Below are 72,089 nucleotides of genomic sequence, written 5' to 3' on the forward strand. Positions count from 1 at the left end.
CCTTTGTTGCTTACTGGTAGATACATTGCAAGTGCACTGCAAGCCTATGGACTTTTTTCATATTTAGTGTCTTTGTCATACTTAACTATGTAAATTTAATATAGCCAGATACATTGATCTCTTCCTTTATGGTTCTTTCTTTGGTGTCACATGCAACTTCTTTCTTCCTTACACTGGGCCATACTTCCCTATATATCCTTCTAAAACATTTTTAGGTGGTTTCTAATCCAAGTTTCTTTTTGCATGTGGTGTGAGAAAGATATGTAATTTGACTTTTTTCCCATATGGACATGCAATTGTCCTCATGATATTTAGTTAAAAGTCCTGTGTTCCCATTTTTTGTTGTATCGAGTACTCAATATGTGACTTGTGGACCTTTATTCTGTACCACACATCTGTGCATCTGCGTTTGTGCCACTATGGCTCTGCTCTATAAGTCCTGCTGTCTTGTAGGACAGGTCCTCCTCCCTCTTTTTCTTCCTTTTCAATTGTCTTGGCTCTTTGTTTTCCCCTGTTAATTCGTTAGGCTTATGGAGTTCTATGGAATATTCTGTTGAGAATTTCATTGGAACTTCAGGGAATTTAAAGAGAGCTGATGCTTTAATATATTGACTTTTTCCATCCTCAACATGGGATATTGCTGCATTTATTCCAGTTTCCTTTAGTAAAATTCCTGCACATCCTTTACTGGGTGTATTGTTAGGTACCTTATAGTTTTTAATGCGACTGAAATTCTCTGAAATATTACTTTCAGGTAGTCTTTTGAGAAGAAAGGAGCACCACTTATTCTTGCATATTTGGTCTTACATCCAAATACCCTCAAATCTCATACTTGTCGTAATACTTTGTAGGTTCTCTTGGACTTTCAAAAAAATACCCCAATGATCTTGTCTACTAATATTAACTGTTTCCTTCCAATCCTTAGTCTGTATTTCTTGTCTTATTGCACTGGCCAAGATATCAGTGTACTGTGGAAAAGTGCACAACTCTCCTTGTCTTACTGCTGACTTTAAAGGATTATCTCTAAAATTGTATCATTAAGCTGTGATGTTAACCATGGGTCTTTAATAAGTTTGTCTATTCATAATCAGGGGGGTATTTCATTGGTTAATTTCTTAAATCATGAATGAATGTTGCATTTTGTGGATTTCTCCCCTCTGGCATTGAGAATGCGGCTTTTCCTTTTAATCTATTAACAAGTGCATATTACATGAAGAGATTTTCCAGTGTCAAACCAACCATTCATTTTGTGAATAAACTTTGTCATAATGAATTAATTTAATTGGTGAATCTGAAATGCTAACATTTAAGCTAAATCAGCCATGTTCATAAAAGAGACTGGCCTATCCTCCATTTGACTTCAGTATCAAAGTGGGGTTTTCCCATTTTTTCTATTCTTTAGAACAGTATTTACAAAGATTATGTTTCTTGATGGTTTAATAGGCCACACCATAAACCATCTAGATTTGGTGAATTACAGAAATTTCAAAAAAAAAAAAAGGTTTATTCAATATTTAAAAATAGCTAAAATTTAAAATTTATCCATATAAATTCACAATAGCTTTATCAAATTAAAAATCTTTAAAAAATCTTTAAAAAAATCTTACTTATACCCTTACTCATATCTTATTTCTTTCCTGATATCAAGTTGTCTTTTCTATTGGGAAAAAAAAGTCAGTATAGTGATAACCTCTATCTTGATTCTATCACCATAGATTAGCTTAAAATTCTTTCCCCTTTATGCCTTTATATCCTTTAAATCACTCACTGACTGCCTCAAATCACAGATATTGTTTTATTATTTCCCCTTTCACATTTAGACTATCTTCCATATGGAATTGATTTTTTTCTGTCTGATGTAAAAAAGAGGTCTCTTTTTTTCCATATGGCTATCGGATTCTGCATTATTTACTGAAAAGTCTATCATTTTGCCCATTGCAGTGGTGCTCCGTTGTCATAAGTCAGTGACTCATATATGTGGGTTCATCCTTAGACTTTTTTTTTTCTGTTACATTGGTCTATTTGTCTATCCTTATGCCAACCAACATTACTCTTAATTATAACTACAGCTTTGGTGAAAGTTGTTTTATTGTTATTCAAGGTTACCATGGATAGCCTTGGTCCTTTGCATTTCTGGCAGCTTGTTATCTTCTTCCCATACTGCTGGGATTGTGATAGTATCACACTAACAATTTACAAAATTGCCTTCCAAGCCATTATCATGTATATCCATACATTTATTTAGATCTTTTAAGATTTCTCTCAATATGATTTTTTCAAAAATTTATTTCTAGGTATTTGACATTTTATGCTAGTGCACATGGTATCATCTTAACAATTTCAATTTGCTTCTGACATTTAGAAATGCAATTAATTTTTGTATATTGACTTTGTATCCAGGAACCTTGATACATTCTTAAAATATTTTATAGAGTTCTTTGAATTTTCTGTGCTCCCAACCAGTTGTCTATAGTGTTTTCTCCTTTCAGAACCTTCTGTTAGGCCTCTTAAAAAAATAAAATATATATACGCACATTTATTTATTTATTTATTTATTTATTTATTTATTTAATTTAAGAGACAGCTCAAGCACACAAGAGAGGGCTTGGGAAGGGTGAGGGGCAGAGGGAGAAGCAGACTCCCAGATGAGCAGGGAGCCTGACCTGGGGCTCCATCCCAGGACCCTGATATCATGACCTGAACCGACGACAGAGGCTTAACAGACTAAGCCACCCAGGAACCCCTGTTCGGCCTTATATCACTGGTTAGGATCTCAAATTTAAACAGTAGTGATTATTCTTAATAGACTTCAAAAAACCGACCTTTTGGCTTTGTTGACTTTCTCTATTCTGTTATTTCATTAATTTTTGTCTATTATTTCCATGTTCTTTTCCTAGCTTGAGATTAGTTTAAGTCATTCATTTTCAGCACTGCTTTTCTTCTAATATATGCATTTAAGACTATAAATTGCTTGCACACCCTGCTCTACAAGTTTTGGTACCGTCATTATTCACCTCAAAATATTGTGAAATTTGATTTATTCTTTGACCAAAGGACTATTTGGAAATCTATTACATAATTTCTAAGCATTTGGGAGTTTCTTAAGTCATCTTTTTCTTATTGGTTTCTAGCTTAATTCCACTGTGTTAGAGAATGTTGGATGAAGGCTTTTGATCTTTTGAAATTTGGTGGTTTTATGACTTAGCATAAGGTCAACTTTGATTAATGATTCACATTTACTAGAAGAAAATGTAAACTTTTTCTGATCAAGTGTTCAATATATGTAAACTAACTGCAGTTTAGTGATTATATCATCCAGACATCTACACTGATTTTTTTTGGTGGTGGTGGGGTCCTGAATATTCCATTAGCTATCATCAGAACTGTGTAAAAGTTTCCAGCTATGGCTAGGGATTTTTTCTCCTGTCATTATTTTATATATTTTATATTTGTTTTAGGCACATATACAATTAGGATTTTTTTATTTGGGTGGGTTATTTCCTTCATCATTATAAAATGTCCTTTATCGGTAGTGCTGCTTCTTGCTTTAGATCTCTTTGCTTGATAAAACTATAGTCATACTAACTCTCATTTGGTCGTTGAATGTATCTTTCTTTCCCTGTGCATTTACTTTCAACTTTTCTGTCACCTTACAATTGTGTCTTTTGTAAGAAATATGTAGGGTATTCTGATTCAGCTGACAGCTTTCCAACCATAACTCCAGTAACAAATGAAAGTGTTTGGGTTTATGTTTTGCAGTTTTAAAATTTGACCTGCCTGTTTCACATTTCCTTTTCTATTTCTGCCTTCAGTATCCCACTCCCCCCTCCCCCCGCGACATTGTTACACATTCTATTATTGTGCTGAACTCAGATACTGTAACATGCAGCCTCAATTTCAATGACGGTATTAATTTTACCACTTACCCAGTGTTAGAACCTGAGAGCGCTAACTCCACTTACCCTTCTTGTGTCTTATTATTATATGATTCATTTTAATTCCACAGGTTTTTAAACCCCACACTTTTACAGTTAATAATTATGTTTGGAGACATATTTACTATTTCCATTGCTTTTCATTTATTGCTGCATTTCTGGATTTCATCTGGGCTCATTTCGCTTCTACTTAAAAAATACCCTTTAACAGTGATTTCAGTGCATGCCCACTGGTAACAAATTCTTATTTTTCCCTGAAAAGTCTATTTTGCTATCATATTTGAAGTGTATCTTGCCCTTGGCCCTTCTTTCCTGTTATCTGGAATGTGAGCCATCTTTTGAGAACAGAAGCCACAATGAGGTTTCTGTGGGTCATAGAGAACAGAAAAAGCCTGTGGCCCCACTGACCTTGTGCAGTTACTGAGCACTTGGACAGCCTACCTTGACAGCCTATCCAACAATTTAAGCACCACCGTTACTTTGGTTCTGTTACCAGAAGGCAGATATCATTCCTAATGCAATGTCTTTGATCAATTCTGGAAACTCCTTAGCCATGTTTCTCTTTCAATATAGCTGTTAAGGTATCTGCAACTTATGCTGAAACTCTCCAGCATATGTAGCACATTGTGTGTTACTTATGTAAAGTCATCAGTTGGGTCCTGCTAACATTCTGATCAAGACAGCACAGTCACACTCTAATCAGAGAATCCATAATTCAAGAGGAAACTTTTCTAGGTACTGTTGTCTATGTCTTGAAGAACATACAATGCTTTGCTGATTTACACACTAAATGCTAACACTTTTATTGATCAAATTTGTGGTCTGTTAACTAGAAAGATGCTCTTCAAAAACTGGCTCTGATGTTGAAATTAAAGGTTTTCAAGATTATATGAATTGGCTAGTTGTATGCCCCACCCTTCCAAGAGGTAAAAAAATCCAGGTTGGCCTAGTCCTTAATCTTTGGGATAACATCCTAACCTAAATCACCTAAAAGATCCTCTGTCCAGCCATGAGCACAGAATTCTGCTTCCTGAAGGGATTTCTTTAGACAAGGTTATATAGTCAGAGCATCTCAAAGGGTTGAAAACTTCCTTGAGTCTGCCAAATATACAAGAACTGTTTTCTTGCTTAGCTAGTATCTGTACTTGTGACAGAAGTTGGTTTGAAACTGTTTTCATTACAATCTGGCTGTTGAGGGTGATTTGAGGGGAGTGTGGGTGGGTTTTTTTGGGGGGGGGTAGGGGCACTCAGTGTGTAATACTGATCTACCAACGGTTGAACACAAATACATCAGCTTGGTCAGTTCACAACAATTGCTTCACCTACCCCCATTCTATTTTCTACCTTCCTAAACTCCTGAAGTCCATATGTACATTGGATCTCTCGTGTTAATCTTTCATTTTTTCCATCTCTCTTTTTTTTAAAAGTTTATTTGTTCATGGGAGAGGCAGAGACAGGCAGAGGAAGAAGCAGGCTCCCTGTGGGGAGCCCAATGTGGGACTCGATCCCAGGACCCAGGGATCATGCCCTGAGCAGACGCTCAATGCTGGGCCACTCAGGTGCCCCTTTTCCATCTTTTTTTGTGCTGTGTTCTAGCTTATTCCTTCTATTGTCTCAAAATTTTTCTTCAAGTGTGTCTGATCTATACATTACTAAAATTTTTTATGATTGATAGAATAGAGACTCCAAGAGGGCAGAAACTTCTGTGTTCCGTTCACTGCTTTGCTACTAACACTTTATTGTGCTGGCACATTAAAGAGATGCTCACAGTAATTTTTAAACTAAACATGGATACTATGAGGGCAAGACTGAAACGGACATTTTAACTCTTCCTCCCCCTTCACATAGTCTTAGGTTCAGAAGCTGCTCTGTGGCTCCCTGGGCTGCCAGGCGGAGCTGGCAGGAAGGGCTGCTTCCCCCTTCCTGAGGCTGCAGAACCTTCCAGGGTCTTGACTGTGCAGAGGTCTCAGTGTCAGCTCCCTGAACTGTATCTGGTCACATCTCTTTTCCTGTTCAAGTCCCACAGTCCACTGCTGAGTCTAATAACCAAGTTGATAATCTCCTGGGTCCACGCAGCTTTCAGCTTCTGACTTTACTACTCTGGCTGTTTTCTCTTCATTCTGGCAGCTGAGATTTTTCTTTTGCAGTCAGCCATGTGTATTTATTTGACATCTCTATGAGTTTCGAACTATTGAATGGTAGCAGGAGGAAGACTTATGTTTAGTTCAGTCTGCCATGACACCAAGATTCCTGGAAACTACAGTACATGAGGGGAAAAACACAAACCACCAACTTGTTTAAAGCTACTGTTTTAGAGTTTTCTGTTACACTGTAGTCAAATCATTAACTGATTCTCTGAAAAGCAGATCAAATGAAGAAGACACAAATAGAACTGGGAGAAAATATTTAGTAAAAAGATATGAAAGTAGAAAGTAAGAACAGGGGGAGAAGAAATTGCAAGTGGGAGACTTTGTGGGGTTCCTTCAAAACACACTAACTGGGAAACGATCTGGACAAAACTCTCATAAGTAGTGAAGGTTCATCTACCATAGCCACTGGACTGAAAGGTATCTAATAATCAACCAATTTTATTTGTATTAGTAGTATTGAGAAAAATTCTCTCTACACTTCTACCTTTTATAAGGGAAACACAATCAATAAAGACCTATATGGCTCTAATGTTTTCGATGTGTGTCTCAAGTTATCAATGATTAACTGTGTCAAGTTTGATGAAGCAGAGACCTGCCTTTTTGTATTCAGAAAATATTAACCTTTAATTATGGGACTTAATTCTTGGCTATACCTTTGCCATTTTATCTTTGTTTGCTCTCTCTACAATATTAGCTTGATGTCAGTAAAATGTCACCATTTAACATTTTAGTTCTGTTTTTCAAATCTAACCAAGAGTACAACTAACTTAAACAACATTTCTAACAGAAAACAATAGCAATTTGAATAAAATAGGTTGGCTTTTCTCAAATTTAAAGGGTACAGTATCAATTGAAACTAACTCCAGGACAGAAAACTTGTTAGTTGGCTCTAGTTCTGCTATACCATTCCAAGAAGACTGGGCTCAGGGTCCACCACCTTTCATCTCCCTGCTCCTACAGAAAAAGTTTCTCCACCAAACCTCCCCCTTCCCACTAGGTCTGTGTCCCCATTCCCTCCCCCAAAAAAGAAACTAACTTCTGGAACTATTTGAGTGTCTTCCGTTAAGCAAGCAAGGTGCTAGTACTATGTATTATCTCACGTTTACCATCCTAACAACTTTAGAAAAGGGTTGTTCTCCAGTCTACCCAAAGCACAATCTCCAACCCTTCTTATGCCTTAGTCTATTTTTCCTATTGTTACAACGTGCAACATGAAATAAATGTGCTTACTTTATAGAGAGAAAATGTGATCACTGTCAGATTACAAAAAATACAGTGCTGTAACATGAACTTGGAGGCTCTGATTCCAGGATCAATACTCTTTTCTACTACCATGATGATGCATTATACAATTTCTCATCATAGTACTTTAATTCATCTAAAGGACAGTCTTCTCCACCCAGCAGTTACTTTCTTTATTTCCCTATTATAAGGAAAACACTGTGAAGAAGTAAAAAAATCCTTCAGAATGCAACGGCAATTAAAAGTTGTTAAAAAAAAAAAAAAAAGCTGTTAAAAAGAAGGGATGGGGGTAAGACCATGACAGATTTCTGACAGCATTTCTACTCGTCACCTGTGCTCCAGACTATCATCCGTTAAGTGGGGAGGGGATTCTATTTAAAAACAAGAATAAAATTTTATTCTTTCAACAAAATGTATGATGTCAGACACTAAACTTATGTAGATGAATAAACCTGTTTCTGTCCTCAAGGGGCTCATAATCTAGGAGGAAAAGATATATAGATAAATTAGAGATAAATTTAGCACTTAATAACAGGGTTAAATTAGCATTCAGTACAAGACACATTTATGGCACAATGACAAGACCAATTTTACCTAAAAGGTCCAAGGTCTAGATCCTGTTAAGACTTGACACCTGGATTGAGTTTTGAAGAATGAGATATTTCCTGAGTGTTTAATATGTGCAGATAGTGTGCTAAGTGGTTTATCTGGCTTATCTAATTAAATGCTCATTACAATTTAGGAGATAGGGGACTCCAGTTTACAAGCGAGTCCAGGTAGTTTAACCTGGAAATCACTCTGCTACATATTGTGCTCTACTGATACACACAAACACACAGTAAAATAGACCACTGGATGCAGTCACATTAGTAAAGAGACTTATAAGACTATAATGTTCTCATTTATATACAAGGATATGAAGTCAGAATGCTTCAGGAATTAGCCAAAGGTCACACAGTGTAAAGATATATCCTTCATTCTCTCAAAAGCCTGACTGGTGTATGAATACTTATTTCTGAAAATCTCTTCTCTTCCTACTTCCCTTTAGCTCCTTCAAACACTCCATGGCACTGAGAGCTGTCTCAATCACTTGCCAGAGGGTCAAGTTCTTAAATGAGTACAGCACAAGGGCACATGATTTAATAGGTTTAGCCTGTATTTAAAAGAAGATATTTACTATAAATATCAATGTTTTATAAGCAATGATCTGAAAACACTGACAAGTAAAACAGGTTTGCCAACTTTTATGAACACTGCTTCTTACAAAATTCAACCTATTCTGTATACAAATAAATATAAGGCATGGATTCAAATCCCAGGATATGCAACATGACTTTAGAAAAGGCTTGTAATCTGGTCTACCCAGAGCACTATCGCTAATCCTTGACGTTATACATCCTTGTCTGGCATGGCCACACTGAGTTTGCCTAGCACTCTGATGAGTTTTTTTTCTAATGTCGGTACCTTTGTGAGTCTTCTACCTCCCTTGTTTGAGCTGCCTAATCATTTTTTATATATAACCAAACAGTACAAAATATTTATCTTGTTTGTTCTTTTTGAAGCTAAAAATCTGCCTGTGTGAAAATAAAGTTTAAATGACTTCCTTTGGTTCATAATAAAAACCATATCATTCTCATCATACATGCAGTTTTAAAAACATATTTTATGTGAAAGGTTCAAGGTATATACTATTAGGACTGGCTAGGACTCTAATGTAGGTAACAATGCTCAGGCTAAGTGTGCAACTATAATCTCTTGTTCTGGTTTAGGGTTGACATACAAATAGAATGCTTATACAATTTTCTTGGTATCAGTATTTATTTTCCATCTTAAAGTAAAGGCCCCATTATAAATCCTATTGATTCCAGAACCATAACAACATGAAAATTGACAGGAATAAAAAAAAATCAGCAAACTTATCAATAAGTACAAATGTGAACATTTATTTGGCAGCATAGCATACATTGGTTCTGAGAAGGTATGAAAATCAGAATCACACATCATTCACACACTTTTAAACGATTACAGATGTTCCATTCTAGACTGCCTGTATATTTGAGGGTAGACCTGGGTCCACATATATATTGTCTTTGCCTCCATAAATGACTCAGAACCACATCCTGAACCTGAGCCACTGCACCACCTCTGCACTCAGGAGAGTCCATCACTTTAACTGCTCTGTGATACAAGCAACTTAACTTTTCTGAGTCCCAGTTTTCTCAACTGTAAAATGCACTAAATAACAGTTACATTGAAAGGCTGCCACAAGGCTGAGATGAGAGCATATATAAAAGTATCTAGATAAGTATCAGTACCACAATAGGTGTTTCACATACACTGTGGTATTTATGAATACTCAGAGAGTAATAATGAAAGACATATTTAAATTCAGTGACAAATTCAGAACACCCAAGGACTACAGTTTGTTGGTGCAAAGATGAAAAACTGATACTTTATTTTAAATGTTTTATAATTTAAAACATTTGTCTACATAAATATCTAAAAGAGATCTTTATAAAATTTGAAATGAGTAAGTATGTGATCTGTTCCTCAAAGTCTTTTTTCCTTCTTCCTCAGCACATAAAATACCAGTGTTGTAGAATCAATGGCATTTCTTAGCTTTGATGAGAAACCTAATTTTAAAAGATTAAGACGTAATATATTTAGGATAATGTATGTTTAATACTGAAGGTGGAAAAGGCCTTTCTAAAGAAAAACAAAACTTAGAAGCCGCAAAATATTACATAACACTTTTAAATAAGTTAAAAAACATGACAGATAAGGAGGAAATATTTGCAACACATATAACATAGAAAGAAAAAAATATCCAAAGTACAAAGAGTCTCTACAAAGCAGTAAGAACAAATTAGCAAAAAAAAAGAAATATGGGCAAAGGGTATGAACAGGTGATCCAAGAGACAGAAAGAAGGGAGGAAGGGGAAGGGAGGAATGGAGAAAGAGAGAGAGAAGCCAATAAAGATATGGAAAGATGTTAACTTCTCCTTTAGACATGGGAATGCAAATATGAGGTACTACTTTGCAACTCTCTGATCAGCAAAACTGAACAAGATTGATGGCGCTCTGGCAAGGATGTGAGAAATCAGGCACTCTCTTCTGCTAATGAAAGTATAAACTGGCACAGACTCTTTGAGATTAAGTTAGCAGGATCTGTAAGCATTTTAAAAAGACGTCTTCCTTGACAGAGCAATTATACCTTTACAAGTTGTCCTGTAGAAACAGTTACACTAGGCATCAAAATACTGGAATTTTGCAGGACTGTTTACAATAGTGAAATATTGGAGCAACATATAGGTAGATCTACCAATGGGGAAGTAAACATGTATGGCACATTTGTATATGAAACTAAAAACTAGTGATGCAAAGATATGAAAAGTTCTTTAAAACATTAAGTACATACTATACATAGTGTGATTGCATGACAGAATTCCCACCCATGCCAGTAGGGTGTAGGTCTGTGAAAACACGAAAATAATTTGGAAGGGTTGTACTGCTCACAATTTTTAGAGTGTAACCAAGAGAAAGATATGTCATGTGAATGTGGAGAAAGCAAAGAGGTACCTGCACATTTTACTGTAAATATTACAGAACAAATGGCCAAAAAGTTATCTGAAAAAAAAATTGCCAATACCCAGTCTCCAAACTCTATTTCTCATCCATACTGATAGCTTCACTTAAAAGTAATGTAGTATTTTGGCAAATATGGACTCTGTGCTACTGACTAAACACTGATACTTTTAAACAAATGACTGTTACATATAAATTGAATACATAAAACAATTTTCACAGATAAGCTATAGAATAAGGAAGATTTAGAGGGTCAAAATGAAGGCAAATGTATACCTTTAGGGACCTTTTATACTTTTTCAAAGAAACCTTACGAAGACTCCACCTCCACCTCCATCTCCCTCCTCCCCAACCCAGGGAATTTGGACTCCTAAAAAATTTGCATGGAGAACAAGCAGCAAAGGAACCTTCTCAAACTACTTTTAAAAAACAAAATCAACAGCTTAAACTCTGTCTTTAAATATTTTTACACAGTAGGACAAATACTGAACATAGCTTAATAGTCTTTAAAGAATCACTTTGAAATAAGCAAGGAAAAGGTCAGAACTTTTAAGCCAGTTATAATTACATCTGGTTAGTCCCAAGACAGACAGTTAAGTAGTTGAACAGGTTCTACAGCTAAGATTTTGATTCATGGAACACTTTTACTTAGCCTCATAGGAATAACATGTATTAAATTATAAAAATGCCCTTGGGACTGGTTCTTTTCCATAAAATTAAAGGAAGTTAAGGCCAATATAAAAAAGTAATCCTAATTTATATACATATAAAAATCCTAAATGTGAAACTGCTCTGGTTTCATAATGTACTGGCAGTTTTATGAAGAATTAGAAGTTATTAAAGAAAATACCCTACATTTCATTTTAATCCAGAATTTGATATTAGCATATTTCTAGCTTAAAAAAAACCTCAATATGCTGCAACAATAAAGAAATCATATAGTTGCTTATAATTCTGCATAAGATTTTGCACTGAATAACACTTTGACCTTTATCAAAAAGCAGAATTACTGTTCAAAAAAAACCTGAAGCAGAACTAAAAGGAAAGCTCTCATATATCACAGATTCTGCATTTTAATGGACTTTGATTACTGAAGTTGATAGGAGATATTGGCTTGGAACCCTACATTTCTAATACTGGGAATCAATGAGATAGGAAAAGATATAATGAAAGAAAAGTTAAATAATTTATGCCAAATGCTTAGCAAATAACTATGTGATGTATCAAATATTCACACCTGATAGAAAATAGTTTATTTATTTATTTCGCGCATGTCAGTGTTATTTATAGAGTGCATGTCAGCGCTCAAGCAAGCAAGCAGGAAGGAGGGGCAGAGGGAAGAAAAGAGAGAATCTTAAGCAGGCTCCACAACCAGTCCACCACAGGCTTTATCTCACAACCCTGAGATCACGACCTGAGCAGAAATCAAGAATCAGATGCTTAATCAACTGAGTTACCCAGATGCCCTGAAAATAGTTCAATTTTAGATCATATCCATTCAAATTTACCAAAGACATTGAACTTTATCTTATATTCTCTACCAATCAATTAAATAATAAATCGCAACTGGTAAGTAAGGGAGGAATTTTAAACATTTACCCAGATCTCTAACATTTAATACTTAAAAGCATGGATTCACCAGAAAAGAAATTTTACATTTCCAATAAATACATAGTTTGTAAAGAAATCAAAGCATGTGTTTTCCTACAAGGGTGGGGACAGCTCAGTGTAACTTATAATGTACTGATTAAAACCAGATAAATACTCAAGTCTTAGCTGTAACTCATGTTTCACATAGAGCTTTTTCTAAGTGACAAAGTGGGGCACAGCTGACAGTCCCTATGAGCAAAGACCCTATTACAGCACCAGGAAGATACGTGATATACACATATAAACACATGATCATTAAACAAAAGAAAACAAAACCAATGAATTAAATAAAAAACATAGACTAATCCACAGGATGTACTAAGTATTTTTTTAATATCTGAGACTATAAAAGAAAAATTCTACTAATTTATTCACTGAGGTTCAAAGATGAAGTGATGGGGAACTCCCAAATATATCTAATTTCAAAATCACATTTTACTTTTTTAAAAAGATTTTATTTATTCATGAGAGACAGAGAGAGAGAGAGAGAGAGAGAGAGAGAGAGAAGCAGAGAGGCAGGCAGAGGTAGAAGCAGGCTCCATGCAGGGAGCCTGACGTGGGACTCGATCCCAGGACCCCAGGATCACATCCTGGGCCAAAGGTGGCACTAAACTGCTGAGCCATGCGGGCTGCCCTAAAACTACCTTTAGATAATGCTTCTACAATGCATTGCGAGGTTCTTCCTGCCTGAAGTATTATAAATTATAAAATAATTTAAGCATTTGATGAGTTTCAAAGGGATATGTAGCACTCACTGAAATATGTTTTGAGTCCAAGCACATAATAAAACAGCTCTCAGTAACAAATAATGAAAAATTACTGTTACTGAACAAATAAAATATAATTAGACAAAGCACTCACCTTTTTAAGAACAAGTCTCCATGTCTTAATTTCACATTTTTACTTAATTGTGAACTTCTCATAACAGGTAGAAGCATCAAATGTGAATTCTAATTCAGGATTTAGACATAGACAGGGTTTAGAGACACTGGCCAAGCTGTTAGAATAATGTGTGTTTCTTAAGCAATTTTGGTTTTGTGGTTGTTGTTTATTTTGTTTTCTCAGCTCACCAAAAAATGAAAAGCTGGAATTGAAAAGCAAAGCTTTAGAAAATCTTAAATATTTTCAATAGAAGCATGAAACATGAAACAATCATTTAAACCAACCAAAACATAGTTACAACTAATTATTAGGTATTAGCTTATCTTTAAATTATTTGAGATGTAGAGCATAATCATACTCTGGGAAAAAATAATAGATAACAAACACGTTTTTAAAAATAGTAATAGCTACCATTTATCAAGAACTTAGTAAGTACCATGAACTGTTCTAACACTTTCACTGGTATTAACTCTTTCAGTCTCATAACAATCCCATTAGCCAGGTTCTGTCTTAATTAAGCAGACAGAGGCAAGTGAGGAACAGGGAGAGTCTTAACTCCCCCACAGCAACACAACTGGTCAGTGGCAGTCCCAGAATAGGAGTGTAAGAAGCTGGCCTTCAAAACTCTTTACCACTAAATTATAGTGTTGTCAAAGATGCAAATCATTTCTATTAAACCAGAAAGGTAGTGTCATCTTTACTGGTAAAATAAAAATGAGTTATGTCTAATTAGACATAACAGCAATTACTGATTGAACACCTAAAATGTGCTATGTACTATTATCGGGTATTGTAGCTAGCATTAATAACAGCTAACATCTTAGCAATTACTGAGTGCTTAATGTGACAGCCACTGTCCTAATGAGCCACTTTACATCCGTCATCTAGATCAATCCTTTAAACAGTCCTTTAAAGCAGATACCGTACCTATTTTGCAGATGAGAAAAGCACTGAGGTGTGAAACAGTGCCTTTCCCTCCTCCAAATCGTATAACAAATTCAATGGTAGAACCCAGATGGCTACAAATGACTTTGACGTCAAAGCCCATGTTTGTTAAAGCACACTGCAATGCTTAGAGATCTGACCCCAGCTACCACATAAGGACATTTCTTTTTTGTCCTAATACCTAAAGTCTTACCTCATGTTCGAGACATAATAACACAAAATAAAAAGATAGGACAGTAATTTAAATTTAAGTAATTACATTAAAAAAATCAAGCCTCTGTGTACCACTCTTGCCAAGTCCTACACCGATGTTAATGGTTGATATTCCAAGTCAGCTGAAGTAAACATCCACCTCCCAGCCAATCCATGTACTACAGCTGAGTGTAGGATGTTTACATGAACTGCAACTTGGCTTCAATCAGGACTTACAAAACCCTTTACTGTGTTGATATTGGTCCTTTACCTGACAGTGAAATTTATAGTGAAGTACATATGATGACTTACATTTTTTAAAAAGATACTCTTGTAGAATCTGTTGGAAAAAGAATTGGTACTGTGATCCACAGAAATGAGGAAAGAGTCAGGAGGTATTTTGAGATGAAGTTTAGAATCCAAGGGAAAAGGCAGAAGTGATATTCTTTTCACTGAAATAATTTATGGCAATATATGCAGACATCCTGTAAATGTTCCAGATCTAAATGTGGATGATTTTACAGCCTCTCATCTTTCTAGATCCCTCTCTTCAAAACAAGTGAACTTGCATTTATAGGAGCCCGTTTGGTGGCCAGTATGATGCATTAATCACCCATTCTTGCCCATTAAGAAGATTCCCATTTGGGGTAAAAGACAAAATGAATAAAACACCTCTGAGGAGCTCAAAGCTTAGCTGTGGCCTTTCTTGTCCTCATTTTTCATTTCTCTTCCCCTCCCCAGCCTCTCTGCATCTCCCCCACATTCATAATTCAGACAATTTCACTGCAGGAACATCTTTGCCACATTCTCTGATCACTTTCTACCTTGCACTGTCCTAAGTATTGTTAAGTTACCCCACAGAAATTCCTTTTCCTCCTCTCTGTATTCCTCTGATTAAACTAGTATTACCACAAATAACTCTACTAAGAATTAAAAGCGGCCTCATCAGTACACTTGCATTAAAGAAGAGGAAATCCTCAAATTTGGAAGTAAAATTAAATATAAGAACCATTGCCGGCAAACTAAGAATCTTTGGAATTTTACAGGCATCTGAGGATCTTCTGGAACCTCCTAAGTTTCTACCTGGCCTGGTCTCTTGTCCCCTTCAGGCTACTTTTCCTGAAGTAATCTTCCTGAAGATTTAACACACACACACACACACACACACACACACCCTTTATTTTGTTCCCTCTAAGAGTATTGCTTTTGTTTCAACTACTCTTACTGCAACAATATTTTTTCCTCTGCTTTTCTTTACAAGTGTATTCAAACAGGGTTTTTTGGGCTAGACAATTAATAGGATACATTCTCTGGAGGAAAAAGGGCCTCAGGTTTCTTTTTTTTTTTTTTTTTTGGCCTCAGGTTTCTAACAAACCTTTTTGGAATCAAACTTTTGGATTACTACATATTTTTAAGTTGGAGATTTAATGTTTTTTTTTTTTTTTTTTTTCTTTTTTCCTTCAGTCACTAAATAGGCAAATACCAAACAGGGAAAAGAATGTAAGATAAGCCCCTGGTTCTGAAAGCATGGACCCAGAACAGAGGCATCAGCAAAACCAGGGAATTTAGGGGGGAAATGCAGATTCTCAAGCCCCACCCCAGACCTAAGGCAGAAACTCTTGTAAGGCCCAGCAATCTGTGCTTCAATTAATAAGCCCTCCAAGTAATTCTGATACAGACTAATATTTGAAAACGAGTAGACTAATTGTTTTACCAAATATGTTAGAAAGTCAAAGCAAAGACAGCAGCAAATGTCAAATTATTTGGAAGTCTGTAATATGCTACAGATAAGAAAAAGCCAAAGTCAAAACATGTATCATATGTCCACACATAATTAATCAAACTTGGGAAACCATGACAGAGTATTTGAAACAGCATTTTAAAAAGTAATTAAGCTCAGACTGATATTCAAACTTAAAAGCACAACAAAAAAAGTCCTGACTACCTGCAGCATATAGAAACACATTCATTTAATGAATGAAGTTTTAATCAGAGGAGTGAAAAGGAACTGAAGTTGGGAAGTGCTACATGTAATGAGGAAGACATGGGAATTCAAGTTTACCACACTTCTGGGTCACCCCAACCCTCTGAACTTGAGGTGGAAGGGACTCAGGTATTGAGACCAAGGAGGACCCATCCAACATGTGATGTTAACCGAGAATATCTGTACACAATATGTAACTGGAAATGAACTTGACACAATTCAGTAGCTGTTTGCTTAAGAAAGTAATCCCTAACTAATCTCAAACTATTAAGGAAAAAAACCTTGCCATTTTCAGAATGGTGTTCAGTAACTAAAAATGTTTTGCTTTTGATATTATTTTGATTAAAAAAAAAACAAAACTTAAGTTTCTGAGCTTTCTAAGGCCTGTCAATAAAGACCACACACACTTCTCCCTAAAAGCGAAATCAAAAGCTAGGGAAACAAGTTGTTACAGGTTTACCAGAAAATACTGACAATTTAATATTTTAAGGTATTTGTTTTAAATAATCATTTGCTAAATTTTCAGGCCAATGGGAATCTGTGGTTCTTCAAAATTAAAACACGAGGAAGTCATCTGCAAATGACTAAAAAGGCTGTACTCAAGTACAATGAAGCAAGGGCATCCAGAATTAAAGCTGACACGGTCTCCAATCCACCTCATTAGGGCAGAATAATATAGAACAAGTGTTACATAACACTGATTGTACCATTAATCCTGCAGCATATCAAGGGATAACTGGACTGGCTCGGCAGAGTATAACAACTCTGTCCCTCCTTTAGCCTGGATTTGGGCTATCATTTTGAAAAACCTTTCAAATTCAACTGTGCAAATTATTAAACTAGGCAGTTTCGATCCACTTTACTGAATTTTAAAGCAATAACAAACTTTTTCATAGGAAATAAACAACGTCACCTGGTTTAACAAAATAATCCTATAACCAGAGAACTCTTCTGCCTGGACCAGGGAGCAGTTCTAGGGCTCTCAGACATAACTCAATCCATTTGCAGCTATCTGGAATCTAAAGCTCCCGGTGCGCTAAAACAGAGAGTCATGGAATATGCAATAAATCTGCTTCATTAAGAGTTCAGAAGGGATGCCTGATGCATGCTAATCGTCAAGCTTGGAAATTATACTTACAAGTTGCCAAGCTACTTGCATCTGAAGCAACAAACCACCCTCCCTCCCTCCCTCCCCCCCTCCCCTTCTGACCAAGGAAGTCTTGTAAACCACCACTGTAACAAAGGAGCCTTTAAAAATAAATGCTGTAGTGTGGATACACCTGGAATAGCTATATTATGACCCAGGCTGTCATTTGCTCATCTGGATTGAGAATAAAAGGAAATAGTAGATAGTGCTGCAATAACATAAAATTCTAATTAGAATCTTATACATGCATTTTTAATGTGGGAGCACAGAATTATAAATATAGAATGTCCCTGCCCTCAGAAAGCTTGTCATGCAATAAAAAACTATACACACACACACACACACACACACACACACACGTTTAGAATTAGATTAGCAAGAATTTTATCTTTTGGTTTAATTATGTACTGAACCTAACACAGTATGATGTCTAGCAGTTTAATAATAATAAATCATAAAAATGCCAGTGCTTTATTGAAGAGAAAAATTTCAATAAAACAAATGTTTCCCAGTGTCTAAAACACAAGAATAAGAAAACGAATATTAAAACCCAGAACAGCAGCTGCTATAAAATTATACACGATCAATTAGTCCACATCGAATGCTGAGAAAAGTCCCGTATTATTCACTTCCATGGGGAAACCCCAAAGAATAGGTACAGTACACCTGCTCACAAGGCGTCCATACCCTGGGAAGATACACTCACTGAAGGGAACTGAGCAGACCCACTGATAAGCGCTTTGCACAGGCGCAGATGGCCAAGTTCTGACAGGCACTATGACGTCACTCAGGGCGAGGCAGGTGGGCAACTGGGGGTGGGGGGGTGCGAGGACAGAGACAAGGTTCACACACATACCTTTTCGCTACAGAGAAACTGAAATGTTTAGGTTTATGTTGCTGGGTTGAGGTTGTGGCAAACCTGCTCGCAGAGCTTCGAAGGCATTTTTAGGAGGAAATGGGTCTTCTGAACTGCGGGGAAGCTAAACTCCCGCCTACTTGGAGAGGCCATAAGGAATGAAAGCTTGCTGCCAGGGCAGAGAAAAGCTGGATCCCCTGGCAGGCACCAAGTTCTTGACTCACTTCTCTCAGGCCCAGCAGCAGCAGCAGCAGCAGCAGCAGCAGCAGCAGCAGCACCAGCAGCACCAGCCGGCCCCGCGCGGGGACCTGACCTGGATGTTCCCGGGCTTCCCAGCAGCCCGCAGCCCGCAGGCCCCCCAAGCCCACCTCTTAGGTGCTGTCAGACCAAGTGCAGACCAAGTGCCGTCTGTGAACAGCCGGTAGCAGCAAACATCTGACTGAAAGCTTTGCTGTCTTCCAGCTTCCAGTCGGGGATGTTTACAACCACAGGCTTTCTCAACCACATGTGAGCAGAGGGCACAGACGTGCGTGCAGCCTGTCACCTTCTTTATCGAACGATTTACAGGCTCTTTAGTGCTGAATGAGGTCTGTGACGTTCTGGGACAAAAATAATAAAGTTAATGTTATTAATTACTTAGCAAGAGAATACGCAGTTCATCAGCTGCAATTCTTCCTAAACAGACTAATCAATAAAGCAGATACACATTATACATTTAACTTGGTAAATATGCAAAATTAAAGATACCACCCAATTATTACACATGGAGATATTTTTCTACATAATGTATGCAAAAATGTGTTTTTCTCTCCCTAAACGTAGAATTTCAAAATTGGTAAGAAGCAACACTAGGGTGACAACTCTAATCATCAGAGTGACCATATATCCACCCAAATCAGTCTCAATTTATGCCTGCTGCCCTCATATTATTATTAAAAGTGACTCCCTTCATTAACAACAGTGTCCTAATTTAGATCGCTAATACTGTGGGTTTTATTGGCAATAGATCTATATTGAGTAAGAGTCTAGTATTTTTACCCCCTATTCCCAGATTTAGGTTAGGGATGTACAGTCCATGGAAATAAACAAAGCAAAGTAGAAAATAAGAGGAATAGACTCATGACCTTGGCTCTGTTTATAAAGCAATACACCAAAACCATTTTGTTTCCCATGCTTATGTGAAAGAGAGAAGGAAGACTAGGCAAAACAGTAAATCTACACCCCATCGAAACCAAGACTTGCTTTATTCTAAAGCATGTAAAATTATCACTTCCTAAAAAATACTAAAACAATCAGAGTCTACAATGAAGTCACAGTGATTCCCAAGAAATGAACATACATCCATCTATAAGCATGTGTACATACACACACACCCCCTATAGGATATTGAATTACTGAAAATATTAATATATACAAATACATGAATTTTCTACTATCATCTTTTTTGGAATATGGATTTTTCTGGAGTAAGAGATTTCACAGTCACTGATATTTACCCTGTGATAATATTTAAAGGTTGCTCTGTAATAGTTTTTGTTTGTTTGTTTAAATGTTATAAATAACTCTTACCCATTACAGTATATAGAAATGAGGAAAGTGCACGTGGTCTCTATGGATACAAGATGACCTTCATTGTTTCTGAAGACAAATACTTAAAAAAAAAAAAAAAATCCAGTGACTATTTACAACAAAGACGATTCAAGCTGTTCAACAATTGAAAATTCACAGATTTAAATTAGAAAAAAAGTTATTTCATGCCTAGGTAGGCACAGGATACTTGACTAATTAGGATGCTGCACATTAAGTTGCAATGAACCAGTTATTACCAACTCTCTCCTTCAATTTCCCTCTCTGTTCTCCATTTAATCTTTTTAGAGGTTGATCACCAGACACTTTTATCAGAGCTACTATATTTAACTCATATACATAATACATAGAAACTTTTCTTCAGGGTTATGAGGTCATTCTGTCAAATGTCATATATCTGTTTAGGATGTATTCTTGAAGGCAGCTGAAAATTAAACATACAGAAGTTGGATAACTATGTTATAAGAAAATCAATTACAAAGTACATTTTAGACACCATCTTTACTTAAAACATAAAATCTGTATTTCATAAATATTCTTTAGTTTTGTTCTTTTATTCATAATCAAACACATAGTGGGGCGACAAGCAGTTAAGTGTCCCACTCTTGGTTTCAGCTCCGGTCCTGATCTCAGGGTCATGAAATCAAGCCCTGCATTGAGGGCTCCAGTTCAGCAGGAGTCTCCTTGAGAATCACTCTCCCTCTCCCTCCGTCCCTTCCCTAACTCGTGCTTTCTCTCCCCCTCTCTCAAATAAATCGTAAAAACAAAAAACACAATGTAGTGGCTAAAGGTTTACCATTTTTGACTTAATGATTTTCATCTTTGCCACAAAAGTATTTTCAAGTATTTGAGTCACCTTTCTTACTACTTTTATTTGCAAATAGTTATAAAAATGGACAAAATATACATTACATATAAACAAGTTATTTTAACCTTCAGAAGTTATCCATTTATATCTAATTTTAAATATTGCTTTCAAAAGTAGGAAATTGGGGCACCTAGGTGGCTCAGTCGGTTAAATGTCTGTCGTCAGCTCAAGTCATGATCCGGGAGTCCTGGGACTGAGCCCCAGATTGGGCTCCCCGCTCAGTTGGGGAGTCTGCTTGTCCCTCTGCCTCCACCCACCAACCTTTCGTGCTCTCTCAAAATCTTTTATAAAAAAGTAGGAAATCTACTTAATGCTATACTTCAGAGAAGAATCCTCTTCTAAAGACAAGAGGTATAAATGACTCTCCTACTAACTCATCTTTCACAAAGTCGGCTAACATCGTTTCCTTGAAGAGATCATATTTGTTCAATCAAATCCTTACACTTCCACTGACACACTAGCTCTGTGACCTTGAGTAAGTCACAACTACTCACCATCAGTTTCCTAATCTGTAAAATAACAAAACCCTATAAAGGAATTAAAAATAACCCTGAGTGGTTGTGAATATTAAGTAAATAAAGTTATATGAATATAAAAGCATATCTGAAATAATAAAGCACTACATGACATTAACAGTGTTTACAGGTTTGTACCCATACTTTCTTGAAAACCTTCCCCCCCAAAAGCAAAAGTCTGCATCTGAAAGACCTGACAACTGTGAGGGTGACCATTTTTGTGAATACAGACTTCTACAGAATTTTACTTGACATGGCAATTAATAATTCGGGCAAAATAAACAAAAACAAACCACTAACTTCATTCGCACCAAACAGCCTAACTGGACCCATTGACAAGTGATGATATACTGACAATAATATTAGAAACACTATTCTTTGTTTTTACTTTTCAGTTAAGAAAATCTTGTCTAAAATGTTAACTTAAATAGCATTTTAAGAATTACTGTGAATTAAGTAATAACCAAACTTACACTTACCTGCTCAAATGCAAAAAAATTTTTAGCCTTTCAAATAGTTGCATTAGTTAGAAAGACTAATGCATTAGTTGCATTAAAGACTCAAAAGATCTTCTTTTTCATTGGCAAGTAGTATCAAAAATTCCTGTGAAACGTGAACAGGTTTCAAAGCAATTAGAATGTTCTGACATCAAGTTCGTATCAATGTGCATCTGCAAATTAAAAATCACTTGCAGATGAACCTACACGGTTAGACTGCTCACTCTGTAGGTAAGTTGAAGGTCATTAAGTGGGCATATCAGCCACAAGTGTACCAAATGTATCCAACATATTGGAAGACAGATTTGAGACTTCTGCAGGGAGCTGGGAAGCCCTGACTAGTCTCTAGTGGTTCCCACACCCATTTCTGACTACTGGCACCACCTCTGGCTATGCCAGCTCTTCAGGTAAGGGGACACAAATTCTCCAGCAGCTCCATGAGCCCCTCACCCACAACCGGGCTGCTAAGGCAGATCTGCAGGGTGCAATACATCTTGCCTGTACTCAGCGTATCACGGATCATTAAGCAGAGACCTCACACTCCAATTACTCTTAGTGGAACCCTGGATGAGCCGGGTTACACCTGGCCATTACAAAGGTGGAAAACAGCCACCAGTACTTCTCAACCAACTAGTAATCTGTTACAGTCACACCTAAGGATCTATGGAATGAATAGCTGTTTCAGGCACTGATCTAGGAGTGGCAGCAGAGTGGTGAATGAAGCTGGTAGAAATGACCATCTAAAGGAAGCTACAGGCTGGATGAGGTGATGAAAGGAATTTAGAAAAACGATCATTTTTAAGACAAAAAAACAAGACTGGATCCCTGTTTCAAGATCATACTGCTAGTGACAGAGATGAAGACCTGAAGGGTGGAGACGGGGAAATGGTAAGGCTAAGGGACTGATGGGAAGGCTGTTGCAGCAGTCAGACCACGAAGACCTGCTTCATGAGGAGGAGAAAGATTTTTTTTAAAAAAAGGCACAGGGGATCCCTGGGTGGCTCAGTGGTTTAGCGCCTGCCTTTGGCCCGGGGCATGATCCTGGAGCCCCGGGATGGAGTCCCACATCGGGCTCCCTGCATGGAGCAGGTTTTTCTCTCTGCCTGTGTCTCTGCCTCTCTCTCTGTGTGTCTCTAATGAATAAATAAATAAAATCCTTAAAAAAATAAAATAAAAATAAATTTAAAAAAGCACAGATAAAAAATTTACTTAGAGGTAGAAATCTGAAATCTTCATGGTTTATCATCTGTATAGCAGGTGTTAACAGTTTGTTGATAAATCCTGACGGGTTTTGTTTTTTATTTTTTAATCTCTGGCTAAATCTCTGACATTTGTTACCATATAATGTTCTTTTTTCTTAAAAGCAGAGGGAAGGATATATTCTAGGGAAAGATCCTAGTTGCCAAGATTCTAGTTCATTTATGTTTTATTCTAGTTTTATAAAGGCTAGCACCTGAGTTGTTGGCTGTATCTTTTGAGATGGGGAATTTTAGGTAGTAAAGAAAAGGCATTAAAAATAAAGAGGGGGAAACCAACTGTCAGTTATTTCGTGGAAGGAGGCAGTACATGGGAGACAGAAAAATTAAAAATTCAAGTCACAGCCAGTGAGATATTTGAGGAGAAAAAGTATGAGCATGGACTTAACAATTTCCTTAAAGTTTCAAAAGAAAGTGTGACAAAGTAGCCTGAGGATGGAATGAATAAACAGTAATAGAATTAAGATCATCCAAATTATATTCCCAACAAACTCCCCACACAGGAAACCATACATGCTCAAGACTGGCAAGCAAAGTTGGAGACACCTCTCTGATGTAAGGAATTGAAAAGGGGTACTCAAACAGCAGGTAAGAAATGTGTGTGAAAAGAAGGGAAGGTGTCAATCAGGATGTCACTGTGGAAATTTGCATAATTTATAATAAGAAAAATAAAAACTTTGGCAACCAAAATACTGTCATTCCTAGTTCAGAAAAAAACAAGTACTTTCATACAGCTAGAATGCTAGGAGAAATGTACTCAGCAAGCACTGGCACACACACTTCTCTTAATCTTTTGAAAGGACCAGCATACCCAGTATCCAGAGTCTCTCACTGTGAGAAAATGATCACATGCATCCCTAATACCATAATTCTGTTAATGTTCAGAACTCCACCCACAGAGCCTTCACCCTTAAAAATTTTTTTTTGAATCCTCTTCTGATAGTCTACTCTTAGGAAGGCAGTACTGGATAATAATTAAGAACGTGAGAGCTTTACAATCAGACAGAACTAGGCCAACATTTAACTTTCTGACTCTGGGAAAATGCCTTTAATTTTCTGTGGCTACTTTCCCATCTGTAAAATGAGAATTGAAAACATCTATCCTGTAGGGTTATTGTGAGGCCTGATTGAGATAACATAACATTCACCAAACACAGAGCTTGGTAGCAGGCACGGAGCTAATACGCAATAAATGGAAGGAGAAAAGAAGAGAAAACGATTATTTACCTCCTCTTTCAATTTTGTTCACACAGCTTTCCCCTGTTCAATTCTTTATATTTTCCTTTTTTTGAATCCTGTTTATCCATTAAGGCCTAGTTCAAATGCCAAATTCCCCATGAAAACTTCACCAATAAAAACAACCACTTAAACATATGATAGTCGTGCATCAACAGTAAGTACTGTTAACATGCATCTGGTGCTTGCTGTGTCTGTGGCAGTGTTCTTAGTATGTCACCTGCATTAACTCATCTAATCCTCCTAATGGCCCTGTTAGGTAGGTACTGGTATTATTCTGTTTTGTCAATGAGGAGTATGAGACAGAAAGCAGTCTGCCCAGAAGCACAGAGCAGCTGATGGACAGGACTCTGAACCCTGCAGCCTGGCTCCAGAGCCCATTCTCACTCATGCCACATGCCTCCTCTGTCAACCGAGAAAGATGAGTAATAATTGCAGACACCTTCGGAGAGATGACAGTTTTATATTTAGTACAGCTGGAGATGTTTTCTACACAAGCTAAAATCATTCACGATAGGTAGCTTGTTCACCTTTCACAGAAAATACCTCTATAGTTCAGTTCCTCAATCTACACAAAATAAAGGGGTGGGGAGAAGAGTTATTCACACAAGTCAGTTTTATCATTTTTAGACTGCTAACTTGAGTCCAATTTTTTTGTTCATATGTCTAAAGTTCTACCTCTCTTGCTCATAAGGTCCAGGAGATTACAGGATAGATAATTCTATCCTCATATGACCCAAGAGATAGAGAATGCCTGATCACTGTCAAAACTGGTTGTTTTCTAACATTCTGTGAAAATATAGTCATCAGGAATTGATCCAATATTCTTGACCATGTATGGTATATTTGCAGGTTTTGATTTTACACACACACACAATGTCACAGATATTTCTCACAGATAAAAGATACTAATATTATTCTTCAAACTACAGCAGTCTCAGGGGTATGGAACTCCATCTTACTACCAAACAAACAAACAAATCCCTGCAAATATGCACATTCTTCCTGTAGCAGATAAAAGGTATCTTCCCTTTTTAATCAAAGTTTATAATACAGAATCAAGGACAAGAATAAAATATCCCTACCCACGGGACAGTGTTTGGGTTATATAGAAAATTATAAGCTCTTGAAAGAGAAAGGCTTAAGAGGAAACTACTATTTCTCTTTTAAATTGCGCCAGTGCTATTTTATCTACCTGTTCTCTCAATGCATTTTGGAAGCTTTATTATAAGGTTCAGAATAAGTTACAACATCAACAATGAACTTCACATGCTAGTTCTCTTAGGAATGGCCACACATCCCCAAAAATATAGTAAAAAGGTAACTGAGTCAAAAGAAACAAACAAACAAAAATTGATGTTTCTATTTCCTTTAAGGATTTTTCAAAATTAAGAATTAATAAAATCTGCATCACTTGAAAGGAGAAATACAAGATCAAGTACTCTTAAATTAATCTCTAAATGGGTTTCTATTTAAAATAAGACATGCTGCTGTCACGGTGGTTTATCATTGGCCATGGGTATATACTGAGGCCTCAGTGCTCTCAAGTGGCAGAAGCAGAGCTGTCACGACAAGTCTTAATGGTCAGATAGCGCCTAACACATCACCTTCAAATTGGCCCAGGGCTACAGCTATGAGGCAAAAAAGCACAGGAAAGGCCAAATGGTGGAGGCAACATAGTGTATACTACAAAAGGGGCCAGGTACTCAATCCTGCAGGTAAACAGACTGTGAACTTGTAAATCATTCAACAGGCACACCCATCACTTATACCCACAACACACTCAGCTTGTCTTATAGTAGCATTTAATGTATATGGCAACCATTTGTTTACTTGTCTGTTTCCATACTAAGAGAGGGCCTGTCTGATTCATCTCAATTTCCTCAGTCCAAGGGTAAGTGTAAATAGCACAGGTGTAAAACAAATGAGCAACAGAAAAGATGGCAACAAATGTAAAGCAAACTGATGTCTCAGTCTTTTCCCTGGTTCCACATTTTGCCTCAAGAATTTCTCATCCTGCAGCTGAGAGATAATAAAAAAACCACGCTCATTTTATTTTATATGTTTACATAGTATGACCCATTTAACCCCTCTGGATCTAAATTGCCTCCTCTATGAAAGGACTCAAGACCAAATAATTCTTAAGGTCCGTTCAGCTCGATAATTCCATGATTCTATGTTGAAATCATATATAAAGATCTGTTAATATTTACCAAATGTGTCCCTGTGGCCAATTACACTCATACCTGGGACCAAAGTTGTGCTCTTTATAGCTGCTAGTCAACTGCCACATGTACTTATAAAAGAAAAAAAATTCACGAAACGCTATTTTTGAAAATACATACAGGTGCCTAAGAAATCTTTGTAAGATTTAAAAGATTTAAATAGCTTTTGCTTTAGATAACCCAGACATGGCTTTGATAGAATCTGGTTATGATTTTTATATCAGGAAGAATAAGCAGCTTAATGTTTCTTGTGCAACCAGAAATCCAAGTCACGCTAACGTATATAGCTGGCTCAGCTAGGTTCGTATTTCCAAAGGTCCATGGAACATTTCCATCCAACACACATGCCATTTTCTTGCTTAAAACCCTCCAATGGCCTCCCACTGTACTTAGAATAAAATCCAATCTCCTTAACTGTGGCCTGTAAGACGCTACACACACTGCCCTGACTCTCTCCTGTTCTCTGGCAGCATCTCCAATGTGCCAACTCTCTCCCACTTTAGAGGCTGTGCACTCGCTCTTCTCTCTGTGAGATATGCTTCTGTGTAGATCACACAACCTGGTTCCTTCAAATCCTTCTGGAGTCTCTACTGAAACATCCCTCCCTCAAAGAGGGCTCCCCGCCCCAGTAATTCTGTGTCACATCTCTTTGATTTTCTTCATGGCTCTTATCACAACCTGAAATTATTTGGTTTGTTTATTCCTTTACTTGTTTACAGGCCTGCCTCTCCTGTCATAACCTGCCAGGATTGAAGCTTTCAAAGAGCACGAACCTTATCTTTTTTACTCCTATAATTCTAGAGCTTGGAACAGTATTTTTTTTTTTTGAGAAAGTGACAAAATTATTCTAAATTCATAAAGAAATGCTAATAGTGTGAAACATTTGTTGAATAAAATAATATAGTAATGAAAGCTGTTCTGTTAAAAAGGACTATCACAGGCTCTTTATACAAAGCATCTCATTTAACTTCATGATGACTCCATGAAATGGATAGCCCTCCATTTTATTTTATTTTACTTTTAAAGATTTTATTTATTTATCCATGAGAGACACAGAGAGATGCAGAGAGAGAGGCAGAGACACAGGAAGAGGGAGAAGCAGGCTCCATGCAGGGAGCCTGACGCGGGACCCGATCCCGGGTCTCCGGGATCACGCCCTGGGCCGAAGGCAGCGCCAAACCACTGAGCCACTGGAGCTGCCCAGCCCTTCATTTTAGATGAGAAACTAAAGTCAAAAAAAGTTAAATGACTCGATCACAGAAAGGATGGCATATAGATGATGTCTAAAACATCAACTTGTGTCTTTTCTCCCAAACTTTCTTTCCTTTTTAAAAGGTATCAGCACCTCCACTCTGCTGATTAACTAGGTTCTAGACTCTTAAATCCATCTACATCTTTAATCTCTGAAATACTTAAGAATGTTTAATCCTATAATACAAAAAAGAAAGATGACTCAAACGAGGTAAGATTCTTAAAATGAAATCGTCATTTCTGTCAGATGACTCCAATAAATAAGAAAAGTGTGAAGTAATGACATTAGGAAGTGTCTAAAATCACTCATATTTTCAGGGTTCCTGGGCAGCTCAGTCAGTGAAGCATCTGACCCTTGATCTCAGCTCAGGTCTTGATCTCAGGGTCCTGAGTTCAAGCCCCACACTGGGCTTCATGCTGGGCATGGAACCCACTTCAAATAATGCATACTTTTAAATGGACATGTCTAAAAAGATGAAAGTAATTCTAACCTAAAATGAAAACACTGCCATTCATCTGTTTAAGAATTGTGAAGACTAAAAAAAAAAAAAAAAAAAAAAAAAGAATTGTGAAGACTATAGTTAAACAAAAATAAACTAGTGAATGAGCAACAATTAGAAACTTCAACTTTAACAGCATATATCCTCTATAATAACATTAAAAAAATAGGACATACTTAGGAACTGTGGTGATTAAATTTTATGTGTTAACTTGGTTAGGTTTTGTGCCCAGCTCTTTGGTCAAACATTAGCCTAGATGTTGCTGTGGAAGTATTATGTAGGCATGATTGACATTTTCAATCAGCTGACATTAAGTAGAGGAGAGTACCCTCCATAATGTGCCTGGGCCACATCCAATCAGTTGAAGGCTTTCAAAACAAAATAACCCCAGGTTTCATGGGGAAGAAGGAATTGTCTCAAAACAGGAACAGTAATCCTAAGTTTCCAGACTGCTGTCCTACTTTGTCCACTTTGGACTCAGGACTGCAACATTAACTCTCTTGCCTAAGGTTCCAGTCTGCTGGCCTGGCCTGTGGATTTCAGACTTGTTAGCTCCCACAATCGTGTGAGTCAATTTCTTAAAATCTCTCACTCTACATACACACACACCCCTACACCTACAATATGATTGGTTCATCCACTACACTCTTCAGTATTTACCCAAGAGAAATGTGGGTATACATTCATCAAAAGACATGTACATAGATGTTCATGGCAGTTCTATTTGTAAAAATAAAAAATTAGAAATAACCCAATCGTTGATCAAGAGGCAAATGGACAAACTATAATATCCAAACAACGGAATTCTATTTAGCAATAAAAAAGGAATAAGCAAACTACCAATACATGCTACAATATGGATAAATCTCAAAATAATCACGCTGCGGAAAGAAGCTAGACCCAAAAAGAGTATGAACTTTATTCTAAGACATGCCAACTAATGTAAGTAAAGGAAAACAAATAGTGGTTGCCTGGGGAATAATGAGAGGCATTACCAAGACTTCTGGGGGTGATGGATATGTTCAGGATCTTGACTGTGGTGATGGTTTTATGGACATACATACATACATGTCAAAGCTTATTAGACTGTACACTTTGAACATGTGCGATTTACTGTGTAACATTTATATCTCAATAAAGTTGTTTTAAAAAGATATAAATTTGTTAGAAGTGTTAAGGATAATTTTAAAGACTTAAAGAATAACAAAAGCTGACTTTCTTACTTGGGATCAATTGTCTACAGATAACCTAAAAGACTGTTTCATTCCCATCTTGAGTCAATCTTTTTAAACAAGAATGATCTTTAATCTGGGAAGGGTAAAAAAGGATTAAGGGGAAAAAAAAAAAAGAAGAAAGTAATTGAAGCCCAAAATAAAAAGGAGACAGAAAAAGAAGAAGGAATTGCTTTAAATTCGTATTTATAGATCAAGAAAAATCATATCCTAAGACATTAAATATATCTCCAAGTTTGGTAACTTCTAAAGAATCATAAAGAAATACCATGAGGATGGATGTAGAATTCATGCAAAATTCTAGAACGGATTTTTTTTAATATGATAAATAAGAAGCTGACTTCTGTTAACATTATAGTTGCTCCTGGTCCTCAGCCTTTTCCAATTATTCCTTCTTGGATTTCCTTCTGGGTTCTTAACCCACCTATCCCTTATATACCAGCGCTCTCCAGATCCTTGATTTGACTTCCATTCTCACTCCACAACAGGGTTTGTAACCTTCCAGGGGAATCATGATTCCCTCTGTGAATGTGATGAAAGCTACACCCCACAATGATGTATATCCACATACAATTTTACATGTAATTATTTCAAAGGTTTCAAGTGCTTACCTGAACCCTAGGTATGTATTCCTTAGCTTCTCAGGGGGAGGAAATTCCTCTCAGAATCCTCACCTGGGCTTTGTCTCTAATATCCCCATGCAAAATGAGATGTACACACAGCTGTGGTAATGGGAAATCTGAACGTTCATAAACATTAACTGATATGGGCCTAGGACCTGGTATTTTTCTGGATATGTTGGTGAGACAGTTCAACTAAGACAGATTCTTAGGTTACCTAGTGAATGAATGCTGATTAACAGATTTATGAAGGACGTTTCTGCTGACTTTCTGTAGAAGCCCATCTTCTTAAACACTTTTTTTAAAACAAAAAGTTATTTGAATGAGGATTTAGAAAGCCATGCTGATCAAATTTTGGATGATAGGTAACAGTGAGACGCTGGGTCAAAGACCCAAAGGATTTACAACACATTGGCTGGTTCAGTCTAGGGGTGAGGTGAAGGTCAGCAAAGAGCCCCAAATTCAAAGACCTTTCCATCCATGTAGTCTCCTTTCCCTCAACTATCAATAACCCATGGACACTGAAGGCATTCACAGAAACTGCACTCTCCTTGTGGACATGACCTACATCTTCTTACGTGTCTTCGTTTAGTACCTCGAATGGTATCAGCATCACACTGTGTTTGGGATGTATTATGTTGCAGTGTAACAAATGACTCCAACCAAAATCATGGTGCCTACAATACAAGGGTTTATTTCTCACTTATGTTAATAACGTCTGTCACGGATCAGCTTCAGCTGTGCCCCATCATTCCGGGACCCATTCTGAAAGTCCCACCATTCTGAGACCAGCTCTAGCTAAGGCATGCTGGTTCCATGACAGAGGGAAAAGAGTCACTGGCAAAACCACAAGATGGAATTTAAAACATCTGCTCAAACAAGGAACAGGTCACTTCCTCTCACATTTTATTGGTCAAGGAAAGCCAAGTGTCCAAACCTGATGTCAACATAGCAGGAAATACAATCCTCCTACAGAGGACCCTCGTAAAGAAAGGCAACAGATTCTTTGAATAAAAGCAATCCACCACAGTGCCTTACCAATACAAAATGCTCAGTAATTGGCAGTAATTATTTATGTGCCAGGCCACAAATACCACAGGGCAGAGACTGTATTCTGTCTCCCTCACCAGCACCACAGAGCGCTGGCCACATATTAAAGGGCATGTTTAATGCTTACTAAGTGAGCAGTGATAAGATGAGCATGGGATCTGTTATCAAAAAACCAGTGACGTAGTCCCACATCTGCCAATTCCTGATTTAGCAGAGAGTCATTCTCTCTTCTGATTCTTGGGTGGCTGTGGTGAAGATTAAATTAAAATATATGTGAAAGCACCATGAAAACTGTGCTGTTTTATACAAATGTTAGCTTAAATCTCCAGATAGTCAAATGGGAGGAAATCTGTAAAAGATAAAACTCATTTAAACTTTCATGGTAATGCCAAGACCTCATATCCTGCATTTACTTTCAAAGATCCCAGTGGCAAATAAAGAATGAGAAAGATTAGACCTGAAGCAGCCCACGTGAGAAGGAGACAAGGTTTTAGTTGACCAGAAGCTCAATACGATCAAAGGGTAATGTAGCTGCCAAAAAATGTAATGCAAATTTCAGGCTGCATTAACAGAAGCACAGTATCCAGATAATAGCTTCATTGTATTTAGCCATGGTCAGACCATATCTGAAGCAGTTGGTTCAGTTCTGGCCACCGTATTTGAAGAGGTATACTGACGAACAGACTTTGTCATGAGTTAGTGATGTGGATGGAGAAAGGTCTATAAACCATGTCATGTGCGTATCTTTTGAGAATTAGGGTTTGTTTCCCCTTATTGTGGTAAAAAGTAATTCAAATAGGATTAAACAGTCGATTTCAATTACTTGAGGAGTTATTGTGTGTAAGAAGTGTAGTTTCATATACATAGTCCTAGAACACCAAGGACCAGTAAGTGAAAGTTAGATGGGAAACTGAGATCAATGAGAAGTTCCTTCCAACAATTAGAAAGCTTCTAAAACAAGGAAGGGCAGAGGACACCATGGGAGAGATGCTATTGAGAAGACAGAACTGGGAAAAGCCGTACAAACCTAGCTCACTCCTCTACATAACCAAGCATTTTTGAGGCATTTGAAAATGCCCAAGAGTATTTCTCTTTTCTGATAAAATAATAATAACATTAATCCTAATAGTAACAACGAGGAACAAGAACTGAGGTAAGAAGTAAAACAAGAAGTTGTCAGCCTAACAAACACAGAAAGGCATGCTGTTGGAGGGAAATGAAATTTCAAGGCCAGATAACATTAAACATGAACACAGTGTCCTGGTTTGTACAGAGGAAACAGGCTTAGTCAAAATTGTATTTATTCTAGAAGTTGTTTTTCTTAGCATGACCTACCTCCTATAATTTTCAGGGAGGTGCAAAAAATATTTTAAAGGTTCCTACAATGGTACTTAAGCAAAAATTTGCTTCTATTGAACTGGTGTCCTGATTATTATAAGATGATACTAAGTGTATTGATCAATTTGTATCAACATTCAAATTTCTCATGCAGACTGTCACACTGCACACACCACTGGCATTCTAAAAATGGTCCCTGGTGCTTGTCGTACGCGGTTTCCTCACTCTCTTCAAAATCCAGCACTTTTCCAGGCTTCTTCCAGCCTTCATTCCCAAGCTTTCCCCTCACCCTTTGGTCTCACTAGCAGGTCAGAAAGCAGCATATTAAGAGGAATGTCTGACTTGTCTTTACACCATAGCTCCTCATCTGCAAATCACCTGCAGTTAGCACAGTGAATACTCAAAATTGGGCTTGTTAAATTCCTTCCTTTAATGAAACAGTTTTTAAAAGTTAACCATTATATCTTGTGACATGGAAGAGAGAAAGCCAAAGGAGGCTGTAAGGACAAGCTGGCTATTATTTGTTAAAAGAATAACCACTCTTTACAAAGTAGTATCTTGGAATACAAGTTTCTTCTCCCCTTAACATTTTCTTTGCACCGAAATGGGCATATTTAACAAGGTTTCACAGTACATAGGATTTTCACAGAGCATAGTACTGACACCCTACTGATTTCCCTCACTGCAGGGACAAAAATGTAAAAAATGACCTTCAGAAACAGGTTCAGGGGCACCTGGGTGGCTCAGCATTTGAGCGTCTGCCTTTGGCTTAGGTAGGGCATGATCCCCGTCTGGGGATCAAGTCCTACATCGGGCTCCCTGCAAGGAGCCCGCTTCTCCCTCTGCCTATGTCTCTGCCTCTCTCTCCGTGTCTCTCATGAACAAATAAATAAAATCTTAAAAAAAAAAAAAGGTTCACTGATTAATTACAGTAAGTGTGTATTTACCTTTCTGGAATAAATGTAAATTCAGATTTCTAAAAAAAAATCTGTTATTCCAAGCCAGAATAATAAAGGAAAATGTAAAAAAAAAAGGAAAAAAGTTGAACACATATCCTCTACTAAAGGAGTATGAAACTTCAGCAGGACTTATTTGGTACAGGTTAAGGCTTGTTTAAACTCTTGTCACTGGATTCTTAAACTTGTTATTTCTCTCCCTCTTCTCTTGTGGGCACTACTCTCTTGTGCTCAGGTGGTAGGAACACAACAGTCTGCTGCAGAAACCAGGAGGACATCATTTAAAATCTCCCACGTCCATCCATCTGACAGAAACAGTCTATACTCCACAGGGAGACCAGAGAATGAGTCAGAAAGGAGTTAAAACAGTTGCTAGGTTAAAATAAGGCTAACTAAAACTGTTAAGTTTCTTTTCAATTAGATACTCAAGTGTTAAAGCAATTATTTTTAAATGATGCACAATAAACATTCATTTGTTTAAATAAGAAGCCACTAGAAATTAAGTAGAGCTAACATTTACTGAGTGTTTTCCGTGTGGTGGGCATTCTCTTAAGAGCTCAGCATACATGAACTCACGTATACACTTCATCACAGCCCTATAAAGCAGTATTATCAATACCCTCACTTTACAGATAAGAAAAAGGAGGCACAGAGTGGTTAAGTAACTTGTAGATTACACAATATCGACAGACAGGAAAGGGATATGAATTTAGGCAGGGCAGCTCCAGGGCCCATTTTTTAACCTGAGTGCATATCAATATATTATGTACTTTGGGCAGCCCAGTGGCTCAGTAGTTTAGCGCCGCCTTCAGCCCAGGGCATGATCCTGGAGACCAGGGATCGAGTTCCACGTCGGGCTCCCTGCGTGGAGCCTGCTTCTCCTTTTGCCTGTGTTTCTGCCTCTCTCTCTCTGGGCCTCTCGTGAATAAATAAAATCTTAAAATATAAATATATATATGTGTGTGTGTGTGTGTGTATTATGTACTTTGACATATGAAGGTCTTTTCGAGTCTATTCACTTTAGTCATATACAAAGACATTTTTTTTCACGGGCAATCAAGACTGTATAAAATTATTGTTTAAAAGCTTTCACAACCAACTTTTAGGATTAGATAGATAACTGAATCCAATTCAACATTTCATTTAAGACACTAGGACTTAATCTCATCTTTTCTATGTATCTTTTGGCTTTATTTTACTTCACGGTAAGTGCGACTGGGTGCCTCTGACATACTTAGCCTGACACTATGTCACTAAAAATACTTTGCACAGACTAGATCTGTGATGTTTTATTCACATGAGTGTGCATTAAAGTAATTCTACTACTTCTCAAATTCTAAATGTAATTATTCAACAGACATTTGAATACCTAATGAACATCAAGTAGTACGGATACAAAGATAAAATTAGATGGTCTCTGTTCACAAGGGAGGCCACAGTTACAAAACAATGAAATAAATGCTTTTATGGAGCTGTGACCAAGGTTCCAAGGGAGCAGAGCTCTGCCTAGCATGGCAAGAATGATGGCAGCTCCCTGTGCTAAGGCATGGAGATATACAAGAACATTTTCCTCTCAGGGAATATCAAGCAATTTAAGTAGGACTAAAATGTAGGGTTTACATGGAAAGCAAGAGAAAGAGTGATTAAGAGAGAAAGAATGAAGGAGGCAGTAGATAAAGAAAAGATTTAGATAAAGAAAAATCATAATAAAAGGACCCAACCACTCTAAGGATTTAAGCAGAATAGTGATAAGATCAAATATGCTAATAGTGGTTATCACACTTTTATTTTAAACAACAGAACTCTGCTCTCAAAAGAAACCTTATGTAAACTTCCATACTTAAAACTGATCAAAGTAAGACTGCACTGGTTGAAATTAGAATGAACCTGGCTTGACTTCCTCCAAAACCTTTTACAGAGAATAAAAATCACTGCTTTAGAATGAAAAATTAATATATCTATAGAATTATGTTTTTTTGTTTTTTGTTTTTAAAAAAAGACTTATCTGAGAGACTGCGCATGCATGTAGGGGTGGAGGGGCAGAGGAACGAAAGAATCTCAAGCAGATTCCCTGCTGAGCATGGGACCCAAAGTGGGGCTCCACCTCACCACAACCCTGAGATCATTACCTAAGCCAAAATCAAGTCGGATGCTCAACCAGCTGAGCCACCCAGGTGCCCCTAGAATTATGTTCTATTTACTTCATACCTTTCCCAAAGTGATTTTAACTTCTCAAGGATTCATTCTTGTAATTTCTCTTCAATTATGGAACTAAGCATACACAAAACTAAGGGAATAGTACTAGACTTTAAAAAAAATCAATGACAAACTATTATAATACAGAAAAAAGAAGATAAAGATTAATTACCACCCTGTTCGTCCTTCAGTTAAACTATAATTTAAGTGACCACACTATCTAACCTAAAAGTTAGGATTTATGGTTGGACGCATACTAACTAGTATATTTATGGCCATATGATATTCAAAATAGAGTGTTGGAAAATATAGGATATATGATTGTAATTGATGTAATTTTTTTCAAGATTGGCAATCTTGAATTTTCTTAACAATGACTTTGAATCTAAAAATCCTTTCCCACTTATTACGTGAGCATGTGTTCTCCCACCTTATAAAATGTGGAGCTCTACATGTGATCACTGAAAATGATCATCAGTGTAGAACCGTTTATCTTCCTCAGCCATCAGCAATAATATGTAAACTGATTAAAGATTTCCATATGCTTCTCCTGGCAGTTCGCTATTCTTGAGTCTTCACAGTCAGAAGTGCTAATAAAAAAAGCAAGGTTACAATCTGAAGAAAAGGTATACAACGATTAACTTAACAAACAAGTATATTCCCTTTATACAACTAATCTAACCCCTACAATGCTTCTCTTTATCTTTATCCTCTCCATTCCTTGCAGTAATATTCAGGGAAGAATGGGAAGGGGTATATAACCACTTAAATAATCTCAAGAATTTTTAAAGTATTTTCCCCTTTTTAAATCGTAGCCCGATTTGAAACAAATTTTCAAAACAGTACTTAACATATATTAAATATTACAGAACAATCTCACTTTTCTCCATTGGATAAGACACTAGAAAAAAATCACCACTATCCTGGGCTACTCTTTCAAGCATTAAAAGTTCCCTCCATAGTATGCGGCTAAAAGCCAACTATTGACAATTATTAAAAGGAGGAAGAGGGAAGAGAAGCATAGGATATAAATTAAATTCTTCAATACATCATTTGACCAACACATATAATATCTTTATTTATAGGCATATTTAAGAAAGAGTCCTTAAACAGACACAATATTAATGTCTTTATAAGGGAAATAACATTTCCATATGATATTGTAAACTTAGTCCAACACTGATCATTTCTGGGCACAGCTACACTACCTAAATTTGCCAAAATAGCTAACTATTCTTCTTTAAATTTGTTTAGGATAAAGACAACTCTCTGATTATAGCAAATTTAAGTAATATCACATGCTCCAATTAAGTTTTTTTTCCAATTAAATTATTGCATTTTATGAAAAGAGTTTAATAAATTGCTCATCTCCACTTCTTTCAAACATCCAAGTGTGAGGACTCAAAAATAGTCATTAAGAACAAAGTGCCTTTATTTTACAGAAAAGCTTTTTTAAAAATAAAAAAACATACTTGAAAGTATTTCATCCTTTGCCCATTTAAGGCCAAGTTTTCTTCAAAAACATTCCATAGATGGATATTTTTAAATGAGACTGCACACCTACTATGCTGACTTTAAATAATGTATCGAGTTAGAAAAAACATCAATAGTTAAAAATACTAAATTACACATACTGCATTTAACTGTTCCTGCAGTAATATAAAAATGTTTATAAAATATCTTAAGATAAATTTATATTTTCCTCTAGTTTGTGAAAATTGCAATAACCTTTCTATTTAGCAATAACTTGTAATTAAAGCACATTCAGTAAGTGAATTTCAAACACTCTCTCAGATGGAACAGCTGGGAGAAGATACTACAGAGGGCAGTTTTCATAAGTAAACTTTCTATTGATGGTATAGGTACCATCATCCAACACTAAAAAGTATATGGCTGGAATCTAGAAAATATATAAACAAGCAAGAGTGAAAGACAATCCTTTAAGGAGAATGAGGAAAATAAAATTCACAGGGTCATCTGTAACTCTGAACTCAGTAGGCCTTCCTGATTTTTCAAACTTTTGCCCAAATTTCTGAGATTATAAGGTCCAAACTTTTAAAAGTCCCATATAGTAGATTACATATACATATCAGTATTAAGCAATATTTTATACTTAAGAAGTCTAGCAAATATTAAAAACCCAAGTTTACATAAAGTACATTGCACTACTAATGCATTCTATGGAAAAGAAAACTGGGAAGAGAATAATTGAATGACATTTTTAAAGTGACACTGAGTTAAATAATGAAACTGGTAACATAAATCAACTTTCCATTCCAATTAGAATTTTTAAGAGTGGTGGGGGCCGGGGGGGGGGGGGGGGAGGATCTCAAGCAGGCCCCAGGCCCATGCAGTTGGGCTCCATCTTCCCGAGATCATGACCTGAGTCAAAATCAAGAGTCCGATGCTCAACCGACTGAGCGGCTCAGGCACCCCTTGGTACAAATATTTTAAATCCACTATAGTCTACTTACTTTTTTTGCATGTATTTAAAGTTTTTTTTTTTTTTTTTAAATTACATGCCCTCATTACTGATAAATCCAAGTAATGAGGTTTTTTTTAACCTCACCATGCTCTAAAGTTAGCAATCCTTTGAGACAATACCTTGACATTTTTTTTAAAAAAATTGAAAACATTTCTTTTAGTATCACATCTTCAATCTTCATTTTTACTCGTTCAACAGAGATCTAAGAGCCTATACTAAGAAATCAATGGCATCATTCAAGCTGTTCCCTCAATTTTTATAATATTCAATTATGCTATAAGGGGAATAAAACTGTGCCCTTTATCCTAAAGTTGGGCTCTCAACTCACATTCAGGAGGAAAATAATTTCTTGCTTTCTAATGCACACAAACAAAACAAAAATGATTAAAGCAGTCAAATACTCTGATGCTTTGAAAGCTTATACACCCGTATGCTTAGCTCTTAACCTTTAAATTCCATCTCCAAAAATAAGACTTCTCTAAAACTGGGGAGGAGTGTCACTCTTATGAAGCCAGGCATGAACAGCATAAGGCAGAGTAAATTCGCTTAATTATCCATAATAAAGTTTGTGCCCAGTTCCTTCCTTTACCCTCTATCCCAACATAAAGTTTGAGCTAACCCATAAACAAGTTCTACTCATTAACTCACATTCCTTTTTTTGTTTTTATATGGCCAAAGCAAGATGATTTCAGAATAAAAACTCTCCCAAGTACTTCATTCAATATCTCCTGCGATTCCAAATAAACCCAACTGCACAAACAAAAAGAAAAAAAGCTCCCTGGAAAGTTTAAAGAGTACATAGTCCTTCTTTTATCAAAATAGAATTTTTCACAAGTGACCCAAAGAGAATTACAGCTTAGGAAAATCAAGCCTTTAATTCTGAGGAATAATTTGCACCTAGAGAAAAATTCAAGGTAATGGTTTTCACTGCATGTGGACTTCAGACCAAATCTATTTATTTTGATTTTGCTGAAGTCTGGGTATAACCACTTGTCGGCCTATGCTAGGGGACCACCTTCCTAGTAACAGTATCTCACAACAAGGTGCTTTTGATACAGTAGTAACTACACTACCTCCACTACCTCGGATGGGCTTTCGCACAAACCTGACCATAACATTTTGGCATTTTAATTAGGTTTCAATGTATTCCTTAAATGGCACAGCACAAAACAGATGACAAGCTTTCCATTCAGTTAACACATTAGCAAGTAGCATACAAGCAGCACAAGTTCGAACTGAAGAAGCCCATAAATATTAATTTTGTCCCCACTTTTGAGAAAGGGACAAGTCAAGGAACATAGTGATAAAACTTACATTATGCCAGAAACCTATTCCTAAGTTGCCGTATGCCAAATGATCTTTTATAAATCAAGTCCTATTTGATAAGTACCATGTAAAAGGAATTAAAGGCAACTTTTAGTGAAATCTTTTTGTAAAATATAGAATTCTCATAGAACTAACCACTACTTAATTTGTTTTGTAATCTTATACTTGTAAATATCAAATTTCTTAGAGCACAGCTGCTTTCCAAGGCCAAATTCATCCCAGCATTACTGCCCTTCTCCCTATTTCCCAAGCTTTAAAAATGTCACCCAGAAAACCATATTGGTGGTAGACTACACAAGCAATACTAGAAAGGTTGAGAAAAGAACTGATTTTTTTTAATGCAAAATAGAAAGGTATGTATTCTCCAAAAAGAAATCAATGACTTATTTTTGGCAGTGAGCACAATAAATTCCCAATAAAAACGATTTTAAAAAACCAAGATACACGTATCTCAAATCTCTCTCCTGTGTCTTTATCACTTGGTGGAAACTGTTCAAGAACAGTTTATCTCCATGAGCACATGACCTCCATGATGCTACCAAGGTCAATGAGGTCTACAGGAGGGGCACATGCTGAGTAAGTGCTGATTTGCCCAATTCTACAGTTCCCTTTAAAAAGAGAGAAGGAAGGTTGAAAAAAATTATTTATATGTCGCAGGAAATGATGTTTGAAGTTCTAACAGTCAAGCAGCCCATTTCGGGATTGTATACAGATAATATGTCAGCAACAGCCAATAGGAACAAGACCTCAAAAGGGTGTCAGAGCAGAGTCAAGTACAAAAACTGCTGCACAGAAAGAACCAACAAGATCCCAAACTGAATAATCCTCCTTCACTTCTTGTATCGAAACTCTTTGGTACCCTGGGTACGTGCCACAACCACTCAATTTTCAAGTGAGGGTTTTCTGTTGACACAACTTTGTGAAAATGACAACCAAAGATCCATAATCAACAGAAGCAGCTCCCACGTGTCAGAAACGCTCAAGAAAGGAGCAAGTCTGGGGATCCCTGTGTGGCTCAGTGGTTGAGCACCTGCCTTGGCTCAGGGCCTGATCCTGGAGTCCTGGGATCGAGTCCCACGTCCGGCTCCCTGCATGGGGCCTGCTTCTCCCTCTGCCTGTGTCTCTGCCTCTCTCATGAATAAATAAATAAATCTTTAAAAAAAAAAAAAAAAAGAAAGAAAGAAAGGAGCAAGTTTGCTTAAGCTGGGCCTTGCCAGTTCACGTGGAAGTCACCAGGTGCCCTGGCTGTTCTCCTACCCTTCACAGAAGACTCCTTTGGACATTTCCCCAGCTGCCACAACTCTGCAACCTTTCACAAACCGCAAGTTATCTTGGATCAGATTTACACTTTAAAACCCATTACCCACTCGCTATACTGTTTATTTAAGCCGGGACTTCACGCTCAAAAAAAAATAATAATAATAATAATAATAACCCTTATCAATCTGAAGCTATCGCATCTGAAATGTCCAAACAACTTCCAAAGATGGAGCCAACCCCCCCCCCCCCCACCAAAAAAAAGGCAGGTCAGAGCTAGCACCTGATCATTTGAAAAGTGACTTCGTGGGGGAGCAGTTTCACTGGATCATCCATTGGGACGTTGGGTGAAGTGCAATATAATAGCGGAAAATTAAAGAGGGGAGGAGGGGAAAAAAAAGAAAGAAAGAAAAAGAAGATCCAGCAGAACCCACAGGGTATTCACCACCGGCGGAGACCTGGGCTGGTCGCAGGCGTCGGAGTTACACTCAGGGAGGCTCCTGATTGGCGGGTGGCGCCGGGTCAACGTGATTACTTAACCCTGGCAGCTCTAACCCAACTCCACTTTGATGGGCTCCAGGGCTGATTGCAGAAAAAGGCGGGGGGGAGGGGGGAGGGGGGGCCGGAGCACCCCGAGGGCTCGCTCGGGCGTCCTCCCATTCTTCCCCCGCCGACACGGAGCCTGACACCTGAAACTCCTCCGACACACAGGCACCGGCTCTCGGCGCTGCAGAGTTTTGAACTTGTTATTCCAAAAAGGCCCAGTGGGCCCAGATTCAGGGGTGGGGGCGGGGGCGTGATGTGAGAGATTTACCCATTTCCTGCAGACCCGAGGAAGAACTCATGACCCCTCAAAGCAGTTCCCTCTCTCTCTCCCAAGTAACTTTTTTTTTTTTTTTTTTTTAAATCATTTCGTCCTAAAATAACCGTAAGCCACGAAACCCCAAACACTGGCCCGGCAACGTCCCCCCGGCATGCGTGCCCCGGGGCTCCCCGCAGGCGGGCTGGTTCCGCTCGGGTCCCCCTCCCGGCTGCGCCGCCCTGCCCTGCCCGGCCCGGCCCTGCCCTCCCGTCCGTCCGTCCGTCCGTCCCGCCTGGCTTCCCCGACTTCTGCGGGGAGCCCCGCCGCTCGGGGGCCCGGGGCCCGGGGCAGGGTGCCCGCAGCTGCGCGGGGCCGCGTCCCGGAGGCTCCCAGCTGCCCCCCGCGCACCTGGCCCGCCCACCTGCCTCCGGCCGCCCGACCCCACGCCGGGGCGGCCGCAGCGGCCCGGGGGCGCGACCCCGAGGGGCAGCGGCGCCAAAAAAAAAAAAAAGAAAAAAAAAAAAAAGGAGAGGGGCCCCGGCGGGCTGACCCGCGACGCCCCCCAGAGGCCGGGCCGCAGCGCCGTCGGGTCCCGCGGGCCCGGCGGGCTGAGCGCTCCCCCCGCCCCCGCACTCACCTGGCGGGCTCCCGCCGAGGGGCCGGGCGGGGGCGCCGGGGGTCGCGCGGGGAGGCCGCCCGCCCGCCCGGAGCGCCGCGGGGAGGGGGCGCGGCGGCGGCGGCGGCGGCGGCGGCGAGAAGGCAGCCTCGGCCGTGTCCGTCATGGCGCGCGGCGGCGGCGGCGGCGGCGGCGGCGGCGGCTCCCTCCGGCCTCCCCGCTCCCTCGCCTTTAGTTTGACCTTTCCCTCCAGTGTGTCTGAGGCAGAGCGGCGGTGCGCGCGCGTGTGCCTGGCCCCGTGTGCGCGCGCGCGCGCGCGCGCGTGGGGAAGGGGCGGGGTCGCTCCCCGACGCCTGACGTCACTGCCATGGCAACGGCCGCCCCGCCCCTCGCCTCCCGTCTCCCGCCCCCGCCCTCCGCTCGGTGCACGTTCCGGGAGGGCCTCACGTGCTCACTCACACGCACGCACGCACGCTCGGAGCGCGCGCGCCCGGAGCGCCCGGAGGGGGCGGGGTTGGGAGGTCATGGGCGGAGCCTCCCGCCCTCCATCCGCTGAGTCGGACCAATCCTGAGAGGGCGGGGCGGGGCGGGGCGGGGCGGGCTGCCTGAGCCGCGTGAAAAGTCTCCCCCGGGCGGAGCGAAAATGCACCGAGGGCGACTGAGCATGCTCGGCGGTGCAGGAGCTGCCTTCCCTCCCTCCGCGCCCGCCCGAGGTTAGGCAGCAGGTGCGGAGCGACCCCCCACCCCCACCCGAGCCCAGGGTCGCGGGATTCAGCCCGAGGGAGCCGGGGCCCGTGATGTCAGGGTCGGGCGACCTCGGGTTGCAGGCCGGCCTCGCCAGCTCGTGCTGTGTGACCTCGGACGTGCGTCCTACACACTCTGAGCTGGAGTCTTAATTAAGCAAAATGGGATTCGTAAAGGCTGCCACCGGGGTCGGGAGGCTCGGGGTGGGGGGGTGAAGAGTACGGCATGGAGTGTCGCCAGTTAATATTAGGAGTCAATGTCATAGTGCTGCGCGGTGACAGGTGCGGACTGCGCTCACCGGGAGCGCAGCATCATCACTATGTTATATGCCTGAAGTTGCCATGACATTGTATGTCAATTGTACTTGTAAAAAAAAAAGAGAGACAGTGGAAAATGGCCTGACCTGACCTAGGTCAACCCTGAAACTTAGCTGTTAGTATGGTGCCCACTAGCCTCCTGACTTTACCAATGGGGCCATGAGATGCAGAGAGATTTTTTTTTTCAAAAATTTTATTTATTTATTCATGAGAGATGCAGAGGGAGAAGCAGGCTCTATGCAGGGAGCCCTATGGGGGGGACTCGATCCCAGGACCCCAGGACCCCGGGGTCATGACCTGAGCCAAAGGCAGGTGCTCAACCGCTGAGCCACCCATGTGCCCCTATGCGGAGAGATTAAAAGATTGAACGTTCGGGGATCCCTGGGTGGCGCAGCAGTTTGGCGCCTGCCTTTGGCCCAGGGCGCGATCCTGGAGACCCGGGATCGAATCCCACATCGGGCTCCCGGTGCACGGAGTCTGCTTCTCCCTCTGCCTGTGTCTTTGCCTCTCTCTCTCTCTGTAACTATCATAAATAAATTAAAAAAATTAAAAAAAAAAAAAGATTGAACGTTCAACCTCGGAGAGTGGCAGAGACCCAGGCTTCGAGTTCAGTACTCTGTTTTACGTGGCCTTCCCTCTGGGTGACTGGAGGAACATTCTGGAAAAAGCCGTAAAGCGCTTCCTTTGATATGTGTGGATCCTCTGGTTCCCCCACTGATCCCACTCCCATTCCCCCCAAAAGGTCTCCAACGCTGGACAGAAGGGCTGGATGGATACCTGAGTGCAACTTTTGGTGGTTACTCATTTGGCTTCTCCGTTTCCATCTGAACCAGCCCCAGAATGGTGCTATCCCCACTTCCCTGGGGGCCCCTAAATTTCTTCTTACCTCTATAGGATAGATTGTAAATGCAGTAGCAAGGAGCTCCAGGTCCTCACAATTCCCCGCTAGCTGAGGAAAGATGAACTCCGTTAACTGTCATCAGTGACCCAGAGTCCCCGCAGTGGGCAGGGATGCCTTTCCAGCCCACAAGGAGACACACTGGTGACCTAACTTGTGCTTCCAGCCTTTCCCTCTAACTTAGCCCTTAATCACTTACTGCCTCATGGTAATTCTTGAGTGTCAGTATTTTTAACTCTAGATTTGCTGTTGACTTTTGAACATTCTATTATTGAAGTGTAGTTGACATACAATGTTGTATTAGCTTCAGGTGTACAACAGTGACTGGCAATTTTATACATTACTTGGTGCTCACCGTTAAGCGTAGTCACTGCCTGTCACCATACATTGTTACAGCATTATTGACTATATTCTTGATGCTGTACCTTTTCAAAAAGTGTGTGTCTGTCTCCTTCTGTCTTAGAGCCCCAAACCTGATCTGAGTAAAGGACATCACCCTGCTTCCCAAACGTGCCCTTATGCTTCCCACTTTGTTGGTAGGAATTAATTTACTTGACCCTATCGAGTTGCAACTAAAATGTAGTCTCTTCCAAAAACTCCTTCTGGATCTACTCAGTTGGAATGAATTAGTCCGTTTTCCAGTGCAGTTGGTTTATACCTCCCTCGCTCTGGACACTATTCCTAGTAGACTTTGCATTCTGTGATTTATGTACGTGTCACATACAGAAAGCTTCTCTGAACATCTAGATATGGGTTGGCTGTTCCTATTCCTTGCTCCCAAGGCATCTTATGGCCTAATATATCACTTATCACCCATTCCTTTAAGGCTTGATTTATTCGCCTTCCCCATCAGACGTAAAACTCTTTAATGACAGGAATCGTGTCGAGTTCCACTTCGCATTTCCAGCGTCTCCCTTAGTACGAAAACACTACTGATCAACTAGCTATTGAATGGCTGAGCAGACTCCCTGTCTATTTCATAAAGTTCTTGGGGGCAGACTTTACCTTGTTTATATTTATAACTCAGACCCAAAGATTTTCTGGGAAGTTATGGATTCTCAATAAATCTTGGACTACTCTAAAATGCACCAGAAATTACATGGTCACACTCATGCAATGAAAGAAGGCTTTGGCAGTAGCACAAGATACTGAGCAGAGTGAGAAGTAGGAAATGTAGGGAAGAAGAGGTCATAGTGTCTTAATAGCTGCTCTTGTGGGCCTCAAATGAGAGATTTTCAGCTCTTAAGGATAATAGGCAAATTACTCCAACCGGTATCAGTGAAGTTGGTCCCAGAAAAGTGGAAAAATTATGCAAAGAGGAATCTTGAAAAAGAGATCAAACATTGTCTAGTCTGAAATGGCAGCATTTGTTCCTTTGTCTAATTTGGCACAATAACCTAAAGCCCAGTGGTGTTTCGGACGTAGCATAGTTCTCTTGACATGCTATTTTACTCACTATGTGTTAAATCCTCACCAAGCCCAGTCTTCCTATTCCTGATCATGTTCGAGGTGCGGCCAAACTCTCATAGCCTGAATCATTCTCAGGTTGTCCCCATCCCCATTCTGTCCATTTTGTACCCCGTGATCCTCCTCCTGAGTGGGGTGGTAGGCACGGAGGTACCCCACTGCCTCAGCCACTGCCTTTGTGGGAGTCCTCATCTCTCTCATCTGGTTGAAAATGGAACTGGACTTTTCACTTTGTCTTGGGCTCATCCAGCCCCGCTTCCCCCCTACCCCAGACTGCAGAGAGACTTTTCCAAAGGGTAGAAAATTGAGCACGTTCCTCCAGTAGTTTAACTGTCTCTTTGGCTCCTCTTTGCCTCTTCAGGAAAGAGACCACTTCTTCGGTGGCTTTTTGTGCTTCATCCCCAACCAGCTTCTTCAGCCGTGTCTCCCACTACCTCTGCAGGAATTCTGCAGACTTTGAAAACTCGCCAACTTCTCATACCTGTCATGTTCGTTGTGCACACAGGATCACAGGCCTAGAATTCTCTGCTCAGGCCCCTCCACCAGGCTAATCTCTTTTATGCTTTCCAGGCCTGGGAAAACAGCCATGCCGCACACCCCCGGGGTAGCTCTTTTCAATTCAGTTTGTAAATATACTGTATGTATATATTGTCACGTCTTATCTTCTTGCTACAACGTGAGCCACTTTAGGGCAGGGGCCTTGACTTACCTTATGTAGGTTATTCTAACACCCACCGGGGTGCCTGACACATAATAGATGCTCAATAATTGCTTATTGAACCAGGACATCTGTGTGGTTCAGCCGGTTAAGCCATCGACCCATGGTTTGAGCTCTGGTCATGATCTCAGTTGTAGGATTGAGTCCTGCATCAGGCTCCACACTCAGCTGGAAGTCTGCTGGAGATTCTCTCTCTCTCTTTCTGCCCCTCCTGCCACATGAGCTCTCTCTATCTCTCCAATAAATAAATAAGTAAATCTTAAAAAAAAAATGCTTATTGAACCAATGAACGTATGTATTATAAGCTCCATGAGGGAGAAAGCTATTACATGTCTTTGAGCCTTCACAAAACCATGTCCATTATTACACAAATGGTAAGTATTAAAAATATGGGTAGTAATGAGACATTAAAAACCAACCACTAATCAGAGACTAAACTTAATGTTTTCCTTTTATTCCTTCAGTTAATCTCCCAGCAATCCTGTTTAGTAGAATGTTATCTACATTCTGCAGATTAAGAAGCCCAAACTTCAGGAGAGGAAGCGGCTGGACCAAGGTCACACTATTAGCCAATCCTGGCCAGGCCAGGATTTGGTGGCCAGTTCATCTAATTTGGAAATAGACTATTACGGAAGGCATTCTGCTGCTGTGGATGTGATGGTGATGGTGCTGCTGGGACTTTTGCCCTTCCTTATCACACCTATCTTGTCATGACCAAAGGCTCTTACTTTTATCAGAGAAATTGGTGCTCCCTTTGTTCCAACAGGAAGAAATGTGACTACATTACATATGGGGAATGCACAAGTCAACCTAAATGGAAGGGCTGTATTTTTCCTTTTTCTTTGTTTTTCAGACCAATTTTTCCATAACCAAAATAAAAACTACATAGTTTTAGCATACAGATGTTGAGCATGTAAGGATAAGGTGTGTAAAGTTGGCCTTTGGGATATGAAGGACCCAGCTGAGGGCTTTTTGGAGATATTTGGAAAATGAAAACATCTTTGGATTAGTAGCATTGTAAGTTCATGAACAGCTAAGGTGAATCTCTGTACTTAAAAGGTAATCTTAGGGTGCTGGGGTGGCCCAGTCAGTCATGCATCTGACTCTTGGTTTCACCTCAGGTCATGATCTCAAGGTTGTGAGATGGAACCTTGTATAGGCATCAGGCTCCATGCTCAGCACAGAGTTTGCTTAAGACTTTCTCTTCCTCTCCCTCCCCCCTCCCTGCCACTCTCTCTCTCTTTTTCAAATAAATAAATAAATCTTATATAAATGGCGATCCACAAAGTTGGGTTAGAAGAAAAAGCCATTGTGTGTTTGTGTCCGTGCCTCATTACGAAGAGGAGAAGAACATTCAGTTCCTATTCTGAGGGACTCTCTTGCTCCAAGATTACTGAGAGGTCCCTGGAGTCTGAGTGGGGCTCTAGCAGAGCTACAGGCACAGCCTTGGCTGGAGGGCACCCTCCCCTATCTGGGAAGGTCAACTGCAGCTTGGAGGGGAGGTGGTGAATGAGAAGAAAGGGGGGAAGTGAGAGCCCCTTTCTCCCCATCTAGCCAGACCAGCTGTATCAGTCCTGAACAAGGTGAATCAGTAGTTCCATCCTCAGAGCTTGTTAAAACTGGTCCATGGGAGTTACAGGCTGCGTGCACAATCTGCATTGCGCAAACCTAGGGGGAGATATTAACACAGGAGTCTATGTGAGTGACATCCTCTGGGGCTGTGTTCAACCTGCATAAACATATATAGCTATCCTGAGTGACATGTATGAGGCACCTTTCTGTCTACTTTGGTAATTGATGGTATCCTGATTCTATCTTTGATCATGCAAATAAATATTTGTTTAATGCCTATAGGTTCATCTCAAAAATTTCAATGAATTTTATTGTACAAAGTTATGTCTAAAGATGTGGGCATATTTCAAAGTGCTTATTAGATAAATATCACTACCATTCATTTATTTATTCTAATAAACAACAATTGAAGCATCTAAGTTCCAGGCATGACTCAAAAACCTGGAATCAACAAATCATTGAACACGAATTGTATACTTTAGGAAAACTATTAACTGATTCCTTAAAAAATAAAATCTTATGCTGTTTTTCAGTTTATTTGTGCCATTTTACATATGAAGGCATTCTCCAAATTAGCTTTAATTCATAGCCACTCATCCACTAAAACCTGGAGATGACATCTGGTTCATCTATTTCAAACAATTCAATATAGTAGGATGTCCTAGTGAATGTAAAGCTTTCATATATTTCTTTCTTGTCTTGTCCTTTTTTTCTCCCTAAGACTATCAGAAGAGGCACCAGAAAGTTAAGCTGGATGCTTTAAGGGTCTCTTACGAGCACCAGGGAAACTGACTTTTTCGTAGGATATGTCCATAGTGTAGGAAACAGAGTGTAATCAGGCTTGGATCACTGGATCACTCTACGGAGAAGAGCTGATCTCCACCTAGAAACATTTCAACTAGAAACTGTTACATAAGCAAGAATTAAATGAAAATTTAGGGGTTTATTTATTACAGCAGCAAGCATTACTCAATGACTAAATTGGAAAGGTAAATAATATGACCATATTTGTACTCCACATTCGTGGAGCATACAAATAGCATTAAATTCTTAATTTTGAAACACCCAATTAAGTGAAGCTCTGTCTTCAGGAGTCTTTATTAAATTGCTTCTAAGGCTTTGGTGGCTTTACTATGTGTGACTGTCACTGCTGGAACATGGCTATGTGAAATTCTACAAGCTAATAATTGCTTCTTAAAAAAGTCACTTGGGAGGAACCAATACACATATACATACATAGACTCTCTCTCTCTCTCTCTCTCACACACACACACACACACACAAACACTGCAGAAGAGTAGGATGCAGACTCCCAGGCAACTTGCGCCACGCACCGTTTTTATTATTATCATTATCAGCATCTTTCTCATCATTAATTTTTAAGTTGAGAGGCATGAATAAGTCTGAACTAATCATCTTGACTATTTACAACAACTCAGGAAGAATGAATGAATTGACCCCAGAAAGGTGGTGGGCTGTTCTTTCTTTTTTTTCTCTCATGTTTTTTAATTTTTTAATTTGAATTCAATTTAATTAACATATAGCATATTATTAGTTTCAGAGGTAGTGATTCATCAGTTGCGTAGAACACCCGGTGCTCATCACATCACGGGTCCTCCATAATGCTCATTACCCAGTTACCCCATCCCCCACCCCACCCCCCCCCCCCCCCCCCCCCCCCCCGCCAGCAACCCTCAGTTTGTTTCCTAGAGTTTAGAGTCTCTCATGGTTTGTCTCCCTCTCTGTTTTTTTGGTCTTATTTTATTTTTCCTTCCTTTCCCTTTGTTCATCTGTTTTGTTTGTTGAATTCCATATATGAATGAAATCATATGATATTTGTCTTTCTCTGACTTATTTTGCTTAGCATAATACCCTCTAGTTCCATCTGATAAAAACTCTGTAGTGTAGGGATAGAAGGAACATACCTCAATATAATAAAGGCCTTAAATAAAAACCCACAGCTAACATCATATCAATGGTAAAAAGCTGAGAGCTTTTCCCCTGAGATCAGGAACAAAACAAGGAGGTCCACTCTCACCACTATTATTTAACATAGTACTGGAAGGCCTAGCCTCACCAATCAGACAACAAAAACAAATAAAAGGCAAAGAAGTCAAAATTTCACTCTTCACAGGTGACATGATATTCTATGTAGAAAACCCAAATAACTACTCAAAAATTTCTAGAACTCATATAGGAATTCAGTGAAGTGGCAAGATATAAAATCAATACACAGAAGTCAAGTTGCATTTCTATATACCAACAATGAAACAGAAGAAAGAGAAATCAAGGAATTAATCCCATTTACAATTGCATCAAAACCATAAGATACCTAGGATTAAACCTAACTAAAGAGGTAAAGGATCTATATTCTGAAAACTGTAGAACACTTATGAAAGAAATTGAGGAAGACACAAAGAAATGGAGAAACATTCCATGCTTGTGGAATTTATTAGAAGAATAAATGTTGTTAAAATCCTATGCTACCTAAAGCAACCTATGCATTCAATGCAATCTCTATCAAGATACCACCAACATTTCTCATAGAGCTGGAACAAACAATCCTAAAATTTGTAGGGAACCCCCCAATAGCCAGAGGAATGTTGAAAAAGAAAACCAAAGCTGGAGTCATCACAATTCTGGACTTCAGCCTGCATTATAAAGCTGTAACCATCAAGATAATATGGTACCGGCATAAAACAGAGATCAATGGAACAGAATAGAGAACCCAGAAATGGACCCTCAACTCTATGGTCAACTAATCTGGGTTGTTCTTTCTATGAATTGCAATCTCTCCAGAGGTCTGTCCTATGACCTTATATAGCATGCCAGCCATCTGTGTTTGAATGACCCTTCAGCTTCTCAGAGTTATTTTTTTTTTAATTTTTTATTTATTTATGATAGTTACAGAGAGAGAGAGAGAGGCAGAGACACAGGCAGAGGGAGAAGCAGGCTCCATGCACCAGGAGCCTGATGTGGGATTCGATCCCGGGTCTCCAGGATCGCGCCCTGGGCCAAAGGCAGGCGCCAAACCGCTGCGCCACCCAGGGATCCCAGCTTCTCAGAGTTATTGTGGAGTTGGAGGTAGGATTTCCTTTTGGTATTTTATGTCAGAATCAGTATGAAAGGCTGCAACATGGTTGAGTGAGCTTTCCATTCTCTCTGGAAATGGGGTTCAGAATCCACCCTTTTAGGTCAAGATTTTGCCCTGAGGAAACCATTCAGTCTTTCTGTTGATGATTTGGGCCAAGCTCAAAGCCAATAGACATAATGCACTAAGAACTAGAGAGGTGAGTTCTGTTAAATTACAATAGTATCCATGCCTCCATAGGAACTACAGAAGCCATTCCTGTCAGATAACACTCAAAATCAACAGCCAAATTACTCCTGCCAGGTACTCTGAGGCTACAGAATTAAGGCCTGCCCTATTTTAAATAATGACTCAAACTCTCTTGTCCCATGCCTCAATAATAATTATGGGAATGCTTATCAGTATTCTTAGTAATACATGATAATAATTATTTATTGAGTGACCGCCACGTACAAGGTACTCTTTTAGGTGCTTTATGAATGCCAGATATTTCAGCTTATAACAGTCTTACAAGGTAGGAGTCATTATTCCATCTTATAGATTGGGAAACAAATTCAGAACACGTAAGCAACTTGCTCAATGGCACCACAGTGGTGATGCCAATGTACTTAAAAAGTATCTTTGGAAAGGAACAACAACTTAGAGCTAATTCCAAGTTCAGAGACATTTTAAACAAACTTTTTACTGGAAAATTGTAGGCACATATAAAAATAGAGAGATATACTCACCAAGCAGTTCCTATCAGCGGTAATTTGGAATGAAAGAGTTTTGAATGATCTCTGCCTTATTTTTTTGGAGGAGAGCCAAGTCCTTAATAAGAATTTCTGCAAAGGAGGAACCTGGGGCTGAATCTTATTTATAGACACAAGAGATGATTCTTATTTCGATCACACATTCTTACTCTCCACTTGAATTTACCAATTAATAGAGAAATAGCAAATAACGTGAAGAGTGGACTAAGTCCTCAGCCGTACTGAAAATCCTTAATTTAGGTTCCATTCAGGTTTGTGCTGAGTCAAATGATATTCCTCTCCCTTGCCTCCCTTCCTGCAGCTCACAACAGGGTTTCATAATCTAATTGTGGAACAGGTATGACTCAATTTATGTTTAGTAGCTGATTTTAAGTGGAGGTAGCTTTAGTGCCATCCTGTAGCCTGCTCACACTGCACCTGAGAGCTGACTACACACACCTCTTCTTACTCTGCATTCAGTGACACTGGTAGCTTGAAATTCACCATTGTGGGAGTATTTACACCACAGAAATTGGCAAAAGCCACACATTAGAGCTTTTATTCTCCAAAAACCATTAAACACTTACTGGCACACTGCAGGGTAGGTTGTATTATTTGCTCAAAAACATCTACTGTCTTTACAGTGGGTCTTGATGATATCTTCTCCTGTGCCAGGAGAATAATTTTCACCCATTGAAGTCAGGCTTGACTACATGACTTGTTTGCATGAATGGGATGTGAGCAGAAGTACATGTACCACTTCTAAGCAGAGGAACATGTGCCCGATTTTTCTTCTTCCTTGGCCCCAGGTTGGCATGTCCCAGGAAGTGTCTTTGTGTTCAATCTGAGTCCTAGAATAAAGAAGACATGGAGCAGAAAAGCACAGCCCACCTACAGAGGACATGGGCATAAACAAGGAATAATCATTCCTATTGTAAAGATTTGTGGCTTGCTTGTTGCTTCTGCAGTTACTCGGGCTTGGCTGATTGATACAGCAATTGAGATTTATAACGGAAGTGCTGCCATAGCAGAAAACCTAAATTAAAGGGGCATTACCTCTGGAGTTTAGGAGTAGGAGTAGTATGTCATTGAAAGGTGGAAAACACAGCACCTCACTTTATCTCATGGTGAAACGTTGGTAAAAGTGTCACCAGTAATCACTGGGGAGACAGACATGTACTGAATGAGCTTGTGGTTTAGGCAAAGAAGTTTTGAAACAGTATGTTACACACCTATGGTGCCATAAGAGAGTTGAGTTTAGGAAAGAATTGTCCATCTGGAGAGCTCAGAGGGAATAGAAATACCCAGAAATTTTTTTTTTTTTTTGAAATACCCAGAAATTTGAGGACTCACAGGACTACGGAATATTCTTGATTCTGATTCCCAAACAATAAAAGATAAAACTGAGGTCTTTAAGTGACAGAGTCTGATTAAAATCCAGCCTTATGGTGAGGACCAATAGAAGGTATGATCCCTCCATTAAAACCTCTGACTTGGGGCAGCCCCGGTGGTTCAGCGGTTTAGTGCTGCCTTCAGCCCAGGACGTGATCCTGGAGACCTGGGATCTAGTCCCACGTCGGGCTCCCTTCCTGGAGCCTGCTTCTCCCTCTGCCTGTGTCTCTGCCTCTCTCTCTGACTCTCATGAATAAATAAATAAAATCTTAAAAAAAATAAAACCTCTGACTTGATTGAGTGGGTACCATTTAAATCTTTTCAAATGGACAAAACGGCACAGGGAAAAGAGATTGCAAATATGGTTCTTCTATTGAAGCCAGATAAATTCAAGATACCCACAGTTAAGCCTAGAGACAGTTATAACTAGAAGAGAATTGTAGATGTAAGCCATTGGTACATGACGTTTGGTTCAGGATTCTACTCCTGGCAACTAAAAGCATTCTGCGTAATAAACTGCATCATGGGGTTATTGGCAAGACAAACTGAGATTGTAACACAAAGCAGCTAGCGTAGTTCTTGGCTCGTTGAACACAGTAAGTGTTCAATAAAGAGAAGTTTGTATAAAGTCTGCTATAAACTGAGAGTAGTTCTTACAACCAATGTGAGCCAGAGAGCAGATGGAAGTAGCCAAGGAAGCTCAGTTAAAAAGTTCAATGCTAATAATTTCAGTAAATGGAGAAGATTCTGAATTGGGTCTTGTGGCATGGTGGGAAGAACTTGTGCTGTAGAATCTGATAGACTGGAGCTTGAAATCCACCTTTACCACTTGACTAGCCAAATGACCATGAACAGATGCACAAAGGTTCTAGGCCTCAGTTCTCTCATCTATCAAATGGGGATAATATTATCTCCTTGTAAGGATTAAAATTAAAAAATTCAGCACAACACATCCATCTTGACACCTAGACCTTTGGTAAATGCTGGATACCTCCTCCCTCCTAGAGCACCTGCTACCACCGCCACGTCCTGGCCCCTCCTTGCTGAACATAGTTACACCTGTCAGGGGAGAGTATGAGGGTTTCTGCCCCAAAATATGACATTTAGGAGGGCTGTTGAAGAGTTGGAAAGAGGGGCTTATTGTTTTATATCCAAGTTGCTTTCTAGCAAATGTTTTGATTTTCTCATTATTTTATTATTTTGCTAGGATTCAAACAGAAGAGGAAACTTGATTTGCTTTAGAAGAAAAAGGAGAGGGAATCACAACAAATAGTAGAGCCCATTTGTCCCGGATACTGTAGAGTCCTGTTTTGGTTGGGCCTATTCCTAACTCTAGGGTGGGTCCCAAGTCCCCAATCACAATGAATCCATAGCATTCCTATTGATAACCCCTATTGTCAAAGAATGGTCATCTGCCTACATTGGTACAATAAAACTGCATTAAAGGATATATATTCCAGAATATTCCATGTTGGGAACAAAGATTTCTCTTCCTTGCTGGCCATGAAAAAGAAAGCACACAGCTTCAAGACTGTTGGTTGCCATCATGGCACTATGAGAAGATCCAGCTATAGGAGGAAGCCAGATGCTGAGGACAGTAGCACACAGGAATGGAAAAAAATGGACTCTGCCATGACATCTTTGAGCTGATAATTATCCCACTCCTGGATCCCACCCTACCTCTGGACCTACAGTTCTGTGAGGTAGTGGATTTCCTTATTTTTATGGCAGGGTTTCAATCAGTAGAAATTAATCAGTCAGTCACAAGAGTAGGGCAGCAGCCAAGGGTAGAGTACACCAGAACAGCCCAGGGTCACAGCCCTGAACCCTCGTCACCTAGGTTCATGTCCCGCATCTACCTTGTGTTAGGCTGTGTGGCCTTGGGAGACTTCCTCAACCTCTCTCTGCTTTCAGTCTGCATCTGAAAAACAATGATAATAATAGATCTTACCTCACAGAGTTCCCAAGAGAATAAATTTGCATAACACACACAGTACAGCGGCTGGCACGTAGTAAGTTTCAACATAATCTAGCTAATTATGATGATTGCCTCCAGCTGCGAAGGTCATCTCAGGATCCACAGAGTGAGACTGGGGAGGGACCTCAGTTCTCACCCTCCCTGTCCTTGACTCTATGTCTCTTTATTCCTTTGTGTTCTATGTTCTTCCGTTTCCCGGTCTCTCCTTCCCTTGTTCCCTTCACTAGTCCTAATTGACATTGATTTATAGCATTATTTGCTATATTGTAAAATATGTAATTCTACATTCCTTCTTTTTAATTTAAGAAGTCAAACAGAAGAACATTTTATATTTCCCTCAATAAAAAATAACATTTTGATTTGCTCTTTATATATCCCCATTACATTTCATCTTCTTGGCTTTGGTCCAGCATTCCACTTTGTCAAAATCATTCTAAATCTTGACACTGTCAGTTACTGGCTTTGCCATCCTTCCTGGCTTTATATCATCTGCCTTTTAAGCCTTCACCAATCCTTGACAAAACCTGCAATTTAGGACTACTCGATCAGTTATCAGGTTAGCTGTATGTGCTGGAAAACTCTAAATCAATGTCTCTGAAGTTTTAGAGAGCACAAGAATCACCTGGAGAGCTTGTTAAAACACAGAGTCCTGGGCCCAAGAGATTGCAATTTGGTTGGTCTGTAGTGGGGACTGAGAATTTGCATTTCTAGCAAGCTCCCAAGTGATGCTGGGTAGAGCTGCCCTAAATAACAAGTGGCCAAATCAAGTTAGTTTATTTTTTTTCTCTTATATAAAGAAGTTCACAGGTAGGTGGTCCAAGGTTGGCACCAAGATGTCAGAACGTGGGCTCCTCTCTGCTTTCTGCGTTAAATGGGATGTGGTTTTCTACTCCAAAATGATTGCCTGCGCTCCAGCCATCAAGGGCACATTCAAGCCAATACAAATGAGGAAGGGAGGGGGTGTCCCCTCTCTTTTTAAGGACACGTCTCAGATATTGTACATGACACTTCCACTGACATCTTCTTGGGCAAATAGCTGAATCACAGTGGCTGAAAGAAATCTGGAAAATATAGTTTTTTATTTTGAGTGTTCTTATTTTGGGCATAGCCTAAAACTGAGGGTTTTACGACCACACAGGAGGAGGATACATTTCCGACACACAGATTTTCAGTGTAGTTACAACTGACCTTCTCTCAACTCTCCAGCTAGAGGTTTGAGACTTAAAGCCCGCTATATGCTAGGCAGTTGATGTAAAATTCTGAAGTTCTGCTTGTCCTCTGTATCAGTCTGCTTGGGCTGCTATAATAAAATACCACAGAGTGGGTGGTTTGAACAACAGAAATTTATTTCTTATGATTCTGGAGCCTGGAAATCCAAGATCAGCAAGGGTGGATTCCTGTGAGAAGCTCTTCCAGCCTTCTTACCTTCTTACTGTGTGCTCACAGGGCTGGAGAGAATGAGAGCAGGGGAAAGAGGAGGAGGAGGAGTGAGAATGCTCTGGTATCTCTTCTTATAAAGATGTTAGCCCTATAGGATTAGGATGCCACCCTTAAAGTCTCCTTTAACCTTAATCACCTCCTTTTAGGCCCCATCTCCCTCCAAGTATAGCCACACTGGAGGTTAAGGCTTCAACATGTGATTTTTGGGGAACATGATTCAGTCCATAAACAAACCCCTATAGCTAGATATTATTTCATTTCAGAGCTTAGGAAATCGAGTCTCAGAGAATTTTAATGATTTTTCCTGAGATCCTAAAGTAACTAAACGCCCAAACCAATACTCAAACTCTTCCTTAGCCTAGGCTTCTTTTCATGCATCATTTTGCATCCTGGGAATTGTACATTTGTTTGCAGGATGGGACTTGAATCCGTCAACTACAATTGCATTATATGCAGCCACAAAGATCTCAGAGACAGGCATTTATACGCTCCTGCGTCTATGCATCAGCAGGGGCCCAGCTGACCTAGATGGGGCAGGACCAGGTCCATATAAACTGCAGTCTGAATCTGGGTCTGCTCCATGAGCCTCTCCTCTTCCTTGGCCCTGGGGACTCATCTAGGTAGTGTCTTCTCTGGAACGCAGAGCATACCTCACTGCTCAAGCACATTTATCCCCTGCTTGCAGTAGGTTCTGCTTCCACTTAACAGCCAAAGGAAATCACCTGGACAAGAACAAGGTAGGCAATATATTCTTCCTAGGTAGAAGTAAATATTTTTGAGTGTATTCTAATCAACCTGAAGCCCTTAGACAGAAGCATTGGTGTGGAAAGAGCAGTAGACTAAGAATCAGGAGTCCTGAGTTCTGGTCCTAGATCTGCCGTGAATGACTTATGTGACCTTGAACACACATTACTAATCCTTTCTGGATCTCTCAGGCCTATTTAGGTTTTGACTTAAGAAGCTATGGCTTGAAAAAACAAATCAGTGTCCCTCAAACTTCTAATCTCCTCTGAATGTAGCTTAAGTCTCTACTTATTGGGAGCAAAAATACACCACACTAGAGCCCCTTCCAAACTATTGGGTTAATGTTCATGACTGTTAATGATCAAACTGGAGTACTGCACAGCTGGTCCTGCTGGTTCCAGGAAGGCTCAAAAAGAAATGAAGGCATCGGGAAGCTGTTGATGTTGTGACCTGCTCCTGGGGCTCTCGTGCACACTGCACCTCTGCTCAGACAGGTGAGCTTTGATTTTGGTGATTGATGATAATGCCTTTGAGTGCAAGGGTAAACATGCCATCGTTTATTTTGCAGAATTAATGAAGTCTGATTAATCTCCCAGTTCCCAGCAGATTCTGTTCTGAGAAATAGAAGGTGACTGCCAGGCTTTTATGTGAGTTACAGAGGGAGGACTCACGGCATGGAAATCATCTGGAATCCTCACAACTGGATCTTTTCTTTTCTTTGTTTTTTTTTCTGTTTTTTGTTTTTTAAGATTTTATTTATTCGTGAGAGACACACACAGAGAGGCAGAGACATAGGCAGAGGAAGAAGCAGGCTCCCTCTGGGACGCCTGATGTGGGATTTGATCCCAAGACTCCAGGATCACAACCCAAGCCAAAGGCAGACGCTCAACCACTGAGCCACCCAGGTGCCCCACAGCTGGTTCTTTTCAATCCCATGGATCTTTGGGTGGATTCTTTGCCATTGGGCCAGATGACTATTGACTAGGGACAGACCCTTCTAACAACACGGTGTAGAATACAGTAACAGCAGCTGAAGTTAGTTGAGCTGTTACCATGGTCAGGGACTCACCTTGGTCCTCCACACACACTGTCCCAATTATTGGAAAGAGAACACACTTTTGACTTCCATAGACATCAATTCAAATTCTAGTCTCACAGTCGACAAGCTGTGTGACCTTGGATGTGTCAAGTGGGCATCGTTGGTGTCTTTCTCCACATATTCCACCCCTGACTTCTCTGCTCACCCATGTTCTGCAGCATGGATGGTACAAGCATGTTGATCTGTTACATATAGATGGGAGTCTGAATTCCACAACAAGCACTTACTGGTTGTGACCTTGAGCAAGTTATTTTATTTTGATAAGACACAGTTTCTTTATCTGAAAAATAAGGGAAATAAAATCCACCACATAAGGTTGCTATAATGCTTAAATGAGTTAATGCATATGGAGCACACGGCTTGTCCCAGGCCCTTGGTAGGATTTCATAAATGTCATTTACCACCATTCAGTTATTGAGACGTGAGAACCAACTGTGAGGCAGTGGAGGAAACAGGATCCTTGCCCTCTCAAATCTCAAAGACCAGGAACAAGCAAGGCAATTTTGGTTAAACAAAATGAGAAATGAAATGAGGGATATGTGATCAGTGTAGTGGGACTTCTGTGAGTAGCACTCATGCTCCAATCACCCAGCCACCCTTTAGGCAGCCATATTTGTCCAACTCCCAAGAGAGACTGGTCCAAGGGTGAGTACCTAAAGCTAACTGGTTTATTCAGTCCTTCTCTATGAATCATAGTTATTCTGAATGGCAAGTGAACTTCTTTCTCATGATAAATCATATCATTTAAAAAAAAGTACCGCTTTGATTAATAGGAGTCTCATATGCATACCATGAAAACGGAGAGGATCCTTTGCCCCTGGTCCCACCTCTGTTTCTCTGTGAGGGGGTGATATGCATTTATGGTTGGATCCTGAAGCACAGACTAGGCTGGCTCATTACTGAGTGGGTTTACTGTGTATTGAAGGGTATAGATCAGTTTTCCTGTCTGTTTTTCCAGCTTCCTTTTTGCCCCTAGAGGCTGGCTGGGTAAACTGCCCTGCCTTACTCTGAGACAGATTTTCCTTTTATTTCTTGTCCTCTTGCTTCCTTATGGTTAGCCTTATGCAATGGGACTTTCTGCAAAGATGGAAATGCTCTGCATCTGCATTGTCCAATATGGTGGTCACTGGTCACGAGTGGCTATTGAGTACTTGGAGTGGTGGCTGGTGAGACTGAAGAGTTGAATTTTTAATTTTAATTAATTTAAGTTTAAATTTAAATATCCTCATGTTGCTAATAGCTACTGTATCAGACAGAACAGCTGTACCAAATAGGAAAGGCTGGCAGGCAACTTCATTCATAAATTTTATTGCTTTCATTTAGAAAACCAGTATCAATGAGGCCATGTTTAACATGGTGCCAGTCCCACATTTTTGCTCCTTATATGTGGAAGAGGCAAGAGGGAGAAGTTAAAATTTGGATGTGGATTTTTTTTTTTTTTTTTTTTGTGAGCTAGAGGCTGCGCTTGATTTCTTTGTAACTTGCATTTTAAATTCATCTTTAACAGGGAATGTTGAATTCAATTGCTGGTTGCTGGCCTAGCTAATAATAGAATTTTGTCTCTGAGATGGCCACTCTTTCTAGTAGGTCTATCTTTTAGGACCTCCGTAGGAAAGAGGGGTGATTGTGTGGGCAGGATCCAGGCATTCTGGGGCCCTAGAAATACTCCGTTTGTAGCTCCATCCCAGTTCCCAGCACAGATTACAACGTGGCTTTGAGAATGTCACTCCATCTCAGGTGTGGCTTTCACCAGGCATGCAGGATAGATGTGCTGGCCCAGCTTGGGGTAGGCACTGTCTGCATTTGGGTCGAGTGGGTCAGGTATTTCTTGTCCCTGCCTAAGGTGCATATCCAAGCAAAGTAACTCTAATTTGTCCAAGGGCAAGCCTCTGGAGAAGGTTATAGGTATAAGGTATCAAGATTATTATCTATACCTGCCCCCCAATTTCTACCTCTCTTGCCTTAATTTCATCCACCTTTCCCAATTTTGACATAAAACATTTCCCAGGATGCTGTTTCTTATGCTTTCTCTAGTACTCCTTTCTAGGACATACATTCTTTTATTGAGAATGGTTAATACTCTCTAAAATTATGGCTTGACTTCTGCCCTAAATGTGAGCTCCTCAAGAACAGGAGTCTTATTCTCACTTTCACCTCTGTATTGCCAGTGTGTAGAAATGTGCCTCATAAAATGTTTGTGTGCACTTGAGAAGAATGTGTGTTCTGCTGTTGGATGGAATGTTCTGTAGATGTCAATTAGGTCCACTTGGTCTAAAGTGTGGTCAAGTCTAATAATGTTTCCTTGTTGATTTTCTGTCTGGACAGTCTACCTGTTGTTGAAAGTGAGATATTGCAGTAGATTCTTATCTTTGTACTGTGGTCTCTTTCTCCCTTCATATCTATTAGTGTTTGCTTAATATATTTGGGTGCTGCAATATTGGGTGCATATATATTTATGATTGTTATATCTTCTTCATAAATGAGTCCTTTATCATTATATAACGATCTTCTTTGTCTCTTATTACTGTTTTTGATTTTAAGTCTATTTTGTCTGATAGAAGTAAAGGTAATAAAGTTACCTGGCTCGTCATTTTTTTTTTTTTTTTAAGAGAGAGCCTGTGTGCATGAGAGCAAGAGTAGGGGGAGGAGCAGAAGGAGAGGGAGAAAGAGAATCCTAAGTAGGCTTCACAGTGCAGAGCCTGGCAAAGGGCTTGATATCATGACCCTGAGATCATGACCCGAGCTGAAATCAAGAGTTGGACGTTTAACTGACTGAGCTATCCAAACACCCCACCCTACTCCCCTTCTTCTTCTCCTTCTTCTTCTTCTTCTTCTTCTTCTTCTTCTTCTTCTTCTTCTTCTTCTTCTTCTTCTTGTTCTTTAACTTCTGCTTGCATGAACTATCTTTTTCCATACCTTCACTTTGAGACTACATGTGTCCTTAAAGCTGAAGTGAGTCTCTTGTAGACAGAATACAGTTGGGTTCATTCATTTGTTTGTTCTTTCTTTCTTTTTAAAATCCAGCCAGCCATTCTATCTCCTTTGGGGAATTCAATCCATTTTCCTTTAGAGTAATTATTGATGTGTAAGGACTTATTTTGCCATCTTATTGTTTCCTAGCTTGTTTTGTAGTTCCTTGCTCCTTTCTTCCTCTCTTGCTGCCTTCCTTTGTGAATTAATGATTTTCTGTAGTGATATGCTTTGATTCCTTTCTCTTTACTGTTTCTGGATCTATCTTTTGTTTTTGTTTTGTGGTTACCTTGAGACTTACATAAAACATCTTATTGATACAGCAGTCTATTTTACGCTGACAGCAATTTAACTTCGATTGCACAAAAGCTTTACCTTTAAATTCTACCCTTTTGGTAAATATACTCAAATGCCATACATTCCATAAATGGGACTGTTTCAAACAGATGCAAACACTTGACTGTATCTTCTGAAGGAACTGTTGACTTATTTTAAGAGACCAAGAGTTAGGTGGCTGAGCGTTTGAATGTAGGGCTGCCAAGAATTCCATGCTGTTGCTGATGAAAAGTGGCCCATTTTTGGATGGATGGTCCTTGCTCTCTTTCACACACGAGATTAACTGTTTTTCAGGGCAGGTATTATGTCTTTTTCAAATTTTGCACCTCAACGCCTACTACAGTGCTTACTCTTACTCTTTCAGAGTAAGATATTTAATTTGATGTTAATAGGCATTTATTTAATATGGAATGAATATTGGAGTCATTGGGTTGTCTGTGCTTCTTCACCATAGTTTTCATGTTGCAAAGCAAGGGTTCTCATACTATCTGCACATTAGAATTTTCCAGGGGGCTTTAAAAAACACCAGTGCTCAAATGTGTAACCCTGGGCATTCTGACTTACTTGGTAGGGGAGAGCCTGCACATGTTGATGGTTAGCAACTACCTGGTGATTCTGAGTGGCCAGAGGTGAGCTCCACTGATGAGGAGGGAGGTGTAAGGGTAGGGTGAGTCAGTAGAACTGCATTCTGCTCTTGAGTTCTATCACCAACTTGCTGTGTGACCTGAGGCAAGTTACTCCCTCGACTTGTGGGTTGGGCTCCTCACCTGAAAAATGTGAGCATTGGATTAGAATGGTTAGTTTTATTCTTTTTAGTTCAGGAACTCATTAAAAACATTTGATCCTCCTTCCAGGAAAATATATTATGCATAGTTACATAAAATTTCCATACCATTTCAAGGAATTAATGAAATCTCTTGTGTTGGTCAGGATTATTTTGGTTGCAAATGACAGAGACCCAGCTAAAATTGGCATATACTAAAAGGCAGTGTAACAGTTCATAGTGCTTAAACGTTTTGGAGAAGCAATAGCTTTAGGCATGGCTAGATCCAGGAGTCCAAAGAATGCCCTCAGGAGCCAATCTCTATGTCTTGGGGCTGCTCTCTGAGTTGTTGGCTTTCTTTTCAGGAAGGGTCTCCCCAAGTGATTGTAAATAGGTTCATCAGCAATGCAGGCTAACATTCTACCTGTTGAACAATCCCACCATAAAGAGCACAAATCTTTCTTGTGGTTCTGTTAAAAGTCCAGGCCAGACCTGATGCCATCCCTGTGGATAGATAGTGGGATGGATTCTGGACTGGTCATGTGCCTGTCACTGCAACATGGGGTAGGTGAGCCCCACCTGAACCACGTGGAGAGTTGGGTAGGGATGGTTTTCCAAAAGGAAATTGGGATATTGTTACCATGAGTTGGGACAATGGATACCAGGAAGACAAATACTACGGACATCCATCTCTTATCTATGGAGAAGCAATGGGTACCCCTTTAGGGTACCCCTAAAGTTACTTGGCTTCGCGTTGAAAATTTCCAGACTCAGGAGCCCTTAGGTGCCTCTCTACTAATAGTCCACAATGATAGATAAAATGGTGCTCTTATGAGTCCTATTTTTGAAAGATATATATGTATATTTTATATATAATATGTATCTTATGTATAATATGTAAGAATGGTATTGACTTTTTTCCTTCTATGTTTAAGCTTATATTCCACTCATGTTTTCTGGAGTGCTAGTTATATGCTAGCTCTGTTAGGCACATTTGTTTGGAGAGCAATAGTGAAGCTTCAGGTGGGTTGCAAACTTGTAGGAAAAAACCCATGGAGGAAATGAAAGACTTTGGCGTTCGAATCCTGGCCTCCCAACTTCAAGCACAATGCCATCTCCATGAAAATACTGCTTGATATCTTGTCTTAGATATTTTTTGTTTTGAGAGAGTGGCCCCATGAAGTACTGGTTAACTCCAATGAACAGTTCCTCCTCCATCATTTAGGGGGAATTGCCTTTCTAGTGTCAGTAGCCTTGCACCCGATCATCTTATGAAACAGGGTACTTTTTGTTTGTTTAAAGCTGACTCTTTCATCTAAGAAAATAATACATCCAGTGATTTTTACCTGCTTCTTGAGTCTGTACTTATCTAGCTCCTATTACCTCCTGTTATGCAGGATGTAAGCCTCAGCCCCGGGAACATGTCTGTCATCAGTGAGTGTGACAATTAGGGCTGTGTCCAGAAACCTGTGGGTTGATTGGTGGGAGGGGGATTGCTAGGTTTGGAATATGGGAGCATCCTGAGATTCCTGAAACACTAAGACCAGGATAAATGACCTATCTTTTTTAAGAGTGTAATTTTAAAGGCCGTGGTCCATCCCAGAGGAAAAGACATGATTTTTGCCTGAAATATCAAGTAATTTAATTATTTTAAAATGTAGGACCTCTAATAGTGATCTAATGGAATGAATAAGATAATTCACTGCTTATGGCACCAAAGATTTATTGCTTAGCTTCTATCAGTATTTAGAGGATGATTCTGAAGGATGAACAAAACATGCTTTCTTAATGTGTGCAGAAACTCTGCTGAAGGAAAGGAATAAAGTGAATGATCTGGAAAAACGCATTAAGCAACTTTGATTGTAAGCCGTGGTTAGGTAGATGGCAGATAATGGTGATAGCTTCTAGACACAGGTCCTCTTGGTCCATATCACAATTCTGGTCCTCTTTCATTGTTTGAACTCTTTCCAGTGCTGGACATTTATCACCTGTGCTGTTTCTCTAACAACTCACTCACATTGTTTCTACCCAGGGGCCTGGGTTTGAGTACCAGCTCTGGCACTTAGTTCGCTGAGTCAATTAACAACTGTTAACATCTTGTGATACTTCTTCCTAATCTTTGTCTCATGTATTTTTAATTATTGAGATGTTATTGCATAATTTCCATCCTCCTTTCTCACCTAGACTAAGCTCTTTATTTCTCCATGTTATCAAAAGCTCCTAGATCATCTTCAATGACTGCATACTACATCTTTGCATGAACCCACCATGATTTTCACGTTCCTTCCTCTGGGGTTGGAGGAGTTTCAAAGAGGGAGTGAAACAATTTGGTTTATGCTGATAGCTTTCTGGAGGGTGAATGGGGAAAGATGAGGGTTGGGAAGGACCAGGGGGAGCGAGAACTACTTTTATGAAATAATTATTGTAGATGGGGTCAGGGCAGCATCTCTGAAGAGGACCCAGAGGTCTTTTAGTTCACTTCCCTCTTTTCATAGGTGAAAAGTCAGAGACTCAGATAAAATGACTCCACTAGGGTCTTTCAGCCTCACCTGGGGTTTCCTAATGCATAGTCCATTGCACTTTATCCTAGTCCAAAATCTAACCATAGCCATGTGATGCCTGAACATCAGCTAAAATCCACTCCTAGGAGAATGTTTCATTAGCAAGTAGACATCTAGTCTTGAAATATATTTGGCAGTTCATTTTTTACAAATTATCAGTGTGATTAGTGATTACTGGCTGTTGGCTGAAAATAATTTCCTGCCTACCCAAACAAAGCAAATTAAGGGGAACAAATGATGTAACCCTGTTCAAAAAAAAAGTCATTGAAATGTTCCCCAAAGAGAGGAAGCTATTATTATCCCAGACTTATAAATGGGAAGATTAGAACAGGGAGGCTGGGCAACTTGTCCAAAGTATTCAGCCCAAATTAGAAGTCAGAATTCCTGATGGCCACCCAAGGGCAGGAACTCTGCTGGCAGTTTGGCTTGGTAGGCTAGGGGGAAGGCCAAGGTAAACAGGACATAATTGGGATAAAATTCCCATGCTTTCTCCTGCTCTGTGACCCCCTGACCAAGAAGCCCTTGCCAAGATTCTTGGCTGCCGTATCAAGCTCGTGACCCCTGTGCAGTCAGTAAGATGAAGCAGAGACCAGAGACCAGAGGGGACACCTTTTCCACGGCTTCCCAGCCATGCCCCACTGGGCAAATGGCTTTGCCTCTTGGACCTCAGAAGTCCCATCTGGAAAGCGGGGTGAGAGCTAAGTGCCTACTCCGTTCAGTGATCCAAGATGTAAAGTGAGAAGTACATTTCCAAAAGGCACTTGCCAGGGCTTTTTGATGGCAGGTTCAAACACCAGTTCAAACACCAGTTCAAAGGAGGTTAGACAAAAGGGGAGTTTTGCAGCAAGAACGGGTGTCAGCAGTCCAGTGACCACATTTCCCCATCAAAATTAGGGTAATAAAAAAAAGCATACTTGCTTACAACCCTCACTACCTCACTAAAGAGGGAGGCCAGGCATTGTATAACTAATCTCAAGAACTCCTTATAAACTTTGAGGTACCTGGTCTCACCAACCCCCATTTGTTAGTGGGGAGAACCAAGATCTAAAGGCCAGGACGCCATGAGACAGAATGGCAAGGCTGGTCTCTCTGGCTCTGACCCCAGATGCCAGGCAGCCATGCTCCTCTGCCTTCCGGATTTGAGAGATAGCTAAAGCGCTGGCATCCTGGCACTGTGACAATGCTAAGAGAGGTATAATTACCCCCTAACTGGCAGCTGAGAAAAGTGAAGGAAGAGGAAAGGATCTGTCCTGTCCCAGGAGTCTGGGTTTAAAGGAGCAAGTGTGCGTCATCTCTCTTTCCTTGTGTCTATGACTGGAAGGAGAACAACTTGACCTTGGTTGGCTTATGCTCAAGTCCTGCAAGCTGAGGATGGTGGCTCCTCAGGCCTTGAGTGTCTCTGTATGAGTAAATGAGGAAGTGGACATTTACTGAGTCCACTCTCAGTGGGTTCAGCCCCATGCTGATCAGACACGTTTGCCAACTCATTAGAGACTCACAGCCCCTCTGTGGGTTGGTATTGCTGCCATCTTACAGTTGAGGATGTTGAAGCTCATGTCCTGGGTCATTGAGGTGATAAATGGCAGGAGCAGAGCTTGGATCCACAAATGTCAGATTCCAGACATAGGACATTTTGTGCCATTCCTAGGAGGCTTCATTTTGAATGAGCGCCAAACGCCTTCTAAGTCTGTGGTTGGTGAGGGCGAAAATGACCCACAGAAACACTTTATATACCATGGAATTACAGAATATTGGAGCTGGGAGGGCTGTCCGGGAGCAGGAAATTGAGTGGTCCTTGTGTTTTTGTGGGGGAGGGGTTCCAAAATTCATTGATGTTTTTCTTCGAAAAATGCGTATAGCACAGATACGCAAAATCTTGTGCACAAGTCTGGGGGAAAAATTGCCCTTTCCCTCATTTTCCTCAGCCTTCACATCAAATGTGAATTCAGTATGATGAAAGGAAGTTGTAGTTAGTGTATTTCCCACCAGACTATGAGTTTCCATATTAGTCATAGTTCTCTAGAGAAACAGAACCAGTAAGGTATGTGTGTGTGTCTCTCTCTTTCCCTCTCTCTCTCTCTCCTATCTATCCATCTATTATGTGTTGGGAGAGAGTTATTTTAAGAATTGGCTCATGTCATTGTGCAGGGTGGCAAATCCAAAATCTTTAGGACTGGCTGGAAGGCTGGAGACCAGGAGGGAATTGGTGTAGGTTGAGTCCAAAGGCAGTTTGAAGGCAGAATTTTCTTGTCTTATAGGGACCTCAGTCTTTTCTCTTAAAGCCTTCAACGGATTAGATGAAGCCCACTCACATCTTGGAGGGTCTTCTGCTTTTCTCAAAGTCTACTGGTTTACATATTAAGCACATCTAAGAAATACCTTCATAATAACATCTGGACTTGTGTTTGATGATGCACCTGGGCACTATGGATCATCCAAGTTGACACAAAATTGACCATCACAATTCCTCAAAGTAGAGCCTGGATCTCCCTTGATTCTGTTCCCAGGGCTGGACACTGTTCTTTGCACAGTGGGTGCCTAGGGTGTGTAGGAGCATGAATGAGTTAAGTTCTAAAGTTCCCAGAATGACCTTGGAGGAAGCAAGGGAAGAGAAAGAACTTTATTCTCAGCCTTAAAGATTGAATGGGAGTCCTTGAAGCCACTGGGCATCAAGGAGGGGTTGTTGTGGGTTAGAGGGGTGAACATGACAGTGACGTGTAGGGATTTTGGCAGATGTGTCACATCAGAGTGACCCTGGCAGGGGTCCATGCCACTGAGATGCTGCAGAGCAAGGACTAGACTGGGCCTGGCTACCGGGAGGTCCAGTCCTTGTGCTATCTCCACACCAATGAGCTGTGTGTCCTTGGCAGGTTGCCTCACCTCTCTGGACTCAGGCCTTGTTTGCACGGGATGGTTATAGACTGGCTGCCTGTAGGCGGGATTCAGCCTTCAATCAGGCTTGTTAATTCAAGTGAGTTTTTTTTTTTAATAAAGTTTTTTTTAAAATTTTTGTTTATTTATGATAGTCAGAGAGAGAGAGAGAGAGAGAGGCAGAGACACAGGCAGAGGGAGAAGCAGGCTCCATGCACCGGGAGCCCGACGTGGGATCCGATCCCAGGTCTCCAGGATCGCGCCCTGGGCCAAAGGCAGGCGCCAAACCGCTGCGCCACCCAGGGATCCCTTCAAGTGAGTTTTAAAAGTAGTTTGAATACATTGCCAGAATTTAAAAATGGGTAGATTTTAAAGGTAAGAAAGGATTTATAGTTTCTCTGAAAAACTGGGAAGGGTTAACAATTCCGGGCCTGACTTTTGCTGGGAACAACCAAGCAGTCAGGGCAGCTGCTGTCTCCTGAGTTGGGCAAAGCTTTTGGGCTCTCCTCCCCAGGCTCCTGTTCTCTTCCTGGTCTCCCCAGCACAGTGGAGTCAGCCTCTGGTCAGCACTGAGCTGGCATGGCTGGTATTCACACTTCCGCACGACCCACACGGCCTCTGCAGGCCTAATGCCAATACCTCCCCTTGACGGGCCCCATTGCATGTCAGGCGTGGAACTGGGCAGTTTATGTGCATCTTGGAGGCAACATTCCAAGACTCTTAGTGAAAATACTGCTCAGGCTCAGTATGGAGCAAGCACAGGGTGGGGCTGGCACGGGGCGGGGAGGGAGTAACTGACTAGAGGGACAACATTCTCTGGCTAATTGGGTGGCTCACAGTTGGGGGACAACCCTAAAATAATTTTCTCTCATCCTCTGACTGCCTCGAGAGTTGTAACATAACAAGCTTTCTATTTTATTATTTCATTTTAATTTATTTTATTTGCAGATTTTATTTATTTATTGAAAGAGGGAGAGAGAGTAAGTGCAAGCAGAGGAAGGGGCAGAGGCAGAGGAGAATCCCAAGCAGGCTCAGTGCTCAGTGGAGAGCCCGATGCGGGGCTCAGAAGCCTAGGACCCTGAGATCATGACCTGAGCTGAAATCAAGAGTCAGATGCTCAATCAATTGAGTCACCCAGGTGTCCCATATACATGCTTTTTAAACACACATCTAGACACCTTTCTTAAAAGAGTTTGGGGGAAATTTTCATTTATTTCCCCAAATCATTCAAATGCTCAGGCTGGGGAATTTGCATAGACACTTAGTCATAACCATCCCCTTAAACAATGATGCCCCGGATGTGACCTGATTACCTGCTGCAGGTGACCTTTTTGAGCCCTCTCACTCAGAGGTCTATGATTATTCAGCAGGAAGCAAATTTCCAAACCGTGTTTCCTAGGATTCTTTTGATGATAAGAGGCAGAAACTCAATTTTAAAGAGAGAGGCACAAAGGAAAATGTACTGGAGGGAGTTTTGCTTATATTCTGTGGTAAGTACTTTGGGAGACACGGGATTATAATATAAAGTCCTTGATCTCAAGAAGCGTGGGCTCCTTCCCAAGGGCAAGGGGTGCCCATAAGAAAAGTAATTACATTCATGGGGATTAAGGAGTGCACCTGTCATGATGAGCACCGGGTGTTATACGGAAGTGTCAAATCACTATATTGTACACCTGAAACTCATATAACCCATATGTTAACTATATTGGAATTGAAATAAAATTAAAAAAAATAATTACATTTGATTTCTGCGCAGAAAGCACAGGATTTGGAGCCAGGGAGGCTGTGACTTTGTCTGTTGTGCACTAGCTTAGCGAGTAGTATGAAGTCTCAGTTTCCTCATCTTTAAAGTGGGGACACCTTCCTTCCTCGCAGAATTGTTTTGAGAATTAGCACAATGTACGTAAAATACTTACCATGCTCCTGGCACACGATACAGGTTTAAAAAAATGGCTGATGCGGTTGTTATTACTCTAATAACGAGTATGTGTTCTGGTGGTTCTGAGGTCCTCACCATCTAGGAGTCTGGAGAAGCTTCTGAAAGACTTCAGCTGGGCCTCGGAGGGCAGGGAGGACGTGGGTGGGCTGTGGGCGGGGTGGAATCATCTCAGGGAGGGCACAGCGTGTGCATGGGGTGCAGGGAGAAGCGAGCACAGAGTGTTCAGGGGACAGGGCAGACTGGCCTGGCTGGACAGGAGGGTTCACCCAGGGGCAACTGGTTAGAACAACACTCAGCCCTTGTGACAGCTGGTTAGAATTGCCCTGTAATCCTTTCTGAAATGTCTGCCACTTTGCCAAGTGGAAATTGGCATCCTTTGCTCTGGCTGGGGACTCTTTTCTCCCCCGTCTGCCTACATGTAGGCTTGGGCAGTGGGGCCAATAAATCGTCCTCAGTCTCTGCCAAGTATCCAATTAAGAGATTGCATACCTGGCATTTCTGTGCAGCTCGCCGACCTCAGGAGCCCGTCCCGGGAGGAGGTCAGCCAGGCTCAAGCAGGGCGATGTTCAGTGAGCGTGGAGCTGGGGACCCCCTGACCCGGGATGGCTGTGCCCCAGCCTTCTCTCCGCTTCTGTGTGGACATAAGGGGCTGGACTACCAGAGTAGGATTCAGTCACTTTGGTACCCAGAATATTTTTTGGGGAAGAGCCCAGAGAAGCCCTGCAATGCCTGCCCATGTCACGTCCAGCTGTCCCTGCAGGGAACGCTGGGGCACTTTCCCGACAGACAGGTTGCAGCTTCTGGGTGCAACCCTCCAGTGCAAAGGTTCACCCCTTCCACATCTGCCTGAACTTCTGCTGAAGGCTTCAGCAATTTGCAGACCTTATATTGAATCAATTGTGCGCCAACATTTCTTGTTTCCTTGCACTGATTTTTGTTTCATTCATATCGCTTAGTTGCAATGAGGGATAACAGTATCTTAATAACCCATAAAACAGCTAAAAAACCAGGAGGACTGGGTGACTCAGTGGTTGAGCATCTGCCTTCGGCTCAGGGTGTGATCACGGGGTCCTGAGATAGAGTCCTGCATCGGGCTCCCCGCAGGGAGCCTGCTTCTCCCTCTGCCTACGTCTCTGCCTCTTTTCTGTGTTTCTCATGAATAAATAAGTAAAATCTTAAAAAGACTTAAAAACTCAGAGAAGGGGAGGCAAAGGCGAGAGTCTGGCAGAGAACAGAGCCAAGGCTCTGCCTCAGGGCTCCAAACTGGACACTTGTTTTCAGGGGTCTCTTGGAGGCAAGGCCGGAGGGGTAAGACCACTCAGGTTTTGGGACAGGCTTGCTGGAGATGGCTTTTCTTCTTTCTTTCTTTCTTTCTTTCTTTCTTTCTTTCTTTCTTTCTTTCTTTCTTTCTTTCTTTCTTTTTCTTTCTTTCTTCTTTCTTGAATGTAAATAAAATAAAATTTTAAAAAAAGGAAAAGAAACTTTCCATTTTTGGGCTGCTCCTGGGGCTGTTCAGCAGTTGTCCCAGGGCTCCCTGGAGCCTCACAATCATAGCCTCAGGAGAGATGAGTGACAAAGAGCACTGGCAGGAAAGGTCCTGTGTAACAGGAATCAGGAAAGGCCTGGACAGACAGAGAGAAGCATGAGACCTGGAATTGGAGTTGATGAGGGTGGGAAATCAGTCAGTGCCCCTGGATGGGCTGGAAGCTGGAGATGGCTTTTCCTGTTACACCCCCATAACAACCACCCTGTTGATATTCTCACTCTAGAACCAAAGCACGAGTGACTCCTGGTCACCTGTGACAGCTCTTCTTTCCTTCCATGGACTGAAAAACAGTCCCTGTCTGCAGGGGGATCACAAAGTAGTGGGGAAGAGAGCTCTAGAAAAAGAAGTCTGCTAAGGACTAGGCCCTGGGACTGGGGTCTGTCCTGCCCCCTGCCCCCACTTCTGCTGTCTCCTGTACTTTGCAGGCAAGATCAGTGGTTGTCTTCATGTCTCCCACCGCTAGCAGCTGTCAGCGGTGCTTTACTGAGTCATCACCATGCAGAGTGCTGTTCTAAGTGTTTTTCATAGATT

General features: G+C 40.3%; 3 long non-coding RNA genes across 3 annotated transcripts; 1 reads left to right on the top strand and 2 right to left on the bottom strand.

Annotated features, from left to right (window-relative positions):
- Nucleotides 1-5,653: 5,653 nt before the first annotated feature.
- LOC118352521 (uncharacterized) lies at nucleotides 5,654-20,125 on the bottom strand. The gene is made up of 2 exons (XR_007401594.1): nucleotides 13,424-20,125; nucleotides 5,654-12,326 (listed from the first exon to the last, which is right to left on the bottom strand). It is a non-coding gene; the product is annotated as an uncharacterized LOC118352521 (long non-coding RNA).
- A 22,854-nt stretch (nucleotides 20,126-42,979) lies between these two features.
- LOC112662365 (uncharacterized) lies at nucleotides 42,980-48,376 on the top strand. Its single transcript, XR_003138458.3, has 2 exons — nucleotides 42,980-43,106; nucleotides 46,990-48,376. It is a non-coding gene; the product is annotated as an uncharacterized LOC112662365 (long non-coding RNA).
- A 2,417-nt stretch (nucleotides 48,377-50,793) lies between these two features.
- On the bottom strand, nucleotides 50,794-70,102 carry LOC112662409 (uncharacterized). Its single transcript, XR_003138501.3, has 4 exons — nucleotides 69,990-70,102; nucleotides 62,443-62,645; nucleotides 55,171-55,232; nucleotides 50,794-52,770 (listed from the first exon to the last, which is right to left on the bottom strand). It is a non-coding gene; the product is annotated as an uncharacterized LOC112662409 (long non-coding RNA).
- Between the last annotated feature and the right edge of the window lie 1,987 nt (nucleotides 70,103-72,089).

The sequence above is a fragment of the Canis lupus genome, chromosome 13, assembly GCF_003254725.2.
Source record: "Canis lupus dingo isolate Sandy chromosome 13, ASM325472v2, whole genome shotgun sequence".
NCBI classification, from domain to species: domain Eukaryota; kingdom Metazoa; phylum Chordata; class Mammalia; order Carnivora; family Canidae; genus Canis; species Canis lupus.